The sequence below is a fragment of the Triticum aestivum genome, chromosome 5D, assembly GCF_018294505.1.
Source record: "Triticum aestivum cultivar Chinese Spring chromosome 5D, IWGSC CS RefSeq v2.1, whole genome shotgun sequence".
Classification (NCBI taxonomy): domain Eukaryota; kingdom Viridiplantae; phylum Streptophyta; class Magnoliopsida; order Poales; family Poaceae; genus Triticum; species Triticum aestivum.
This window is the reverse complement of record NC_057808.1, coordinates 459449932-459522020: the sequence shown is the minus strand read 5'-3', so window position 1 is coordinate 459522020 and position 72089 is coordinate 459449932. Positions and strand designations below refer to the sequence as shown.

Genomic DNA, 72089 nt, shown 5'->3' with positions numbered 1-72089 from the left:
AAAAAAATTATTTGATGAATAAATATTGCATTTGATGAACACAATTTGTATTCAAGAACAAATTCTTGAAAAAAATGATGAACAAATTTTGAATTTGATGAACATAAAACAATGAATAAAAAATAGAACTTGACGAACATTTTTAGTTCGATGAACAATTTTCAAATTCGTATATGTTTTTAATTGTTGAACGTTGTTTTACATGGCTGAACAATTTTTCAATTTGATAAAAAAAATCATCAATTTGAAAAGAAAAAATGCAAAAAAGTGAAAATTAAAGAAGAAGATAATAAAATAGAAAAAGGAAACAGAAAACAGAAAACAAAAAGGAAAACAAAAAATGGAAAAAAAGAAAATAAAACAAAAATGTTGAAAAAACGGAAAAAAGTGGTAACCTTACAAAAACCTGTGGGAAGAAACGCAAAATCGGCCGACCCAGACGCTGAGCTGGAGTTCGCGCGACGGGGTGGGGGGGGGGGGGGGGTGCGCGCTACATCGATAAAGCGCGACCTTCGCGCTGCATAGGATTCGCCCACGTAGTCCGGGACAGGCGCAAGGCACACCTTTTTTCTAGGTGATCGCTTGGTCGAGCCTATTTCTTACTTACTGCGAGGCGTATGGCAGCCTCGATACATCTTGTTCCCCGCATAGGTCGGGGAATAGTGATCAGTCGCATACATGCACGTCGTCCTCTCTATCCGCCAGCCTATTTGGCTTTCCGACCACTAGTTTGGCAAGGTTCAAAAACCTTCCCCGAACCGTTTTTTTATTTTTTTTCTTATGTTTTTTCTTTCTTTCTTCGTTTTTGTTTTCCCTTTTTATCTTTTGCGATATTTTCAATTTACTTTTTCTTTTATTTTTTGTTTCTTTTTACTTTTGTAAGCAAAATTCCTATTTCTGAAAACAAAATTCGTGAACAATATTTTAGTTTGGGAAACAGGGGAGGCTGCAGCCCCCCACCCACGAGCCCTTTTGGCCAGCCCAGCCGTGGGGCGGGACGAACTCTGTTTTTTATTTCTTTTTTGACATTGTTCTTTTCTATTTAAGTTCTTTTTAAATAATCCAAGATTTCCAAAAATCCAAATATATCAGTAAATTTTACAAATTTGTTAAATAAATCATAAAATGCTTTTTGGATTACCACATATTCACAAAAATATTCAAAATTTTGAACTAAGTATTCATGATCTTGAAAAAATTATTCAGGAAATCGAACAATGTAAAATGTTCATGAATTCGAAATATATTCATTTTTTTCTAAATGTTCATGAGTGACATAAAATGTTTTTCGATTCAAAAGAAATCTACTGATTCAAAAAATATTCATGAATTCAAAAAATGTTCATATGTTTTTTAAAATGTCCGAGGATTAAAAAGTTGTCCCTGAATTCTAAAAATCTTATACATTTCAAAAACTATTTGTTGATTCATAAAAAGATGAATTTGAAAAATCTTCATAATTTTTTTTTGAATTTAAAAAATTGTCCCGATTTTCAAGAAATGTTTGCCATTTCAAAAAAAATGTTCATGACTTTCACATTTCATCGCAAATTTGTAAAAATATTTATGAATTTAAAAATCTTAACGATTTAAGAACTTGCAAAAATGTCCATAAATTTAAAAATGTCATGCTTTAAAAAATAATCACGAAATTAAAAAATTGTTCGAAACTTGAAATATTTTGGCAAAAAAGAGAAAAAGAAAAGGGAGAATTAAAGAAAAATGAAGAAAGAAAATTGATAAAAAGGGGAAAGTAAAATAAAAATAAAATATAAAAAGATAAAACTAGAAGGAAAACAAAAGACTGGTTCTGGGAAGGTTCTCCCAAAACCGGTCGGGAATAAACACTAAAATGGGCCAGCCCAAACTCTACGAGCCCAATATGGATCGCCGGCGTGGGTATGCGATTGCTCGCTATCCACCGATCCACGCGGGGAATAGGTGGAGATCCCTGCACCCTTGCCTGCGCGAGTGTGAGCTGAGCCGGCAGTCTCGTTTTTTTGTTCTTTTTTCATGTTTTTTTTACTTTTATTTATACTTCCAAATATTCTAAATATGTAAGTACAAAAAAACACTTTATATAAAACTTTTGAATAATGGAAATCATGCATTTAATAAAGTTAAATGTGTATAAAAAATATTCCTGATCTATACGAAAAATGTGAAGTTCGGATTGAAAAAAGTTATAAAAATATAAGTTTTCAAAAATGTTAATCACATACTTTTAAAATATTAAATATGTATAGAAAAAATGTTTCCGATGCATACAAAAAATATACAGTGTGTATGGAAAAAATATACATAAAAAATGTAAGTTTTCAAAAATGTCAATCGTGTATTTCCAAGATGTTAAATTTGTATATAAAAAAAGACACAAACACAAATATGCTAAGCCCTCCCACAGCACAGTAATTTACATAATCAATGCTTTTGGCAATCCGCTCCACTGGAGAGCTCCCTCAAGGTACATACCCACTTCTGCCCCTGATTTTCATCCACCTTTTTTTCTCACCTTCGTTATGATGCTTGCTTGTTGTTGTTGCTGCAGCAACTATTATTCTAACCCTCAAATGATCTAATCTTTTTTTCATCAACGATCGTTGTCACACCATACAATTTCTCAACTTGGCAGCGTGGTTCACATGGACCCGTGTTTTCTCCTGCTGCAACGCGTGGGCATTTGTGATATACTACTTAAAATTAAGTAGCCTTCCTTTTCCTGCTATGCAGAACTCTTCGTCAACCGGTCCTTCCCTCTCACCACATTCCTTCACTGATTTTTTTTCATCCAGCCATTTTTTCCCACCATGTTAGATATAACCGCATCTTCACAGTGCGCTGCTCTATCACATTAATGTACTTACCAAGTTGCATCAAATTAAGATATGCATGATTTGTTTCTAAATAATCATGAGAGAGCCACCACCCAGATGATTAGTCCATCTAAATGCTCCCTACTACTTGGAAACAAATGTTCACCAGAGGATGGTCATGAAGTAATAAATATTCTGAATGTGCTGACAGTGAGTTTTGAAGAGAAGTATTTGGGTTTGCCGGTTCTAGAAGGGCGCATGGTTAAGGGTAAATTCAAATCAACAAAGGAAAAAAGCAAGGAAAAGAATGAATGATTGGACGGAAAAATATTCATCTACTGGTGCTAAGGAGACGTTCATTAAATATGTGGTTCAGACGATCCCCACTTTTGCAGAGTGTTTTTAAGTTTTCAACAACCCTCCATGAGGAGCTTATGCACATGACCAGAGACTTCTGGTGGGGCGATGATAATGATCGCCGACATATTCATTGGTTGAGTTGGGAGAAGCTCATGCAACGGGAAAAAATAGGGAGGTATGGGTTTCAGTGACCTTAAAGTTTTTAACCAGACTCTCCTTGCTAGAGAAGCTTGGCGACTTATTGCATATCCTCACAGTTTGTGTGCAAGAGTACTTAAGGCAAAATACTATCACGGGGCTGATTTTCTTGGCACGACATTTATTCACAACGCATTGCCGGGATGGCAGGGTATCATGCCTGGGTTGGAACTCCTCAAGAAAGGATGTGTCTCACGAATTTACAACGGAAAAAGTCGCATTTGGAGAGACAATTGGATCATGAGGGAAAATATGAAAATTAATATAAATTCGACAAACTCCCGAACCCCGCTGGGTAGCGGATCTCATTGACCAAGAGACTCATTCTTGAAAGGAGGATAACATGAGGCGTATTTTTACACAACAAGATGTGAATGACATTTTGAGTATTTGACTCCCAAATTATGACAAGGATGATTATATTGCTTGGCAGCCAGAAAAGAATGGAATTTTAACTGTCTGTAGTGCGTGCAGGCTAGCCATGGATGAAAAGAAATATGAAATAATTGGATCCAACCACAATAACTCAGGGGACTGTAGTATTTGGAATATTATTGGAAAACAAATGTTCCTCGAAAACTCGGGAGACTAGCAACTGAACCCCTAGCAGTTCAAACTAATAGGTTTTGGCGCATCCCGAGCCTCACCCCGATTTGTAATGTTTGTGGTACTGACGACGGAACGGTTTCCATGTTGCACATCAGTACACGTTTGCGAGAGCACTTTGCCATGAGTTCAAGGATGTGTGGAACCTCCGTCGTGAGCATGAAATAAACTACACTGGGAAGGATTGGGTCCTTGTCCTACTAGATAAAGTGAGCGAAGACCTAAGACAAAAATTTATGCTCTTTTGGTGGCGAGTTTGGCACCGTAGGAATGATGCAATCTTCACAAAAGGTGAAGCAAAATTTCCCATTCTACTCGGTTTCTGCAAAACTATCTTTTAAACCTCCACATGATTGCGAACGGAAATTCTGAAATCGTTCATAAAGGGAAATTTCCTGTGGTTAAATTGCCAAGTCTGGAACAACATGATAATACTAAGGAAAAAAGTTGGCAAAGCCTAATATCGGGTGTACCAAGGTCAATGTTGATGGAAGTTTCTTGGAGGAGAGTAGCACTGGAGCATGGGGAGCTATGGTCTAAGATACTATATTCTGCGATGCAGTGTAGCCGACTTTGCGGAAGCTACTGCTTGTAAAGAAGGACTTCGGAAGGAGATGTTGGGTACGGAGCTGCCTTTAGTTATTGAGACGGACAACAGCTCGGTGGCAAAGGCACTAGACCCCTCATGTATGGATCGATCGGAAATTGGAGTGACTACGAAGGAATTTCAAGGATCAAGCAAGGGAATAAAGAAGTTAAAGTCTGCAAAGTAGATAGAAGGGTCGATAGTTAGCTCATATTCTTGCCCAGTTTGAGCGTAGAGAGTTGACAAGTTGTGTGGTGGTGTTATGCAAGGGACATTGCCAAACTGCATGTTGAGTGTCACCTTGCAAGATTGTAAGGATTTTGTTTCCTCTTTTAATTAATATAACTCTAATTTTTTAAATGCAGGATTTGGTTTTACACAATCGCATTAATATGAGCAAATAAATCACAGGCAACATTTAATAAATATTTATATACACAATCACATTTATATGGACATGTAAATCATGAGTAACATACTAAAATATTATCCCCCGCACATGAGGTTGCGGGCTCTCCCTGGTTTTCTGGGTCGCTGCACCCGCACTGTCAGCAGTTTAAAAATAGGCAAAAACAGGCCTCACAACAAGATCAAACCCACACCCTCCTATAGTAAATGTAACGACAACAACCAGCTAAACTAGCTCCCTTTGTTGACTCCACAAAAGTTACATACAAGTTGTATCTTCTTGAGACGAGATTGAACAAAAAAAGACTGCGATCAATAACTGAAAATCCAAACCAGCGGCCTCACTTATCCGGGGTTTAGGACTATACGCCCTAGTTCCATCATTTTTATGCATGTTTCACACCGGTGCACATGATTCACAAACCCGTGTTGGGGAACGTTGCATGGAAAACAAAAAAGATTACGCACACACAAGATCTATCCATGGAGATGCATAGCTACGAGAGGGGGGAGCATATTCATACCCTTGAAGATCGCTAAGCGTTTATCAACGCGGTTGATGCAGTCGTGCACCTTCATGATCCGTTCCGATCAAGTACCGAACGTACGACACCTCCGCGTTCAGCACACGTTCAGCTCGATGACGTCCTCGCCTTCTTGATCTAGCAAGAGAGGCGAAGTAGTAGATGAGTTCCGGCAGCACGACGGCGTGGTGACGGTGGTGGTGAAGAACAATCTCCGCAGAGCTTCGCCAAGCACAGCGAAAACTATGACGGAGGATAAACTAGAGGGGACGGGGTTGCCGGCACACGACTTGGTGATTCTTGATGTCCCTTGGGTGCTAGCCCTGCCCCTCTATTTATATGTTGAGCCCTGGGGTCGAAACTTGGAGTAAAAGCCTCCTCAAAGTTGGTTTTGCCCGAAGGGCAAGAATCCTTCTTGGACTCTAGGACCAGACGCCAGGGTTCCCGGCGTCTGGACCCAGACGCCAGGGTCCCTGTCGTCTGGCCCCTGGCCTCCGCAAAACTTCCTTTTTGCACTTTCCAAAAACCTTTTGGGCTTTACCCCTTGGCCCAAATAAAGTGTTCTCGCACCAGAACATTTCGGGAAACATCCGAACCCCCTTCCGGTGAATTCCGGAACCCTTCTGAAGACCAAACACTATTATCTCATATATCAATCTTTACCTCCGGACCATTCCGGAGATCCTCGTCATGTATGTGATCTCATCCGGGATTCTGAACAACATTCGGTCACCAACATACATAACTCATATAATACTATGTCGTCAATGAACGTTAAGCGTGCGAACCCTACGGGTTCGAGAATGATGTAGACATGACTAAGATGCTTCTCCGGTCAATAACCAATAGCAGGACCTGGATGCCCATATTGATTCCTACATATTCCACGAAGATCTCTATCGGTCGAACCTTTATGACAACATACATAGTTCCCTTCGTCTATCGGTATGTTACTTGCCCGAGATTCGATCGTCGGTATCTCCATCACTAGTTCAATCTCGTTACCGGCAAGTCTCTTTACTCGTTCGGTAATACATCATCCTGTAACTAACTCTTTAGTCACTTTGCTTGCAAGCTCCTTGTGATGTTGTATTACCGAGAGGGCCCAGAGATACCTCTCCGTCATACGGAGTGACAAATCCCAGTCTCGATCCATGCCAACTCAACAGACACCTTCGGAGATACCTGTAGAGCACCTTTATGATCACCCTGTTACGTTGTGACGTTTGATGGCACACAAGGCATTCCTCCGGAGTCCAGGAGTTGCATGATCTCATGGTCGAAGAAACATGTATTTGACATTAAGAAAGCAGTTGCAATAAACTGAACGGTCATATGCTATGCTAACGGTTGGGTCTTGTCCATCACATCATTCTCCTAATGACGTGATCTCGTTATCAGATGATAAATCATGTCTACGATTAAGAAACCTTAACCATCTTTGATGAACGAGCTAGTCTAGTAGAGGCTCACTAGGGACACAATATTAATTTGTTTATGTATCCACACATATATTTTTAAGTTTCCGGTCAATACAATTCTAGCATGAATAATAAACCTTTATCATGATTAAGGAAATATAATAATAACCATTTTATTATTGCCTCTAGGCATATTTCCATCAGTCTTCCACTTGCACTAGATTCAATAATTTAGATTACATTATAATGAATCTACCACCCATGGAGTCTAGGTGATAATCATGTTTTGCTCGCGGAAGAGGCTTAGTCAACAGGTCTGCTATATTCAGATCCATATGTATTTTGCAGATCTCTATGTCTCCAGCCTTGACCTTTTCACGAATGGAGTTGAAGCGTCTCTTGATGTGTTTGGTTCTCTTGTGAAACCTGGATTCCTTCGCCAAGGCAATTGCTCCAGTGTTGTCACAAAAGATTTTCATTGGACCCGATGCACTGGGTATTACACCCAGATCGAATATGAACTCCTTCATCCAGACTCCTTCATGTAATGCTTCCAAAGTAGCTATGTACTCCTCTTCACACGTAGATCCCTCCACGACGCTTTGCTTGGAACTGCACCAACTGACAGCTCCACCATTCAATATAAATATGTATCCGGTTTGTGACTTAGAGTCATCTTGATCAGTGTCGAAGCTAGCATCGACGTAACCATTTACAACGAGCTCTTTGTCACCTCCATAAACGAGAAACATATTGATGTCTACTATGCAACTTTATTCTTGTAGACACGTGTTGGGCCTCCAAGCGCAGAGTTTTGTAGGACAGTAGTAATTTTCCCTCAAGTGGATGACCTAAGGTTTATCAATCCGTGAGAGGTGTAGGATGAAGATGGTCTCTCTCAAACGACCCTGCAACCAAATACAAGAAATCTCTTGTGTCCCCAACACACCCAATACAATGGCAAATTGTATAGGTGCACTAGTTCGGCGAAGAGATGATGATAAAAGTGTAATATGGATGGTAGAAAAATATTTTTATAATCTGAAATAAAAACAGCAAGGTAACAAATATTAAACGGGCACAAAAATGGTATTGCAATGCTTAAAAATGAGGCCTAGGGTCCGTACTTTCGCTAGTGCAATCTCCCAACAATGCTAACATAGTTGGATCATATGATTACCCCTCAAAGTGTAACGAAGAATCACTCCCGAGTTCCTATTAGCGGAGAACAAAAGATAGGAATTGTTTGTAGGGTACGAAATCACCTCAAAGCTATTCTTTCCGTTTGATCTATTCAAGAGTCCGGACTAAAATAACACAAAGCTATTTTTCCGTTCGATCTATCCTAGAGTTCGTACTAAGATAACACCAAAGCAAATTCATATTCATAATACTCAATCCACACAAAGAACTACAAGGAGACCCCAAAGTTTCCGTCGGAGAAAAGATAATAAAAAACGTGCATCAACCCCTATGCATAGATTACCCCAATATCACTGCGGGAATCCGCGAGTTGAATGCCAAGACACATATCAAGTGAATCAATATGATACCCCAATTGTCACCTCAAGTATTCATACCGCAATACATATATCATGTGTTCTATTCTCTGAATATTCAATCCGATAAGACAAAACTTCAAAGGGTAAAGACTCAATTCATCACAGCAACAGTATAGAGGGGAGAAACATCATATGATCCGACTATGTTAACAAAGCCCATGATATAAATCACGAGGGAGAGATTAAACACATAGCTACTGGTACAAACCCTCAACCTCGAGGGTGGACTACTCCCTCCTCATTGTGGTGGCCGGGATGATGAAGATGGCCACCGGAGATGATCCCCCCCTCTGGCAGGGTGCCGAAACGGGGTCTAGATTGGTTTTCGTGGATATAGATTGCGGCGGCGGAACTTCTGATCTAGGGTAACCCCGAAGGGTTTCGGAATATTTGGGAATTTATAATGCAAAGAGGGGGTGCGGGAGGCCACCAAGGTAGGCACAACCCACCTGGGCGCGCCAGGGGGCCTGGCGCACCTTGGTGGGTTGTGCCCCCTCGGGGCACCCCGCAGGTGCTTCTTTGGCCCATTGGGAGTCTTCTAGCCCATAAAAAATCTCCGTGGAGTTTCGCGGTGTTTGGACTCCGTTTGATATTGATTTCCTGCGATGTAAAAAACAAGCAAAAAACAGCAACTGGCGTTGGGCACTGGGTCAATAGGTTAGTCCCGAAAAATGATATAAGGTTGCTATAAAATGATTGTAAAACATCCAAGAATGATAAAATAACAGCATAATACTTCATAAATTATAGATACATTGGAGACGTATCAGCATCCCCAAGCTTAGTTCCTACTCGTCCTCGAGTAGTTAAATGATAAAAGAAATAATTTATGAAGTGTGAATGCTAGTAAAGTGCATAATTTTGATCAATGATAATTTCAATCACTTTTCCTAGCATCATAACAGCAATTCTTTCTCATAAATTTCTCATGTTGTAGTGGCAACCAATTCACATGTTAAGGTTTAAACAATGAACTCTCTTGAAACTCAAAAATCTATGTTCTTAGTCACCAAGCAATTGCAATTCAACTTATTCAATAGAGTTTAAGTAAAGAGCTCCACATACTCAACCATCATATAGTCTTCTATGATTGCTAACACTCACATACACATGAGCAAAACGTTTCAACCAGACACATAGAAAGATAGGGGCTTATTGTTTTGCCTCCCAACGTATTCACCTCAAGGGTGATGTCAACAATAATAACTCATGCTGCCCATATTCAACTGGACATATGTGCCTAGATCTTTCCTCACCACATGATGCTTGCCAAAAAAGAATAATAAAAAGGAGTAGAGAGAAAAACTTCGACTCTTTGCATAAAAGTAAATACTGAAAAGTAAAAGATAGGCCCTTCGCACAGGGAAGCAGAGGTTGCCATGCGCTTATTTGTTTGTATGCTCAATCCCTTAGTGCAAAAGAACGTCACGTTACATTGCCCCTTAAGATGACAACCTTTATTATGCAGTCTATCGCTTTTATTCTTTGTCATCCAAGTTTGTCCAACGCTCAATTTTCTCTTACACTAAACGATCTCACACTTTTAGAAGCAATTTTTATTGCCTTTTTGCACCGATGACAACTTACTTGAGGGATCTTGCTCAATCCCTAGGTAGGTATGGTGGACACTTGAAAAAGATTTGGATTTAAGGGTTTTTGGATGCACAAGTAGTATCTCTACTTAGTGCGGAATTTTTGGCTAGCAAAGATAGGGGGCAAGCACCACATGTTGAAGGATCTATGACAATATGACTTCTATGTGAATATGAACAAACATAAACCATTACGTTGTCTTCCTTGTCCAACGTCAACAATTTTGGCATATAATATTTTGATGGGGGCTCACAATCACAAAAGATTTCTAGGATAGTGTATTTGCATGTGAAAGTTCTCTTCCTTATACTAATTATTCGTGAATTGCTTGTATGACCAATATTGTGATTGTCGAGCCTCAAAAGGTTTCACTTTCTAAACCCAAATGTGAAGCTACCACTAGGCATGATATGATTTCAACTTCATGATATTCAATTCATTCAACAATTTTACTCATAGGATATAAGTGAAGCACAAGAGTAAATGACAAACTACTCCAAAAAGATATAAGTGAAGATCATGCGAGTAGTTAAATAAATAGGTAGCTATTTGAGGACTTTCTCTTATTAAAAACTTTCAGATCTAAGTAACTTATTAAAACAGCAAGCAAAACAAAACAAAATAACATTTCAAGGATAGCACACATCATGTGAAGAAGCAAAAACTTAGGCTCAACCGATACTAACCGATAATTGTTGAAGAAGAAAGGTGGGATGCCTACCGGGGCATCCCCAAGCTTAGATGCTTGAGACTTCTTGAAATATTATCTTGGGATGCCTTGGGTATCCCCAAGCTTGAGCTTTTGTGTCTCCTTAATTCCTTTTATATCACGGTTTTCCTAAATCTCAAAAGCTTCATCCACACAAAACTCAACAAGAACTCGTGAGATAAGTTAGTATAAACCAATGCAAAAACCTTATCATTCTCTACTGTAGCAAATCACAAAAATTATTATTCAACATTGCATACTAAATGCCTCTGCATACTTAATACTCCTATCCTCAAATAGAATCATTAAACAAGCAAACATATGCAAACAATGCAAACATAACAGCAATATGCCAAAACAGTACAGTCTGCAAAGAATGCAAGAGTATCAATACTTCCCTAACTCCAAACATTATGAAATTCTACCGCACTGTAGAAAATTTATCAGAGCTTATTATGCAAAAAGTTTCAACATTTTATCACATTCTGACTTTTCTAGGGAATTTTTTGCAACAGCGGTAAACTTTCTGTTTTCAAACAGCAACATGTAGACTTGTAGAATAAGCATAGTAAAGGCTATCCTTGACATTTTTATTAAAATAAAAGATGAAAAACATTATTCCAAATAATAGCAAGCAAATACCAGCAAAACAAAATGAGGCTCCAAGTAAAACTCATATCATGTGACGAATGAAAACATAGCTTCAAGTGAGGTTACCGATAATGTTGAAGACGAAAGAGGGGATGCCTTCCGGGGCATCCCCAATCTTAGTTGCTTGTATCTTCCTTGGATATTAACTTGGGTGCCTTGGGAATCCCCAAGCTTAGGGTCTTGTCACTCCTTATTCTCCTCATATCGATATCTCACCCAAAACTTGAAAACTTCAATCACACAAAACTTAACGGAACTTCGTGAGATATGTTAGTGTGATAAAGAGCAAACCATTTCACTTTTGGTACTGTCAAAGACAAGATTCATAATTGTTATCACACAATTCCTACTGTAGCATATCACTTCTACAATTTATATTGAGCAATATAAGCCATAGAAACTAGAAAGCAAGCAAACTATGCATTGAAAACAGAATCTGTCAAAAACAGAACAGTCTGTAATGATCTGGATAACTACCATAGTTCTGCTACTCCAAAAATTATGAAACAAATTTTAACACGTGAGAAATTTGTATATTAAACTTCTGCAAAAATAATCAACTCAAAAGCACTCTTCTGTTAAAAATGGGACCCGTTTTTGTGAGCGCAAAAGTTTCTGTTTTTCAGCAGGGTCAAATCAACTATCACCCAACATGATCCCAAAGGCTTTACTTGGCACTTTATTGAAACAAAGAAATAAAACATGATAAATACAGTAGCATAATCATGTGAACACACAAAAACAGTAGGTAAAAGTGTTGGGTTGTCTCCCAACAAGCTCTTTTCTTTAATGCCTTTTAAGCTAGGCATGATGATTTCAATGATGCTCGCATAAAAGATAAGAAGAGCATCATGAAGCATATGACTAGCACATTTAGGTCTAACCCACTTCCTATGCATAGGGATTTTGTGAGCAAACAACTTATGGGAACAAGAATCAACTAGCATAGGAAGGCAAAACAAGTGCAACTTCAAAACAATCAACACACAGAGAAGAAACTTGATATTATTGAGATATGTAAGAGCATAAGTTCCTTCCTCATAATAATTTTTAGAGACATCATGACAGGATTCAACAATATAACTATCACATACAGCACTCTTTTCATGATGCATAAGCATAGAAGATTTATTACTCTCCACATAAGCAATTTTATTCTCATTCACGATAGTAGGAGTATCATACGAAACTTGAATACTAAAAATTGTTCCCACATTAAGAGAGTAATGTTCAGTAAAAGGATATTCAAAATCATGACAATAATTATCACTACTTTTTATAACATAAGTATCATCACAATAGTCATCATAAGTAGGACGCATGCAATCATCATAGCAAATTTGATCATTCAAAGTAAGGGGGCTAAAAAGATCATCTTCATTAAGCATAGCCTCCCCAAGCTTGGGACAAACATTAATTGCAGCAAATAAATTCTCAAACATGTCATTCTCATTAAACATAGCATCCCCAAGCTTGTGGCTTGGCATATCATAAGCATAATCACTCTCATCATTAATAGTATGAATAGCACCAATGGTATAACAATTGCTATCATCATAATTTCCCAAGTTGGTGCCAAAAAGATTTCCAAGATTATAAGAAGTATCATTATCTTCCCAATCATAATCATCACAACAAGCAATAGGCATAACAAAATCATCATCCATAGTGCTCTCGGACATTGTGCCATAAGACATGGAAGCAATATCATCATCAAGTGCATCATCCTCCACAATTATTTTTGATTCATTTTCATGAGGCACAACAACAATAGGAGCAACATTATTTGGGAGAGATACCTTTTTACCTCTCTTCTTTTCTTATTCTTCACCACATCATGTGTGGGTTCAGTAAATCTTTTCAAGCTTCTTATTGATGAGATTGGTTGAATAGGGAGCTCCTCCTCGTTACCTGATTCATCATAATAAACACTAGGAGGGTATTGGGAAATATTTTCCCTTTCATTAGTACTCTCATCATATTATATTTGTTTTCTTGACTTTAGATAGTTGGAAATATAAGGATTCTCAATGCAATTTACCACACAAAACATATAAATTTCCTCTAGATCAAAATCAAGAAATCTCTTGAGATTAAATTTTGGAATATCCTTAGTTATATGTTTCATTTCTTCATACCCCAAAATAAGACTAAGCTCTTTATGATGCTCAAGGGTAATCAAGTTATCACAATTTTTGGACACTATTTGATAATGAAAGAATCTGCATTGAAGATTTAAATGACCATGTTCATTGCAAAGTTCACAAGGATGGCGGAAAAAAATAAATCTTTCAGCACAATCATCTAGCCTCTCTTGCAACCTTTTTGTTTCTAAATATTTATGCTTCTTACAAAATCTATCTTCCCTTTTTGGTGTGCAATTGCACTCCCAATTCACTCCACAAAAAGTGACATGCTTATAAGAAACATTTTTGTCATGACTTGTGCAATCATCATTAGCATTTTGGATATTCAAAGAATTCACACTAACAACATTGCAATCATGCTCATCATTCAAATATTTTGTGCCAAGCATTTTATTGACTTCTTCTTCTAACAATTGAGCACAATTTTCCGATGCATCATTTTCAAGAAAGATATTATAAAGATGATCAATAATATGATGTGCTACCTCTTGAGCACTGCGTTGGTTTTCCCTTGAAGAGGAAAGGGTGATGCCGCAAAGTAGCGTAAGTATTTCCCTCAGTTTTTGAGAACCAAGGTATCCGTCCAGTAGGAGGCCACGCACGAGTCCCTCGCACCTACACAAACAAATAAAATCCTCGCAACCAACACAATAAAGGGGTTGTCAATCCCTTCACGATCACTTACGAAAGTGAGATCTAATTTCAAAAAAAATTCCTACGCACACGCAAGATCATGGTGATGCATAACAATGAGAGGGGAGAGTGTTGTCCACGTACCCTCGTAGACCGAAAGCGGAAGCGTTATCACAACGCGGTTGATGTAATCGTACGTCTTCACGATCCGACCGATCAAGTACCGAACGCACGGCACCTCCGAGTTCAGCACACGTTCAGCTCGATGACGTCCCTCGAACTCCGATCCAGCCGAGTGTTGAGGGAGAGTTTCGTCAGCACGACGGCGTGGTGACGATGATGATGTTCCACCGACGCAGGGCTTCGCCTAAGCTCCGCAACGGTATTATCGAGGTGTAATATGGTGGAGGGGGGCACCGCACATGGCTAAAATATCGTATATCAACTGTGTCTAGAGGTGCCCCTGCCCCCGTATATAAAGGAGCAAGGGGGAGGCCGGCTGCCCTTGGGCGCGCCAAGGAGAGGGGGGGAGTCCTCCTCCTAGTAGGAGTTGGACTCCCCTTTCCTAGTCCAACTAGGAAAAGAGGGGGGGGGAGGAAAGAGAGGGAGAGGGAGAGGGAGAGGGAAAGAGGGGCCGCGCCCCCTCCCCTAGTCCAATTCGGACTCCTCATGGGAGGGGGCGCGCCACCTCCTGGCTGCTGCCCTCTCTCTCCCCTCAAGGCCCACTAAGGCCCAATACTTCCCCGGGGGGTTCCGGTAACTCCTCCGGCACTCCGGTTTTATCCGAAACTTCTTCGGAACACTTCCGGTGTCCGAATATAGTCGTCCAATATATCAATCTTTATGTCTCGACCATTTCGAGACTCCTCGTCATGTCCGTGATCACATCCGGGACTCCGAACAACCTTCGGTACATCAAAACATATAAACTCATAATATAACTGTCATCGTAACTTTAAGCGTGCAGACCCTACGGGTTCGAGAACTATGTAGACATGACCGAGACACCTCTCCGGTCAATAACCAATAGCGGAACCTGGATGCTCATATTGGTTCCCACATATTCTGCGGAGATCTTTATCGGTCAGACTGTATAACAACATACGTTGTTCCCTTTGTCATCGGTATGTTACTTGCCCGAGATTCGATCGTCGGTATCTCGATACCTAGTTCAATCTCGTTACCGGCAAGTCTCTTTACTCGTTCCGTAATACATCATCCCGCAACTAACTCATTAGTCACAATGCTTGCAAGGCTTATAGTGATGTGCATTACTGAGTGGGCCCAGAGATACCTCTCCGACAATCGGAGTGACAAATCCTAATCTCGAAATACGCCAACCCAACAAGTACCTTTGGAGACACCTGTAGAGCACCTTTATAATCACCCATTTACGTTGTGACGTTTGGTAGCACACAAAGTGTTCCTCCGGTAAACGGGAGTTGCATAATCTCATAGTCATAGGAACATGTATAAGTCATGAAGAAAGCAATAGCAACATACTAAACGATCGAGTGCTAAGCTAACGGAATGGGTCAAGTCAATCACGTCATTCTCCTAATGAGGTGATCCCGTTAATCAAATGACAACTCATGTCTATGGCTAGGAAACATAACCATCTTTGATTAACGAGCTAGTCAAGTAGAGGCATACTAGTGACACTCTGTTTGTCTATGTATTCACACATGTATTATGTTTCCGGTTAATACAATTCTAGCATGAATAATAAACATTTATCATGATATAAGGAAATAAATAATACTTTATTATTGCCTCTAGGGCATATTTCCTTCAGTCTCCCACTTGCACTAGAGTCAATAATCTAGATTACACAGTAATGATTCTTACACCCATGGAGTCTTGGTGCTGATCATGTTTTGCTCGTGGAAGAGGCTTAGTCAACGGGTCTGCAACATTCAGATCCGTATGTATCTTGCAAATTTCTATGTCTCCCACCTGGACTAAATCCCGGATGGAATTGAAGCGTCTTTTGATGTGCTTGGTTCTCTTGTGAAATCTGGATTCCTTTGCTAAGGCAATTGCACCAGTATTGTCACAAAAGATTTTCATTGGTCCCGATGCACTAGGTATGACACCTAGATCGGATATGAACTCCTTCATCCAGACTCCTTCATTTGCTGCTTCCGAAGCAGCTATGTACTTCCGCTTCACACGTAGATCCCGCCACGACACTTTGCTTAGAACTGCACCAACTGACAGCTCCACCGTTCAATGTAAATACGTATCCGGTTTGCGATTTAGAATCGTCCGGATCAGTGTCAAAGCTTGCATCAACGTAACCACTTACGATGAGCTCTTTGTCACCTCCATAAACGAGAAACATATCCTTAGTCCTTTTCAGGTATTTCAGGATGTTCTTGACCGCTGTCCAGTGATCCACTCCTGGATTACTTTGGTACCTCCCTGCTAAACTTATAGCAAGGCACACATCAGGTCTGGTACACAGCATTGCATACATGATAGAGCCTATGGCTGAAGCATAGGGAACATCTTTCATCTTCTCTCTATCTTCTGCAGTGGTCGGGCATTGAGTCTTACTCAATCTCACACCTTGTAGTACAGGCAAGAACCCTTTCTTTGCTTGATCCATTTTGAACTTCTTCAAAACTTTGTCAAGGTATGTGCTTTGTGAAAGTCCAATTAAGCGTCTTGATCTATCTCTATAGATCTTAATGCCTAATATATATGCAGCTTCACCGAGGTCTTTCATTGAAAAACTCTTATTCAAGTATCCCTTTATGCTATCCAGAAATTCTATATCATTTCCAATCAGCAATATGTCATCCACATATAATATCAGAAATGCTACTGAGCTCCCACTCACTTTCTTGTAAATACAGGCTTCTCCAAAAGTCTGTATAAAACCAAATGCTTTGATCACACTATCAAAGCGTTTATTCCAACTCCGAGAGGCTTGCACCAGTCCATAAATGGATCGCTGGAGCTTGCACACTTTGTTAGCTCCCTTTGGATCGACAAAACCTTCCGGTTGCATCATATACAACTCTTCTTCCAGAAATCCATTCAGGAATGCAGTTTTGACATCCATTTGCCAAATTTCATAATCATAAAATGCGGCAATTGCTAACATGATTCGGACAGACTTAAGCATCGCTACGGGTGAGAAGGTCTCATCGTAGTCAATCCCTTGAACTTGTCGAAAACCTTTTGCAACAAGTCGAGCTTTATAGACAGTAACATTACCATCAGCGTCAGTCTTCTTCTTGAAGATCCATTTATTTTCAATGGCTTGCCGACCATCGGGCAAGTCAACCAAAGTCCATACTTTGTTCTCATACATGGATCCCATCTCGGATTTCATGGCTTCAAGCCATTTTGCGGAATCTGGGCTCACCATCGCTTCTTCATAGTTCGTAGGTTCGTCATGGTCTAGTAACATAACCTCCAGAACAGGATTACCGTACCACTCTGGTGCGGATCTTGATCTAGTTGACCTACGAGGTTCAGTAATAACTTGATCTGAAGTTTCATGATCATTATCATTAACTTCCTCACTAATTGGTGTAGGTGTCGCAGAAACTGATTTCTGTGATGATCTACTTTCCAATAAGGGAGCAGGTACAGTTACCTCATCAAGTTCTACTTTCCTCCCACTCACTTCTTTCGAGAGAAACTCCTTCTCTAGAAAGGATCCATTCTTAGCAACGAATATCTTGCCTTCGGATCTGTGATAGAAGGTGTACCCAACAGTCTCCTTTGGGTATCCTATGAAGACACATTTCTCCGATTTAGGTTCGAGCTTATCAGGTTGAAGTTTCTTCACATAAGCATCGCAACCCCAAACTTTAAGATACGACAACTTTGGTTTCTTGCCAAACCATAGTTCATAAGGCGTCGTCTCAACGGATTTCGATGGTGTCCTATTTAGAGTGAATGCAGCCGTCTCTAAAGCATAACCCCAAAACGATAGCGGTAAATCAGTAAGAGACATCATAGATCGCACCATATCTAATAAAGTACGATTACGACGTTCGGACACACCATTACGCTGTGGTGTTCCGGGTGGCGTGAGTTGCGAAACTATTCCGCATTGTTTCAAATGTAGGCCAAACTCGTAACTCAAATATTCTCCTCCACGATCTGATCGTAGAAACTTTATTTTCTTGTTACGATGATTTTCAACTTCACTCTGAAATTCTTTGAACTTTTCAAATGTTTCAGACTTATGTTTCATTAAGTAGATATACCCATATCTGCTCAAATCATCTGTGAAGGTGAGAAAATAACGATATCCGCCACGAGCCTCAATATTCATCGGACCACATACATCTGTATGTATGATTTCCAATAAATCTGTTGCTCTCTCCATAGTTCCGGAGAACGGTGTTTTAGTCATCTTGCCCATGAGGCACGGTTCGCAAGTACCAAGTGATTCATAATCAAGTGATTCCAAAAGTCCATCAGTATGGAGTTTCTTCATGCGCTTTACACCGATATGACCTAAACGGCAGTGCCACAAATAAGTTGCACTGTCATTATCAACTCTGCATCTTTTGGCTTCAACATTATGAATATGTGTGTCACTACTATCGAGATTCATTAAAAATAGACCACTCTTCAAGGGTGCATGACCATAAAAGATATTATTCATATAAATAGAACAACCATTATTCTCTGATTTAAATGAATAACCGTCTCGCATCAAACAAGATCCAGATATAATGTTCATGCTCAACGCTGTCACCAAATAACAATTATTTAGGTCTAATACTAATCCCGAAGGTAGATGTAGAGGTAGCGTGCCGACGGCGATCACATCGACTTTGGAACCATTTCCCACGCGCATCGTCACCTCGTCCTTAGCCAATCTTCGCTCAATCCGTAGCCCCTGTTTCGAGTTGCAAATATTAGCAACAGAACCAGTATCAAATACCCAGGTGCTACTGCGAGCATTAGTAAGGTACACATCAATAACATGTATATCACATATACCTTTGTTAACCTTGCCATCCTTCTTATCCGCCAAATACTTGGGGCAGTTCCGCTTCCAGTGACCAGTCTGCTTACAGTAGAAGCACTCAGTTTCAGGCTTAGGTCCAGACTTGGATTTCTTCTCCTGAACAGCAACTTGCTTGCTGTTCTTCTTGAAGTTCCCCTTCTTCTTCCCTTTGCCCTTTTTCTTGAAACTAGTGGTTTTACTGACCATCAACACTTGATGCTCCTTTTTGATTTCTACCTCCGCTGCCTTTAGCATTGCGAAGAGCTCGGGAATTGTCTTATTCATCCCTTGCATGTTATAGTTCATCACGAAGCTCTTGTAGCTTGGTGGCAGTGATTGAAGAATTCTGTCAATGACGCTATCATCCGGAAGATTAACTCCCAGTTGAATCAAGTGATTATTATACCCAGACATTTTGAGTATATGCTCACTGACAGAACTATTCTCTTCCATCTTGCAGCTATAGAACTTATTGGAGACTTCATATCTCTCAATCCGGGCATTTGCTTGAAATATTAACTTCAACTCCTGGAACATCTCATATGCTCCATGACGTTCAAAACGTCGTTGAAGACCCGGTTCTAAGCCGTAAAGCATGGCACACTGAACTATTGAGTAGTCATCAGCTTTGCTCTGCCAGACGTTCATAACTTCTGGTGTTGCTCTTGCAGGAGGCCTGGCACCTAGCGGTGCTTCCAGGACGTAATTCTTCTGTGCAGCAATGAGGATAATCCTCAAGTTACGGACCCAGTCCGTGTAATTGCTACCATCATCTTTCAACTTTGCTTTCTCAAGGAACGCATTAAAATTCAACGGAACAACAGCACGGGCCATTTATCTACAATTAACATAGACAAGCAAGATACTATCAGGTACTAAGTTCATGATAAATTCAAGTTCAATTAATCATATTACTTAAGAACTCCCACTTAGATAGACATCCCTCTCATCATCTAAGTGATTACGTGATCCAAATCAACTAAACCATGTCCGATCATCACGTGAGATGGAGTAGTTTCAATGGTGAACATCACTATGTTGATCATATCTACTATATGATTCACGCTCGACCTTTCGGTCTCCGTGTTCCGAGGCCATATCTGCATATGCTAGGCTCGTCAAGTTTAACCTGAGTATTCCGCGTGTGCAACTGTTTTGCACCCGTTGTATTTGAACGTAGAGCCTATCACACCCGATCATCACGTGGTGTCTCAGCACGAAGAACTTTTGCAACGGTGCATACTCAGGGAGAACACTTTTATCTTGAAATTTTAGTGAGAGATCATCTTATAATGCTACCGTCAATCAAAGCAAGATAAGATGCATAAAAGATTAACATCACATGCAATCAATATAAGTGATATGATATGGCCATCATCATCTTGTGCTTGTGATCTCCATCTCCGAAGCACCGTCATGATCACCATCATCACCGGCGCGACACCTTGATCTCCATCGTAGTATCGTTGTCGTCTCGCCAACTTATTGCTTTTACGACTATCGCTACCGCTTAGTGATAAAGTAAAACAATTACATGGCAATTGCATTGCATACAATAAAGCAACAACCATATGGCTCCTGCCAGTTGCCGATAACTCGGTTACAAAACATGATCATCTCATACAATAAAATATAGCATCATGTCTTGACCATATCACATCACAACATGCCCTGCAAAAACAAGTTAGACGTCCTCTACTTTGTTGTTGCAAGTTTTACGTGGCTGCTACGGGCTTAGCAAGAACCGTTCTTACCTACGCATCAAAACCACAACGACAGTTTGTCAAGTTGGTGCTATTTTAACCTTCGCAAGGACCGGGCGTAGCCACACTCGGTTCAACTAAAGTGAGAGAGACAGACACCCGCCAGTCACCTTTAAGCAACGAGTGCTCCCAATGGTGAAACCAGTCTCGCGTAAGCGTACGCGTAATGTCGGTCCGGGCCGCTTCATCTCACAATACCGCTGAACCAAAGTATGACATGCTGGTAAGCAGTATGACTTATATCGCCCACAACTCACTTGTGTTCTACTCGTGCATAGCATCAACGCATAAAACCTGGCTCGGATGCCACTGTTGGGGAACGTAGTAATTTCAAAAAAAATTCCTACGCACATGCAAGATCATGGTGATGCATAACAACGAGAGGGAGAGTGTTGTCCACGTACCCTCGTAGACCGAAAGCGGAAGCGTTATCACAACGCGGTTGATGTAGTCGTACGTCTTCACGATCCGACCGATCAAGTACCGAACGCACGGCACCTCCGAGTTCAGCACACGTTCAGCTCGATGACGTCCCTCGAACTCCGATCCAGCCGAGTGTTGAGGGAGAGTTTCGTCAGCACGACGGCGTGGTGACGATGATGATGTTCCACCGACGCAGGGCTTCGCCTAAGCTCCGCAACGGTATTATCGAGGTGTAATATGGTGGAGGGGGGCACCGCACACGGCTAAAATATCGTATATCAACTGTGTCTAGAGGTGCCCCCTGCCCCCGTATATAAAGGAGCAAGGGGGAGGCCGGCTGCCCTTGGGCGCGCCAAGGAGAGGGGGGGAGTCCTCCTCCTAGTAGGAGTTGGACTCCCCTTTCCTAGTCCAACTAGGAAAAGAGGGGGGAAGGAAAGAGAGGGAGAGGGAGAGGGAAAGAGGGGCCACGCCCCCTCCCCTAGTCCAATTCGGACTCCTCATGGGAGGGGGCGCGCCACCTCCTGGCTGCTGCCCTCTCTCTCCCCTCAAGGCCCACTAAGGCCCAATACTTCCCCGGGGGGTTCCGGTAACCCTCCGGCACTCCGGTTTTATCCGAAACTTCTCCGGAACACTTACGGTGTCTGAATATAGTCGTCCAATATATCAAACTTTATGTCTCGACCATTTCGAGACTCCTCGTCATGTCCGTGATCACATCCGGGACTCCGAACAACCTTCGGTACATCAAAACATATAAACTCATAATATAACTGTCATCGTAACTTTAAGCGCGCGGACCCTACGGGTTCGAGAACTATGTAGACATGACCGAGACACCTCTCCGGTCAATAACCAATAGCGGAACCTGGATGCTCATATTGGTTCCCACATATTCTACGAAGATCTTTATCGGTCAGACCGTATAACAACATACGTTGTTCCCTTTGTCATCGGTATGTTACTTGCCCGAGATTCGATCGTCGGTATCTCGATACCTAGTTCAATCTCGTTACCGGCAAGTCTCTTTACTCGTTCCGTAATACATCATCCTGCAACTAACTCATTAGTCACAATGCTTGCAAGGCTTATAGTGATGTGCATTACTGAGTGGGCCCAGAGATACCTCTCCGACAATCGGAGTGACAAATCCTAATCTCGAAATACGCCAACCCAACAAGTACCTTTGGAGACACCTGTAGAGCACCTTTATAATCACCCATTTACGTTGTGACGTTTGGTAGCACACAAAGTGTTCCTCCGTTAAATGGGAGTTGCATAATCTCATAGTCATAGGAACATGTATAAGTCATGAAGAAAGCAATAGCAACATACTAAACGATCGGGTGCTAAGCTAACGGAATGGGTCAAGTCAATCACGTCATTCTCCTAATGAGGTGATCCCGTTAATCAAATGACAACTCATGTCTATGGTTAGGAAACATAACCATCTTTGATTAACGAGCTAGTCAAGTAGAGGCATACTAGTGACACTCTGTTTGTCTATGTATTCACACATGTATTATGTTTCCGGTTAATACAATTCTAGCATGAATGATAAAGATGCAAAGTAAAATAAAAGGCAATAAAAATTAGCTAAGTGTTGGAAGATTAATATGATGGAAAATAGACCCGGGGGCCATAGGTTTCACTAGTGGCTTCTCTCGAGAGCATAATTATTACGGTGGGTGAACAAATTACTGTTGAGCAATTGACAGAATTGAGCATAGTTATGAGAATATCTAGGTATGATCATGTATATAGGCATCACGTCCGCGACAAGTAGACTGACTCATGCCCGCATCTACTACTATTACTCCACACATCGACCGCTATCCAGCATGCATCTAGAGTATTAAGTTCAAAAGAACAGAGTAATGCTTTAAGTAAGATGACATGATGTAGAGGGATAAACTCATGCAATATGATATAAACCCCATCTTGTTATCCTCGATGGCAACAATACAATACGTGCCTTGCTGCCCCTGCTGTCACTAGGAAAGGACACCGCAAGATTGAACCCAAAGCTAAGCACTTCTCCAATTGCAAGAAAGATCAATCTAGTAGGCCAAACCAAACTGATAATTCGAAGAGACTTGCAAAGATAACCAATCATACATAAAAGAATTTAGAGAAGATTCAAATATTGTTCATAGATAAACTTGATCATAAACCCACAATTCATCGGTCTCAACAAACACACCGCAAAATAAGATTACATCGAATAGATCTCCACGAGAATCATGGAGAACTTTGTATTGAGATCCAAAGAGAGAGAAGAAGCCATGTAGCTAATAACTATGGACCCGAAGGTCTGAGGTAAACTACTCACACATCATCGGAGAGGCTATGGTGTTGATGTAGAAGCCCTCCGTGATCAATGCCCCCTCCGGCGAAGCTCCGGAAAAGGCCCCAAGATGGGATCTCACAAGTACAGAAGGTTGCGGCGGTGGAATTAGGTTTTTGGCTCCGTATCTGGTAGTTTGGGGGTACGTAGGTATATATAGGAGGAAGAAGTACGTCGGTGGAGCAACATGGGCCCCACGAGGGTGGAGGGCGCGCCCAGGGGGGTAGGCGCGCCCCCCTACCTCGTGCCCTCCTGATTGCTTTCTTGACGTAGGGTCCAAGTCCTCTGGATCACGTTTGTTCCAAAAATCACGTTCCCGAAGGTTTCATTCCATTTGGACTCCGTTTGATATTCCTTTTCTGCGAAACTCTGAAATAGGCAAAAAACAACAATTCTGGGCTGGGCCTCCGGTTAATAGGTTAGTCCCAAAAATAATATAAAAGTGTATAATAAAGCCCATTAAACATCCAAAACAGAATATAATATAGCATGGAACAATAAAAAATTATAGATACGTTGGAGACGTATCAAGCATCCCCAAGCTTAATTCCTGCTCGTCCTCGAGTAGGTAAATGATAAAAACAGAATTTTTGATGTGGAATGCTACTTAGCATAATTTCAATGCAATTCTTCTTATTGTGGCACGAATGTTCAGATTTGATATGATTCAAGATAAAAGTTTAATGTTGACATAAAAACAATAATACTTCAAGCATGCTAACCAAGCAATTATGTCTTATCAAAATAACATAGCCAAAGCAAGTTATCCCTACAAAATCATATAGTCTGGCTAAGCTCCATCTTCCCCACGCAAAATATTTATATCATGTACAACCCCGGTTTTAGCCAAGCAATTGGTTCATACTTTTTAACGCGCTTCAGCCTTTTCAACTCTTACGCAATACATGAGCGCAAGCCATGGATATAGCACTATGGTGGAATAAGGTATAATGATAGGGGTTATGCGGGAAGACAAAAAAGGAGGAAGTCTCACATCAACGAGGCTAATCAATGGGCTATGGAGATGCCCATCAATTGATGTTAATGCAAGGAGTAGGGATTGCCATGCAACGGATGCACTTAGAGCTATAAGTGTATGAAATCTCAAACAAAAGAAACTAAGTGGGTGTGCATCCAACTTGCTTGCTCACGAAGACCTCTGGCCTTTGAGGAAGCCCATCATTGGAATATACAAGCCAAGTTCTATAATGAAATTTCCCACTAGTATATGAAAGTGACAAAATGAGAGACTCTCTATCATGAAGATCACGGTGCTACTTTGAAGCACAAGTGTGGTAAAAGGATAGTAACATTGTCCCTTCTATCTTTTTCTCTCATTTTTTTATTTGGGCCTTCTCTCTTTTTTATGGCCTCTTTTTATTTATTTATTTAGTCCGGAGTCTTATCCCGACTTGTGAGGGAATCATAGTCTCCATCATCCTTTCCTCACTTGGGACAATGCTCTAATAATGATGATCATCACACTTTTATTTACTTACAACTCATGAATTACAACTCAATACTTAGAACAAAATATGACTCTATGTGGATGCCTCTGGCGGTGTACCGGGATATGCAATGAATCAAGAGCAACATGTATGAAAGAATTATGAATGGTGGCTTTGCCACAAATACAATGTCAACTACATGATCATGCAAAGCAATATGACAATGATGGAGCGTGTCATGATAAACGAAACGGTGGAAAGTTACATGGCAATATATCTCGGAGTGGCTATGGAAATGCCATAATAGGTAGGTATGGTGGCTGTTTTGAGGAAGATATAAGGAGGTTTATGTGTGATAGAGCGTATCATATCACAGGGTTTGGATGCACCGGCGAAGTTTGCACCAACTCTCAAGGTGAGAAAGGGCAATGCACGGTACCGAAGAGGCTAGAAAATTGCGGAAAGGTAAGTGTGCGTATAATCCATGGACTCACATTAGTCATAAAGAACTCATATACTTATTGCAAAAATTTATTAGCCCTCGAAGCAAATTACTACTACGCATGCTCCTAGGGGAAGGGTTGGTAGGAGTTAACCATCGCGCGATCCCGACCGCCAAACAAAGGATGACAATCAACAAATGCCTCATGCTCCGACTTCGTTACATAACGGTTCACCATACGTGCATGCTACGAGAATCACAAACTCCAACACAAGTATTTTTCAATTCCACAATTACTCAACTAGCACAACTATGATATTACCACCTTTATATCTCAAAACAATTATCAAGCATCAAATTTCTCATGATATTATAATTAAAGCAAATTGCCATGATGTTTTAAGACTCTCAAAATAATATAAGTGAAGCATGAGAGATCAATAGTTTCTATAAAACAAATGCACCGCCGTGCTCTAAAAGATATAAGTGAAGCACTAGAGCAAAACTATATAGCTCAAAAAATATAAGTGAAGCACATAGAGTATTCTAATAAGTTCCAATTTATGTGTGACTCTCTCAAAAGGTGTGTACAGCAATTATGATTGTGGTAAACAAAAAAACAAAGACTCAAATAATACAAGACGCTCCAAGCAAAACACATACCATGTGGTGAATAAAAATATAGCTCCAAGTTAAGTTACCGATGGAAGTAGACGAAACAGGGGATGCCTTCCGGGGCATCCCCAAGCTTTGGGTTTTTGGTGTCCTTAGATTATATTGGGGTGCCATGGGAATCCCCAAGCTTAGGCTCTTGCCACTCCTTGTTCCATAATCCATCAAATCTTTCACCCAAAACTTGAAAACTTCACAACACAAAACTTAACAAAAAATCTCATGAGCTCCGTTAGCGAAAGAAAACAAAAGACCACTTCAAGGTACTGTAATGAACTCATTCTTTATTTATTTTGGTGTTAAACCTACTGTATTGCAACTTCTCTATGATTTATAAACTATTTTACTAGCCATAGATTCATCAAAATAAGCAAACAACACACGAAAAACAGAATCTGTCAAATACAGAACAGTCTGTAGTAATCTGTAACTAACGCAAACTTCTGGAACTCCAAAAAATCTACCAAAATAGGACGACCTAGACAATTTGTTTATTGATCTTCTGCAATTGGAATCAATATTTTATCGCGTTCTGGTGATTTTTAAATATTGTTTTCGTGAACAGAAAGTTTCTGCAATTTTCAGCAAGATCAAATAACTAACATCCAAGAAGTTCCTATAGGTTAAACTTGGCACAAACACTAATTAAAACATAAAAACAAATATAACGAGAGGCTAGATCAAATATTTATTCCTAAACAGAAGCAAAAAGCAAAAAACTAAAAATAAAATTGGGTTGCCTCCCAACAAGCGCTATCGTTTAACGCCCCTAGCTAGGCATAATAGCAAGGATAGATCTAGGTATTGCCATCTATGGTAGGCAATCCATAGGTGGCTCTCATAATAGATTCATATGGTAGTTTAATTTTCTTTCTAGGAAAGTGTTCCATGCCTTTCTTTAAGGGGAATTGGAATCTAATATTTCCTTCCTTCATATCAATAATTGCACCAATCGTTCTAAGGAAAGGTCTACCAAGAATAATAGGACATGAAGGATTGCAATCTATATCAACAACAATAAAATCTACGGGCACATAGTTCCTATTTGAAAAAATAAGAACATCATTAATTCTTCCCATAGGTTTCTTAATAGTGGAATCCGCAAGGTGCAGGTTTAAAGAACAATCATCAAAATCACGGAAACCTAGCAAATCACACAAAGTCTTTGGAATCGTGGAAACAGTAGCACCCAAATCACACAAAGCATAGCATTCATGATCTTTAATTTTAATTTTAATAGTAGGGTCCCACTCATCATAAAGTTTTCTAGGGATAGAAACTTCCAACTCAAGTTTTTCTTCATAAGATTGCATCAAAGCATCAACGATATGTTTGGTAAAAGCTTTATTTTGGCTATAAGCATGAGGAGAATTTAGCACGTATTGCAACAAGGAAATACAATCTATCAAAGAGCAATTATCATAATTAAATTCCTTGAAATCCAAAATAGTGGGTTCATTGCTATCTAAAGTTTTAACATCTTCAATCCCAGTTTTACAAATTTTAGCATCAAGATCTAAAGACTCCGAAATTTTGGAACGCCTTCTAGGTAAAGATGGATCATACTCAGTCCCATCATTATCAAGATTCATATTGCAAAAGAAATATTTAATAGGGGACACATCAATAACTTTTAGATCTTCATCTTTATTTTCATAGAAATTTGAAGAACACGCTTTCATAAAGCAATCTTTCTTAGCACGCATCCTAGCGGTTCTTTCTTTGCACTCATCAATGGAAATTCTCATGGCTTTGAGAGACTCATTGATACCATGCTTAGGAGGAATAGATCTAAGTTTTAAAGAACCAACATCAAGAGAAATTCTATCAACGTTCCTAGCCAATTCATCAACTTTAAGTAATTTCTCTTCAAGCAAAGCATTGAAATTCTTTTGCGAATTCATAAATTCCTTAACACTAGTCTCAAATTCAGAGGGCATCTTATTAAAATAAGAGTTATTGTATGAATTACCATAATTATTAGAGTAATTACTAGGATATGGCCTAGGATTAAAGTTTCCTCTATATGCGTTGTTACCAAAATTATTCCTACCAACAAAATTCACATCCATAGATTCATTATTATTCTCAATCAAAGTAGACAAAGGCATATCATTGGGATCAGAATAAGCACTCTTAGTAGCAAATAATTTCATAAGTTCATCCATCTTTCCACTCAAAACATTAATTTCTTCTATCGCATGCACTTTTTTATTAGTAGATCTTTCAGTGTGCCATTGAGAATAATTAACCATAATATTATCTAGGAGTTTAGTAGCTTCTCCTAAAGTGATTTCCATAAAACCTCCCGCGGCCGAATCTAAAAGATTTCTAGAAGCAAAATTTAATCCGGCATAAATTTTTTGTATAATCATCCACAAATTCAAACCATGTGTAGGGCAATTACGTATCATTAATTCCATCCTCTCCCAAGCTTGTGCAACATGTTCATGATCAAGTTGCTTAAAATTCATAATATCGTTTCTAAGAGAGATGATCTTAGCGGGAGGAAAATACTTAGAGATAAAAGCATCTTTGCACTTATTCCATGAATCAATACTATTTTTAGGCAAAGACGAAAACCAAGCTTTAGCACGATCTCTAAGAGAAAAAGGAAATAGATTCAATTTAACAATATCATTATCCACATCTTTCTTCTTTTGCATATCACACAAATAAACGAAGCTATTTAGATGGGTAGCGGTATCTTCACTAGGAAGGCCGACGAATTGATCTTTCATAACAAGATTCAACAAAGCAGCATTAATTTTCACAAGATTCAGTTTCGGTAAGAGGAGAAATTAGAGTGCTAAGAAAATCATTGTTGTTCGTATTGGTAAAGTCACACAATTTAGTATTATCTTGAGCCATCGTGACAAGCAAGCAATCGAACACACGAACAAACAGGAAGCAAGCGAAAAAGAGGCGAACGGAAAAGAGAGGGCGAATAAAACGGCAAGGGTGAAGTGGGGGAGAGGAAAACGAGAGGAAAACGGCAAATAATGTAATGCGGGAGATAAGAGTTTGTGATGGGTACTTGGTATGTTGACTTTTGCGTAGACTCCCCGGCAACGGCGCCAGAAATCCTTCTTGCTACCTCTTGAGCACTGCGTTGGTTTTCCCTTGAAGAGGAAAGGGTGATGCAGCAAAGTAGCGTAAGTATCTCCCTCAGTTTTTGAGAACCAAGGTATCAATCCAGTAGGAGGCCACGCACGAGTCCCTCACACCTACACAAACAAATAAAATCCTAGCAACCAACACAATAAAGGGGTTGTCAATCCCTTCACGGTCACTTACGAAAGTGAGATCTGATAGATATGATAAGATAATATTTTTTGGTATTTTTATGATAAAGACGCAAAGTAAAATAAAAGGCAATAAAAATTAGCTAAGTGTTGGAAGATTAATATGATGGAAAATAGACCCGGGGGCCATAGGTTTCACTATTGGCTTCTCTCGAGAGCATAAGTATTACAGTGGGTGAACAAATTACTGTTGAGCAATTGACAGAATTGAGCATAGTTATGAGAATATCTAGGTATGATCATGTATATAGGCATCACGTCCGCAACAAGTAAACCGACTCCTGCCTGCATCTACTACTATTACTCCACACAGCGACCGCTATCCAGCATGCATCTAGAGCATTAAGTTCAAAAGAACAGAGTAACGCTTTAAGTAAGATGACATGATGTAGAGGGATAAACTCATGCAATATGATATAAACCCCATCTTGTTATCCTCGATGACAACAATACAATACGTGCCTTGCTGCCCCTGCTATCACTGGGAAAGGACACCGCAAGATTGAACCCAAAGCTAAGCACTTCTCCAATTGCAAGAAAGATCAATCTAGTAGGCCAAACCAAACTGATAATTCGAAGAGACTTGCAAAGATAACCAATCATACATAAAAGAATTCAGAGAATATTCAAATATTGTTCATAGATAAACTTGATCATAAACCCACAATTCATCGGTCTCAACAAACACACTGCAAAAGAAGATTACATCGAATAGATCTCCACGAGAATCGTGGAGAACTTTGTATTGAGATCCACAGAGAGAGAAGAAGCCATCTAGCTAATAACTATGGACCCGAAGGTCTGAGGTAAACTACTCACACATCATCCAAGAGGCTATGGTGTTGATGTAGAAGCCCTCCGTGATCGATGCCCCCTCCGGCGGAGCTCCGGAAAAGGCCCTGATACGTCTCCAACGTATCTATAATTTTTGATTGCTCCATGCTATATTATCTTCTGTTTTGGACAATATTGGGCTTTATTATTCACTTTTATATTATTTTTGGGACTAACCTATTAACCGGAGGCCCAGCCCAGAATTGCTGTTTTTTGCCTATTTCAGAGTTTCGCAGAAAAAGAATATCAAACGGAGTCCAAACGGAATGAAACCTTCGGGAACGTGATTTTTGGAACGAACATGATCCAGGAAACTTGGACCCTAAGTCAAGGAAGCTTCGAGGAAGCCACGAGGTAGGGGGGCGCGCCTGGGGGGGACAATGCTACTATCCTTTTTTTCACACTTGTGCTTCAAAGTAGCATCATAATCTTCATGATAGAGAGTCTCTTGTTTTGTCACTTTCATATACTAGTGGGAATTTTTCATTATAGAACTTGGCTTGTATATTCCAACAATGGGCCTCCTCAAGTGCCCTAGGTCTTTGTGAGCAAGCAAGTTGGATGCACACCCACTTAGTTTCTTTTGTTGAGCTTTCATACATTTATAGCTCTAGTGCATCCGTTGCATGGCAATCCCTACTCCTCGTATTAACATCAATCGATGGGCATCTCCATAGCTCATTGATTAGCCTCGTTGATGTGAGACTTTCTCCTTTTTTGTCTTCTCCACATAACCCCCATCATTATACTATATCCCACCCATAGTGCTATATCCATGGCTCACGCTCACGTATTGCGTGAAGGTTTATAAAGTTTGAGATTACTAAAGTATGAAACAATTGCTTGGCTTGTCATCGGGGTTGTGCATGATGAGCACATTCTTGTGTGACGAAAATGGCGCATGACTAAACTATATGATTTTGTAGGGATGAACTTTCTTGGCCATGTTATTTTGAGAAGACATAATTGCTTAGTTAGTATGCTTGAAGTATTATTATTTCTATATCAATATTAAACTTTTGTCTTGAATCTTTCGGATCTGAATATTCATACCACAATTAAGAAGAATTACATTGAAATTATGCCAAGTATCACTCCGCATCAAAAATTCTGTTTTTATCATTATCTACTCGAGGACGAGCAGGAATTAAGCTTGGGGATGCTTGATACGTCTCCAACGTATCTATAATTTTTGATTGCTCCATGCTATATTATCTTTTGTTTTGGACAATATTGGGCTTTATTATTCACTTCTATATTATTTTTGGGACTAACCTATTAACCGGAGGCCCAACCCAGAATTGTTGTTTTTTTGCCTATTTCAGAGTTTCGCAGAAAAAGAATATCAAACAGAGTCCAAACAGAATGAAACCTTCGGGAACGTGATTTTTGGAACGAACATGATCCAGGAGACTTGGACCCTAAGTCAAGGAAGCTTCGAGGAAGCCACGAGGTAGGGGGCGCCTACCCCCCCAGGCGCGCCCTCCACCCTCGTGGGCCCCACGTTGCTCCACCGACGTACTCCTTCCTCCTATATATACCTACGTACCCCCAAACGATTAGATACGGAGCCAAAAACCTAATTCCACCGCCGCAACCTTCTGTACCCACGAGATCCCATCTTGGAGCCTGTTCCGGAGCTCCGCCGGAGGGGGCATCGATCACGGAGGGCTTCTACATCAACACCATAGCCCCTCCGATGAAGTGTGAGTAGTTTACCTCAGACCTTCGGGTCCATAGTTATTAGCTAGACGGCTTCTTCTCTCTTTTAGGATCTCAATACAATGTTCTCCCCCCCCTCTCGTGAAGATCTATTCGATGTAATCTTCTTTTGCGGTGTGTTTGTTGAGACCGATGAATTGTGGGTTTATGATCAAGTTTATCTATGAACAATATTTGAATCTTCTCTGAATTCTTTTATGTATGATTGGTTATCTTTGCAAGTCTCTTTGAATTATCAGTTTGGTTTGGCCTACTAGATTGATCTTTCTTGCAATGGGAGAAGTGCTTAGCTTTGGGTTCAATCTTGCGGTGTCCTTTCCCAGTGACAGTAGGGGCAGCAAGGCACGTATTGTATTGTTGCCATCGAGGATAACAAGATGGGTTTTTTTTATCATATTGCATGAATTTATCCCTCTACATCATGTCATCTTGCTTAAGGCGTTACTCTGTTCTTATGAACTTAATACTCTAGATGCATGCTGGATAGCGGTCGATGTGTGGAGTAATAGTAGTAGATGCAGGCAGGAGTCGGTCTACTTGTCTCGGACGTGATGCCTATATACATGATCATACCTAGATATTCTCATAACTATGCTCAATTCTGACAATTGCTCAACAGTAATTTGTTCACCCACCGTAAAATACTTATGCTCTTGAGAGAAGCCACTAGTGAAACCTATGGCCCCCGGGTCTATCTTCATCATATTAATCTTCCAACACTTAGTTATTTCCTTTGCTTTTTTACTTTGCTTTTATTTTACTTTGCATCTTTATCATAAAAATACCAAAAATATTATCCTATCATATCTATCATATCTCACTCTCGTAAGTGACCGTGTAGGGATTGACAAGCCCTTATCGCCTTGGTTGCGAGGATTTATTTGTTTTGTGTAGGTGCGAGGGACTCGCGCATAGCCTCCTACTGGATTGATACCTTGGTTCTCAAAAACTGAGGGAAATACTTACGCTACTTTGATGCATCACCCTTTCCTCTTCAAGGGAAAACCAACGCAGTGCTCAAGAGGTAGCAGGCCCCAAGATGGGACCTCTCGAGTACAGAAGGTTGCGGCGGTGGAATTAGGTTTTTGGCTCTGTATCTGGTAGTTTGGGGGTACGTAGGTATATATAAGAGGAAGAAGTACGTTGGTGGAGCAACGTGAGCCCCACGAGGGTGGAGGGTGCGCCCCCCTACCTCGTTCCCTCCTGATTGCTTTCTTGACGTAGGGTCCAAGTCCTCTGGATCACGTTTGTTCCAAAAATCACGTTCCTGAAGGTTTCATTCCGTTTGGACTCCGTTTGATATTCCTTTTCTGCGAAACTCTGAAATAGGCAAAAAAACAACAATTCTGGGTTGGGCCTCCGGTTAATAGGTTAGTCCCAAAAATAATATAAAAGTGTATAATAAAGCCCATTAAACATCCAAAACAGAATATAATATAGCATGGAACAATAAAAAATTATAGATACGTTGGAGACGTATCATGATGCAACCTAAATTCCATTTTTTTTGTAGTTTTCTTTTTATAAACCAAACTAGTGATAAAACAAGAAACTAAAAGATTCAATTGCAAGATCTAAAGATATACCTTCAAGCACTCACCTCCCCGGCAACGACGCGAGAAAAGAGCTTGATGTCTACTACGCAACTTTATTCTTGTAGACACGTGTTGGGCCTCCAAGCGCACAGTTTTGTAGGACAGTAGCAATTTTCCCTCAAGTGGATGACATAAGGTTTATCAATCCGTGAGAGGTGTAGGATGAAGATGGTCTCTCTCAAACGACCCTGCAACCAAATACAAGAAATCTCTTGTGTCCCCAACACACCCAATACAATGGCAAATTGTATAGGTGCACTAGTTCGGCGAAGAGATGATGATAAAGGTGTAATATGGATGGTAGAAATATATTTTTATAATCTGAATAAATAAAAACAGCAAGGTAACAAATATTAAACGGGCACAAAAACGGTATTACAATGCTTAAAAATGAGGCGTACGGTCCGTACTTTCGCTAGTGCAATCTCCCAACAGTGCTAACATAGTTGGATCATATGATTATCCCTCAAAGTGTAATGAAGAATCACTCCTGAGTTCCTATTAGCGGAGAACAAAAGATAGGAATTGTTTGTAGGGTACGAAACCACCTCAAAGCTATTCTTTCTGTTCGATCTATTCAAGAGTCCGTACTAAAATAACACAAAGCTATTTTTTCCGTTTGATCTATCCTAGAGTTCGTACTAAGATAACACCAAAGCAAATTCATATTCATAATACTCAATCCACACAAAGAACTACAAGGAGACCCCAAAGTTTCCATCGGAGAAAAGATAATAAAAAACGTGCATCAACCCCTATGCATAGATTACTGCAATATCATCGCGGGAATCCGCGAGTTGAATGCCAAGACACATATCAAGTGAATCAATATGATACCCCAATTGTCACCTCAAGTATTCATACCGCAAGACATATATCATGTGTTCTATTCTCTGAATATTCAATCCGACAAGAGAAAACTTCAAAGGGTAAAGACTCAATTCATCATGACAAGAGTATAGAGGGGAGAAACATCATATAATCCGACTATATTAACAAAGCCCATGATATAAATCACGAGAGAGAGAGAGATTAAACACATAACTACTGGTACAAACCCTCAACCTCGAGGGTGGACTACTCCCTCCTCATTATGGTGGCCGTCGGGATGATGGAGATGACCACCGGAGATGATTCCCCCCTCTGGCAGGGTGCCGGAACGGGGTCTAGATTGGTTTTCGTGGATACAGAGACCTAGCGGTGGCGGAACTTCTGATCTAGGGTAACCCCAAAGGGTTTCGGAATATTTGGGAATTTATAGTGCAAAGAGGGGGTGCGGGAGGCCACCGAGGTGGGCACAACCCACCTGGGCGCGCCAGGGAGGCCTAGCGCGCCCTGGTGGGTTGTGCCCCCCTCGGGGCACCCCCCAGGTGCTTCTTTGGCCCATCGGGAGTCTTCTGGACCATAAAAAATCTCATGGAGTTTCGCGGTGTTTGGACTTCGTTTGATATTGATTTCCTGCGATGTAAAAAACAAGCAAAAAACAACAACTGGCACTGGGCACTGGGTTGGTTAGTCCCAAAAAATGATATAAAGTTGCTATAAAATGATTGAAAAACATCCAAGAATGATAAAATAACAACATGAATACTTCATAAATTATAGATACGTTGGAGACGTATCACATATCCTTAGTCGTTTTCACGTACTTTAGGATGTTCTTGACCGCTGTCCAGTGATTCACTCCTGGATGACTTTGGTACCTCCCTACCAAACTTATGGCAAGGCACACATCAGGTCTGGTACACAGCATAGCATACATGATAGAACCTATGGCTGAGGCATAGGGAATGATTTCATTTTCTCTCTATCTTCCGTAGTGGTCGGGCTTTGAGTCCGACTCAATTTCACACCTTGTAATACAGGCAAGAACCCTTTCTTTGACTTATCCATTTTGAACTTCTTCAAAGCTTTGTCAAGGTATGTGCTTTGTGAAAGTCCTATTAAGCGTCTCGATCTATCCCTATAGATCTTGATGCCCAGTATATAAGCAGCTTCAACGAGGTCTTTCATTGAAAAATTCTTATTCAAGTATCCTTTTATGCTATCGACAAATTCTATATCATTTCCAATCAACAATATGTCATCGACATATAAAATCAGAAATACTACAGAGCTCCCCACTTTCTTGTAAATACAGGCTTCACTGTAAGTCTGTATAAAACCATATGCTTTGATCACCTCATCAAAGCGTATATTCCAACTCCGAGATGCTTGCACAAGGCCATAGATGGATCGCTGGAGCTTGCACACTTTGTTAGCACCTTTAGGATCGACAAAACCTTCTGGTTGCGTCATATACGACTCTTCTTTAAGAAATCCATTAAGGAATGTAGTTTTGACCTCCATTTGCCAGATTTCATAATCATAAAATGCGGCAATTGCCAACATGATTCGGACAGACTTAAGCATTGCTACGGGTGAGAAAGTGTCATCGTAGTCAACACCTTGAACTTGTCGAAAACCTTTTGTGACAAGTCGAGCTTTGTAGACAGTAATATTACCATCAGCGTCAGTCTTCTTCTTGAAGATCCATTCATTTTCTATGGCTTTCTGATCATCGGGAAAGTCCACCAAAGTCCATACTTTGTTCTGGTACATGGATCCTATCTCAGATTTCATGGCCTCAAGCCATTTATCGGAATCTGGGCTCATCATAGCTTCTTCATAGTTTTGTAGGTTCGCCATGGTATAGTAACATGACTTCCAAGAGAAGATTACCGTACCACTCTGACGCGGAACGTGCTCTGTTCGACCTATGAGGTCCAGTAGTAACTTGATCTGAAGTTTCATGATCATCATCATTAGCTTCCTCTCTAGTTGGTGTAGGCATCACGGGAACAGTTTTCTCTGATGTGCTACTTTCCAATTCGAGAGAAAGTACAATTACCTCATCAAGTTCTACTCCCCCCCCACTCACTTCTTTCAAGAGAAACTCCTCTAGAAAGTATCCATTCTTAGCAACAAAGATCTTGCCTTCGGATCTGTGGTAGAAGGTGTACAGATACGTCCATTTTGCATCATGTTTACCTACTGTTATTTATAATGTTTTTATGCATAATAATGCTTTTTGGAGCAATTCTAATGCCTTTTCTCTCATAATATACAAGGTTCACACAAAGAGGGAGAATTGAATTCCGGCAGCTGGAAATCTGGACCTGAAAAAGCTACGTCAGGCTACCTATTCAGCACAACTCCAAATGAGCTGAAACTTCACGAGGAATTTTTATGGAATAAATAATAAATAATGGAGGAAATAACTACCGGAGGGGGGCACCTGGTGAGCACAAGACACCAGGGCGCGCCAGGCCCCCCAGGCGCGCCCTGGTGGGTTGTGCTCAGCCCAGCCCACCTCCGGTGCCCATCTTTTGGTATATAAGTCATTTTGACCTAGAAAAATAAGGGGAGGACTTTCAGGATGGATGCAGGAGCACTTTTGCCCTCCGACGGAGCGATTCCGCCAGGGGACTTCCCTCCCGGAGGGGCAAATCATCGTCATCATCATCACCAACAACTCTCCCATCTTGGGGAGGGCAATCTCCATCAACATGTTCAACATCACCATCTCCTCTCAAACCCTAGTTCATCTTTTGTGTTCAATCTTTGTACCGGAACTATAGATTGGTGCTTGTGGGTGACTAGTAGTGTTGATTACATCTTGTAGTTGATTACTATATGGTTTATTTGGTGGAAGATTATATGTTCAGATCCAATATTCTATTCAATACCCCTCTGACCTTGAGCATGATTATAATTTGTGAGTAGTTACTTTTGTTCTTGAGGTCACGGGAGAAATCTTGTTGCAAGTAATCATGTGAACTTCATATGTGTTCGATATTTTGATAGTATGTATGTTGTGATTCCCTTAGTGGTGTCATGTGAATGTCGACTACATGACACTTCACCATATTTGGGCCTCAGGGAATGCATTGTGGAGTAGTAATTAGATGATGGGTTGCGAGAGTGACAAAAGCTTAAACCCTAGTTTATGCTCTATTCCGAAGGGACCGATTGGATCCAAAAGTTTAATGCTATGATTAGAATTTATTCTTAATACTTTTCTCGTAATTGCGGATGCTTGTGAGGGGGTTAATCATAAGTAGGAGGTTTGTTCAAGTAAGAACAGCACCTAAGCACCGGTCCACCCACATATCAAATTATCAAAGTAGCGAACACAAATCAAACCAACATGATGAAAGTGACTAGATGAAATTCCCGTGTACCCTCAAGAACGCTTTGCTTATTATAAGAGACTATTTTGGCATGTCCTTTGCCTCAAAAGGATTGGGCTACCTTGCTGCACTTTTGTTACTATTACCGTTACTTGCTCGTTACAAATTATCTTGCTATCAAACCACTCTGTTACTTACAATTTCGGCGCTTGCAGACATTACCTTGCTGAAAACCACTTGTCATTTCCTTCTGCTCCTCGTTGGGTTCGACACTCTTACTTATCGAAAAGGCTACAATTGATCCCATATACTTGTGGGTCATCATGTACCCAATTGTTTCCTTAGGGTATCCTATGAAGACACACTTCTTCGATATGGGTTCGAGCTTATCAGGCTGTAGCCTTTTGACGTAAGTGTCACAACCCCAAACTTTAAGAATGACAGCTTAGGTTTCTTGCCAAACCATAGTTCATATTGTCATCTCAACGGATTTAGACGGTGCCCTATTTAATGTGAATGCGGCTGTCTCTAATGCATAACCCCAAAATGATAGTGGTAAATCGGTAAGAGACATCATAGAATGCACCACATCTAATAAAGTACGGTTACGACATTCGGACACACCATTATGTTGTGGTGTTCTAGGTGGCGTGAGTTGTGAAATAATTCCACATTGTTTTAAATGAAGGCCAAACTCGTAACTCAAATATTCGCCTCCGTGATCAGATCATAGAAACTTTATTTTCTTGTTGCGATGATTTTCCACTTCTCTGAATTTTTTTGAACTTTTCAAATGTTTCAGACTTATGTTTCATCAAGTAGATATACCCATACCTACTCAAATCATCTGTGAAGGTCAGAAAAAAACGATACCCGCCGCGTGCTTCAACACTTATCGGATCGCATACATCGGTATGTATTATTCCAATAAGTCATTAGCTCGCTCCATTGTTCCGGAGAATGGAGTTTTAGTCATATTGCCCATGAGGCATGGTTTGCAAGTATCAAATGATTCATAATCAAGTGATTCCAAAAGTCCATCCGCATGGAGTTTCTTCATGCGCTTTACACCAATATGACCTAAACGGCAGTGCCACAAGTATGTTGCACTATCATTATCAACTTTGCATCTTTTGGCATCAATATTATGAATATGCGTATCACTATGATTGAGATTCAACAAGAATAGACCATTCATCAAGGGTGCATGGCCATAAAAGATATTACTCATATAAATAGAACAACCATTATTCTTCGATTTAAATGAATAACCGTCTCGTAATAAACAAGATCCAGATATAATGTTCATGCTCAACGCGGGCACCAAATAACAATTATTGAGGTCTAAAACTAATCCCGAAGGTAGATGTAGAGGTAGTGTGCTGACGACGATGACATTGACCTTGGAACCATTCTCGACGCGCATCGTCACCTCATCCTTAGCCAATATTCGTTTATTCCACAGCTCCTGTTTTGAGTTACAAATATGAGCAACCAAACCAGTATCAAATACTCAGGCGCTACTACGAGCATTAGTAAGGTACACAGCAATAACATGTATATCAAATATACCTTTGTTCACTTTGCCATCCTTCTTATCCGCCAAGTATTTGGGGCAGTTCTGCTTCCAGTGACCATTCCCTTTGCAGTAGAAGCACTCAGTTTCAGGCTTGGGTCCATCTTTGGGCTTCTTCTCGGGAGTGAAAACTTGCTTGCCATTCTTCTTGAAGTTCCCTTTCTTTCTGTTGCCCTTTTTCTTGAAACTAGTGGTCTTGTTAACCATCAATACTTGATGCTCTTTCTTGATTTATACCTCTGCGGCCTTAAGCATTGCGAAGAGCTCAGGAATTGTGTTGTTCATCACTTGCATATTATAGTTCATCACGAAGCCTTTGTAGTTTGGTGGCAGTGATTGAAGAATTATGTCAATAACACTTTCAACTGGAAGATCAACTCCCAGCTGAGTCAAGTGATTACGATACCCAGACATTTTGAGTATGTGTTCACTGACAGAATTGTTCTCCTCCATCTTGCAGCTATAGAACTTGTTGGAGACTTCATATCTCTCAACCCGGGCATTTGCTTGAAATATTAACTTCAACTCTTGGAACATCTCATATGCTCCATGACGTTCAAAACGTCTTTGAAGTCCTGGTTCTAAGTCGTAAAGCATGGCACACTGAACTATTGAGTAGTCATCAGATCGAGTCTGCCAGACGTTCATAACATCTGCAATAGCTGCTGTAGCAGGTCTGTTGCCTAGCGGTGCATCAAGGACATAATTCTTTTGTGCAGTAACGAGGATAATCCTCAAGTTACGGACCCAGTCCGTGTAATTGCTACCATCATCTTTCAACTTAGCTTTCTCTAGGAACGCATCAAAATTCAGGGGAACGATAGCTCGGGCCATTGATCTACAACATAGATATGCAAAACTATTAAGACTAAGTTCATGATAAGTTAAGTTCAATTAATCAAATTACTAATGAACTCCCACTTAAATTAACATCCCTAAAGTTATCTAAGTGATACATGATCCAAATCAACTAACCCATGTTATCTACTATATGACTCATGTTCGACCTTTCGGTCTCTAGTGTTCTGAGACCATGTCTGTACATGCTAGGATCGTCAAGTTTAACCCAAGTATTCTGCATGTGTAAAACTGTCTTACACCCGTTGTATGTGAACGTAGAGTCTATCACACCCGATCATCACGTGGTGTCTCGAAACGACGAACTGTAGCAATGGTGCATACTCAGGGAGAACACTTTTATCTTAAAATTAAGTGAAGGGATCATCTTATAATGCTACCGCCGTTCTAAGCAAAATAAGATGCATAAAGGATAAACATCACATGCATGCAATCAAAATATGTGACATGGTATGGCCATCATCATCTTGTGCTTTTGATCTCCATCTCCAAACCATCATCATGATCTCCATCGTCACCGGCTCGACACCGTGATCTCCATCGTTGCATCGGGGTCATCTCGCCAACTATTGCTTCTACAACTATTGCTAACGCATAGCAATAAAGTAAAGCAATTACATGGCGCTTGCACTTCATACAATAATTAAGAGACAACCCTAAGGCTCCTGCTGGTTGTCGATATTACAAAACATGATCATCTCATACAACAACGTATATCACATCACGTCTTGATCATATAACATCACAACATGCCCTGCAAAAACAAGTTAGACGTCCTCTACTTTGTTGTTGCAAGTTTTACGTGCCTGCTACGGGCTTCTAGCAAGAACCGTTCTTAACTACGCAAAAACCACAATAGTGATTACCAAGTTTGCTGTTTTAACCTTCTTCAAGGACCGGTCGTAGTCAAATTCGATTCAACTAAAGTAGGAGAAACAGACACCCGCCAGCCACCTTTATGCAAAACAAGTTGCATGTCAGTCGGTGGAACGGGTCTCATGTACGTGGCATGTAAGGTTGGTCCGGGCCTCTTCATCCCACAATGCCGCCGATCAAAATAAGTCGTTGGTGGTAAGCAGTATGACCGTCACCGACCACAACTCCTTTATGTTCTACTCGTGCATATCATCTACGCATAGACCTGGCTCGGATGCCACTGTTGGGGAACGTTGCATGGAAAACAAAAAATTTCTATGCACACGCAATATCTATCCATGGAGATGCATATCTACAAGTGGGGGGAGAGCATCTTCATACCCTTGAAGATCGCTAAGCGGAAGCGTTTATCAATGCGGTTGATGTAGTCGTACACCTTCACGATCCGTCCCGATCAAGTACCGAACGTACGACACCTCCGCGTTCAGCACATGTTCAGCTCGATGGCGTCCTCGCCTTCTTGATTTAGCAAGAGAGGTGAGGTAGTAGATGAGTTCCGGCAGCACAACGGCGTGGTGACGGTGGTGGTGAAGAACAATCTCCGCAGGGCTTCGCCAAGCACAACGGAAACTATGATGGAGGATAAACTAGAGGGGACGGGGTTGCCGGCACACGGCTTGGTGATTCTTGATGTCCCTTAGGTGCTATCCCTGCCCCTCTATTTTATATGTTGAGCCCTGGGGTCGAAACTTGGAGTAAAAGCCTTATCTAAGTCGGTTTTGCCCGAAAGGCAAGAGTTCTTCTCGGACCCAAGGACCAGACGCTAGCGTTTCCGGCGTCTGGCCACCTGGCGTCTGGCCCCTGGCCTTCGCAAAACTTCCTTTTGCACTTTCCAAAAACCTTCTGGCCTTTACCCCTTGGCCCAAATAAAGTGTTCTCGCACCAGAACATTTCGTGAAACATCCGAAACCCCTTCCGGTGAATTCCGGAACCCTTCTGAAGACCAAACACTATTATCCCCTATATCAATCTTTACCTCCGGACCGTTCCGGAGATCCTCGTCATGTTCGTGATCTCATCCGGGACTTCGAACAACATTCGGTCACCAACATACATAACTCATATAATACTATATCGTCAACGAAAGTTAATCGTGCGGACCCTACGGGCTTGAGAATGATGTAGACATGACCGAGACGCTTCTCCGGTTAATAACCAATAGCGGGACCTGGATGCCCATATTGGTTCCTACATATTCCACGAAGATCTTTGTCGGTCGAACCTTTATGAAAACATACGTAGTTCCCTTTGTCTGTCGGTATGCCCCGAGATTCGATCGTTGGTATCTCCATACCTAGTTCAATCTCGTTACCGGCAAGCCTCTTTACTCGTTCCGTAATACATCATCCCGTAACTAACTCCTTAGTCACTTTGCTTGCAAGCTTCTTGTGATGCTGTATTACCGAGAGGGCCTAGAGATACCTCTATCCCACTCTCGATCCATGCCAACTCAACAGACACCTTCGGAGATACCTGTAGGACACCTTTATGATCACCCAGTTATGTTGTGACGTGTGATGGCACACAAGGCATTCCTCCAGAGTCCGGGATTTGCATGATCTCATGGTCGAAGAAACATGTATTTGACATTAAGAAACTAGTAGCAATAAACTGAACGATCCATATGCTATGCTAACGGTTGGGTCTTGTCCATCACATCATTCTCCTAATGATGTGATCCCGTTATCAAATGACAACTCATGTCCATGGTTAGGAAACCTTAACCATCTTTGATCAATGAGCTAGTCTAGTAGAGGCTCACTAGGGACACGGTATTTGTTTATGTATTCCCACATGTATTTAAGTTTCCGGTCAATACAATTCTAGCATAAATAATAGGGACAATTCCATTTCTGCCCCTAACTAGAACCCACTACTCAAATTTGCCCCTAATTTCAGTGTGTGCTCAAATTTACCCCTCTGCCCTTAGTTGCCCTTATAGAAATGTCCTTCTGCGCCGTTACTGTCCGGTCCAACAGCTTTGACCATCTCGAAAAAATAGCAAAAAAATTTAAAAAAATCTAAAATTTTGAGGGATCAAAGATACTCAGGTGCGCAAGGTGCGTGCATATTTTCGTGCTATTTAGACATACCAAGAGCTCGTGGCAAAGAAAAACAATAAATCTGTACATCTTTGAATAGTAAATTCAAATAAAATAGCAAGAAAATTCAAAAAAATATGAAATTTTTGGGCATCCAAGATGCTCGGGTGCGCAAGGTGTGTGCAAAAGTTTGTGATCAAATGACATGCGAGGACCTCTAGCAAAAAAACCAAAATAGTGTATTTTTTCAAAGTTTTTTCCCGAGACAATTTTTTTCTCTCCACGAGCTCCTACAATGTCCAAACACAACAAAATTTTGCACACACCTTGCACACTTGAGCATCTTGGATGACAAAAAATCACATTTTTTTAATTTTCTTGCTATTTTTTGAATTTACTGTTCACATGCGTACATATTTATTGTTTTTCCTTTCCCACGAGCTTCTAGAATGCCCAAACAGCATCAAAATTTGCACGCACCTTGCAAACCTGAGTACCTTCGATCCCACAAAATTTCAGTTTATTTTTATTTTTTTGCTATTTTTTCGAGATGGTCAAAGTTGTTTGACCAGACGATAACGGCGCAGAAGGGCATTTCTATAAGTGCAACTAACGGCAGATAGGCAAATTTAAGCACACGTTGAAATCAGGGGCAAATTTGAGTAGTGGGTTCCAGTTAGGGGCGGAAATGAAATTGTCCCTAAATAATAAACCTTTATCATGATTAAGGAAATATAATAATAACCATTTTATTATTGCCTCCAGGGCATATTTCCATCAACCTGATCATCCCCTTCGCTCCTTTTCATATGCAAATTACCATAATATTTCCACGTAAGTTATCAGCTACGTGGGTCGTATATTACCATGTTATTTACATAGAAGTTAATGAGGAGTATTTTTTCAACAACTTTTTCACCCTTGGTCAAATTTAACACATTGTCTCTTATGTAAGTTATCATGTATGTGGTTCGTATATTACCGTGCTATTTTCACATAAGTAAGCGAGGTATGTTTTTTAATATTTTCCTCATTGGTCAAATTTACCATGATGTTTGTAAGTAACTTATCGGGTATGTGGTTCATGTATTATCGTGCTGTTTTCATATAATTTATCGGGGGTACATTTTTCATTTACTTTTTTCCTCCTTGGTCGAAGTAACCATGGTGTTTATACATACTTATCAGGTATGCGGTTCATACATTACCGTGTTATTTTCACATAAGTTATTAGGGGTATGTTTTTTCAAGAACTCCCCCCCCCCTTGGTCAAATTTACTGTGGTATTTGTACCTAAGTTATCAGGTATATGGTTCATATATTATCATGTTATTGTCATAAAAGCTACCGAAGGTATATTTTCAACAACTTTTTCCCATTGTTCAAAATTACCGCGGTGTTTGCATGTATGTTATTGGGCATCGGTTTGTAAATTACCGTGCTATTTTCACATAAGTTACTGGGACTATGTTTTTCAACAACTTGTTCCCCTCCTTGGACAGAGTTACCTCGGTGTTTGTGCCTAAGTTATCAAGTATGTTGCTCTTACATTACCATGCTATTTTTATATAAGTTATCCAGGGTATGTTTTTCAACAACTTTTTTTCACTCTGTTCAAAGTTACCGCAATGTTTGTATGTAAGTTATCGGGTATGCGGTTCATATATTTACAAAACAATTACTGGAGTATGTTTCAACAACTTTTTTTTCCTCGGGTTAAGAGTTACCGCGGTGTTTTGGACGTAAGTTATCACGCCTATGGTTCGTATATTACCGTACTATTTACATAGACGTTACATCGATATGTTTATCAGCGACATTCTTCCACTAGGTGACAAAGTTACCGTGTTGTTGGTACCTAAGTTATCAGGCCTGCATTACGTAAATTATCATGTTGTTTACACTGAAGTTGTGGGCGGCAAAAAATTGTTCCCTAATCTTCTCTCCATGCACTAGATATTGAAGTTATCATCTCTATGGTGTATTAAATTACCGTGCTATTTAGGAAGAAGTTATCAAGGTATGTTTCAAAAAAATCCCCGAATCGAGTTAACGGGGCACGGGGTGTAACTTACCAGTCACGTGGTGCGTAAATTACCATGATATTTTCACGGGAATTACCGAGGTATGTTCCATCACCTTTTATCTCCCGGTCAAAAGTTACCAGGCTCGGGTAAGTTAGCAGCCCCTCAGGCCATCATGTAAGAAAACTTCTTGCAACAATAACTTTTTTAGTGTTCATATAATGAACAATAACTAGGGTGGAACGAGTTATATACGGGTCGATTCCATGAGTTTTGGGTCTTCTAGGATGTTGTTTTTTGATTCACTAGTTCCATGAATGAACAACCACATGGATTGGTCAGCCTTAGCACAAGCATGATGTAGCTGACCTGGTTAGTGTGCTTAGAATTTCCCATTGACCAGGCTAGGTCCTTGGTCGATGCACCATGTCAACATCACGAAGGACTGCATCATCACGAAGGACATGCCGGACGCGACGACAACATGAATTTAGGTAAAATCGATCAAAGCCGATCAGCAGCAAGCCATGTTGTGCATAATGTAGCAAGCAATTCAGAAGCATGGTGGTTGGTTGGTTTCTTACGGAGTACAGGAAAGTGATGATCTGGAACTTGCTCGAGATGGTCTAGCCGGCGAGGCTGCGCTGCACGGCGACCTGGATGAAGTTGAAGGCCACACCTATGTAGAAGGTGAGCACCATGGCGTCGTCGAGCGAGACGAGCGTGCTGGCGAGCTTGGTGGGGCCGATGGCCACCCTGAGGTTGAGCGACTCGGAGCGGGTGACTATGATGAGCACGAAGGAATGATGGGGGATGGCCGTCCGGCGGCTGGAGAAGCCCTTGTTCATGAGGCTCTCTGTCGTCTGATAAGATAAAGAGAAATGTGGTCTATCAAGACGAAACAATACAAGTTATCGGCCGAAACAAATACAAGTTATTGTGCTGACACATCATAAACTATCATGCTAAAATGAAGTTACCATGCCAAAAAATAGAATGAGTTAAACATGCTGACAAAGTGTGAGTTAAATGTGGTGACACTTCATAATTATCAAGCTGACATATTAAGTTATCATGCTCAATTTGCATAATTATCGGGTTGAAAGTAAAAAAAACTGTTGAAAGCATATCAGATTAAAAATGCTAACACGGTATAAATTATCAGGCTAAAACAATATGAATTATCAGTCAGAAATTGTTCAAGTTACCATGTTGAAAAAAATAGAATGAGTTAAATAGGCTAACAAAGTGATTCTTACCATGTTGACACACTAGAATTTATTCAGGCCGACATACTATAAATTATCAGGTTCAAGCCACATAAGTCATCAAGTTGAAGTAAAACACGAGTGTTCAAACCAGTTAGAGTTAAACATTTTGATACATCACAAGCTATTAGGCTGAAATTTCATAAGTTATCTGGTTAAAGTAAAAAAGAATAAGTATTCAAAGCGGTTTGAGTTGAAATGTTGGCACGATATAATTTATCAAGCTAAATCAATATGAATTATCAAGTGGAAACAATTGAATTACTATGCTGAAAAATAAAATGAGTTAGACAGGTTAGCAAAGTGATCATTATCATGCTGACCCATCAGAAGTGACCAAGCTGACATAGTGTAAGTTATAAGGCCCAAGATGCATAAGGTTCAGACTTTATACTTCCTCCGAACAAAATACTCCTCATGCCAACTGGTCCCAAGGCCAAGAACAGAAGGAAACGTAAGTACCTGAATGGTCAGCCCCAAGATCGATGACGCCATGTTTGTGCAGCTCTCGGAAGGTCCTGAGGCCCTTTCACGATATGTAAGCTAAAGCGGTGCACGTCGATGTCATCTCATGCCATTGGTGATGTACAATCGATTACCGCATATCACACAATTTAAGAATAACAACCAAATGGGTTGATCGAACAACGCACTTTAGTTTTGATGGACCCCATAGAGGATGAGCGCAGTTACGACACCATGATCAGGAACCTCTCACATATACATACAATTGAAAAGAATTTATTCAGTCTCATAGGTGTACTTAGGATGCGTTTGGTTGAAGGTGTCATATGAATGGATTTGGACCACCCAGTTTTTTTATGGAACCATCCAATTCAAGTGCTTGGATGTATATAAGAATGAGCTAATTATTTGGGATGGGACCACCAGTCATGCTCACATGAGCATGCATGCAATGGGTGGCCATATGATTCGACCGATTTCTGGGGTGGAATGGTTCAACATCTTTAGAGCATATTCTCTTTTTTTGAGTGAAACCATTCGAGTGCTTTATAACCAAACATGTTTATTTTTTGAACGATCCCAACCCATCTATGGCCTCCCTTGCAACCAAACGCACCCTTACAAACAGGTTGAGGGCACTCATATACCACGACAAAAATATATGACAATTTGGAATTTTTTAAGGCTTCTATCCATCAAACTAGGACTTCAGAGAAGGAATTTTTCATTTTCCATAGTAACTGATCCCATGCTATATTGTTTGAACAAAATTGAGAGAGAAAAGAGGATGATTGCACCAGCGGAAACTTTCCTCGGAACGGTCAAAGGAGGCACTCACTAGAAGCTCACCTGTCGATGTAGTAGGCGGAGACGATGGACCTTCCATTTGATGAGCGGCGTCGGTGGTCAGAGGTGGCGGTGTGGGGAGACGCGACTGGATGGGGTGGCGGAGGCACACGACACACGGGGTTGGCCCGATGATGACTTGTGGAGTCGGGGAGATGGTGGGAGGTTGGGGATAGAGAGTAGCGGCGGTGGGCATGGACGCGTCAGCCGTGCGATAGGAGCCTGACGGCGGTTGTGCACCTGATCGGCCGCCGCGGCAGAAGCTGGGGAGGAGATGGGGGCGGGACGACACCGGGAGCAGGGGGGAGGGGGAGATGGGTGTGTGGCGGCGGTGGAGCTGGGTAGGAGATTAAACGGGCGCGAGCGAGGAGATAAGGCTCATGTCGGTTTCCCTTCTTCTCCCGTGCATATCGCCAGCAGCCGCGTGATCACGATCAAAGCGTTCCCAGGTTGTTTGGTTGTTTTTGCAATCTGCCACACAGTTACCACATACGGAGTACATATTTTGTTTTATATATCCCGTCACGACCTCTTCGTCACTCTCTTCGGTCGCGAGTGAGCCAGGCGCCGGAAACCGTCAGCAGAAGGCAGAGGAGACGCAAGTGCTTTGAACGACCGTAGTATGTGGTGACACGGCACATCAAGTTTTCTCTTACCACGCCACTAAACAGGATAACATAGCTGAGCACCGATAATAAAGAAACCCAACACGGACTTCGAAACGAAATTGACAACTGCAGCTCATCACGGATAATAGGCCAGAACGGTCTCCTTCACCAGTCGACACCCGTCACGCGCGACAAAAGAAAAGAGAAACTTTATTATTTTTTCATTCAAAAAAGAAAAAGAAAAGAGAAAACTATCACGAGGCCACTCCTATTTAACTTTGTCGGTCAATAATACGCCTCCTCGGCGCGGAGCCTCTTGGTGGGGCGTCGCACGTCCAGATGGCTGCCAAGCGTCGCGGCGGCAGGTCGCGGTTCCCCGCAAACCACATGATTGATCGATCCCATTCATTCACGGGCCCAAAACAATCCCGAATCCCTGGCGTCCACATGAAAATCAATCGGGATCGCCACGCGTCCCGCAACAGCCCGGCCCGCGCAGACGGGTCGCCATCGTCGCCCCTGGACCAGTTGCTTGCTCCTTCCCCCCTTCCCCGTCCGCCATTGGTCGTCGCCATTTTCCAATCCCGCTATTAAACTCGTTCCCCTCCCAAGAACCCGCAGAGCGCAGGCAGGCATCTTCTTCCCCCTTCCTCCTCCCCTCTCCTCCGTCGCCGCCGCTGGCTTTCCTTCCCGCGAGCGAGGATCGTCCCTGATCCGAACGGGGCCCGCCCCCCGCCTCCTCCGTGCGTACGTGCCCGCCCCCCTCACCTCAACCGTCGTCGATTGTTTGCTGCTCCCGCGTTGCGTCGGGCGCTCGGGGCGCTTTGCGTGCTGTTCGCGCCTTCCTCTTTTTTGGTTTGTGCTGGTAGGTGCTTGGGGGCAATGGGATGCAGGATTCATGCTCGGACATGGGCATGCCCTCTGTTCTTGATATGGCCTAGTAGATATCAAGTTCTTGGTGTTCAGGTCTTGTGGCTTGATAGCCTACCCCTGAGCCTAGTTGGATTCGTTTCAGGTGCTGCGTTGATTAGGTCCTGGATGGTGGAAGGGTTGGGTGTTTACCTGTGTCTGTATCTAGCGACAGATCCAGGAGAAGTTTTCTGTCGGATTAGTTTTACAGTGAATTTTCAGCTTCACATGACCGAGTTTAAGATAGAGAAATTTGGTCAAAGCTTTAATCCTAGAGGAATGTCCACCGTACCATGTTCTTCAGTTTTTATCTTCTTCTTGCCTACCATTAAGGAAAAAATGTTTTTTTAAGATTGCTGGTGTGGAGTATTAAGCAGGAAACTGTTGCTGGTGTGGAGTATTAAGCAGGAAACTGTTCAGATCTACAAAAGAGGGTAAGAGAAAAACTAAGGAAAAAAAAGGAAGACCAAATCAAAGCAGGGAACCAGACAGTCCTTCAGCAGACTTAGCACCAGTCAAGATCTCAGAATCTTTCTAGGCCACTTCAGATTCTCACCTCCTCCTTCAACTCAGAATTCAGAAATTATAATTCCTCTGTTTTTATTTGCTGATAAAAAATGCAGCCGATTCAAAATGCACACACTATCATCTTAATGGAACTATCCAGTGCCTTCTTGACCTGGTTGACCATCTGTCCTTTGCCCCCATCATCGATATAACATCCAGTGCGTTGTGTTTAGGCTCATCTGACATGCCATTGCTCGCCAAACTGAATGTGGGTGGGAGCAGCGTCAATACACTAGGTCTAGCATGCCATTGCTCTTATCGTCATAGCACTGAACTGTGTCGTTGAATTGGATTGTGTAGATTCATTTATGTAATGTTTATCCACCATGAACGAACAAACTCTAGAGGCAAATTTATATTTTTTACCTTTAATTTCTTAATATATGCATTAACTCATGCCTCTTATGATTTTGGCTTCTCAAGTACATTTTTATTGTTTGTGGGTACTATTTGCAGCTGGAGGTGAACCAAGCAAATATTTTCCTGACGGCAAGTTTGTTACAGACTGGCCTTTCCTTGGCTGAATCGGCACACACTACTAACATGGAAACATACACCACGGATGATGCGCTTACAACCATGGGATTTGGAAAATTGCAAGGACTTGTTCTTGTTTATGCAGGCATGGGTTGGGTTGCAGAAGCCATGGAGGTCATGCTACTGTCGTTTGTTGGACCATTGATTCGGGAGGAATGGAAAATCTCTGCCCAAGATGAGAGTTTACTCTCAAGTGTAGTGTTTTTGGGCATGTTAATTGGAGCATGTGGCTGGGGATATGTGTCTGACAAATATGGGCGAAGGTAAGGATTTACTTGTACAAGCACTTCCATGTTTCGGTTTTCTAGAAGAATTTTTATTTTTATTTTTGACAAAGTTATGACTAACCATGCCGTCTCTGTTATCATGAATTTGAATTTCATATATCTGATGTACGATTATGCAACTTTGGCACGTCCAGTGTGTCTTGGAATTGTAAACATAATTTCAATACTATACATGGCGGACGGGTTTACAGTTGCAAACTTACAACGGTTTACCAATATAATCCCTGAACAGAACTTGTATTTTTCTTGTTTCAGGACTGGTTTACTGTTTTCAACTCTGTTTACTACTGGAATGGGTTTCCTAAGTGCTTTGTCTCCGAACTATTTATGTTTGATGGCTCTTCGCTTTCTCGTTGGCGTAGGACTGGGTGGCAGCCATGTGTATTCATCTTGGTTTTTGGAATTTGTTCCTGCACAAAATCGTGGCTTTTGGATGATTATTTTTTCCTTTTTCTGGACTATTGGCACAGTCTTGGAGGCTTCACTTGCATGGGTATCATACTGATACTTTCTGATTTATATTTATATTTTGATCAAGTAATGAAGTCTTATAAAATTTTGTTCCTGTTGCAGATTGTCGTATCAACATTGACTTGGAGGTGGTTGCTAGCATTGACTGCCATCCCTTGCTTTCTCTTGCTCCCTTTCTTTGGAATCACACCTGAATCGCCACGCTATCTGTGTGCGCAAAATAGAATGTCTGATGCAACACTTGTCCTGGAGAGAATCGCCGAGACAAACCAAGCAGCTCTTCCGCCTGGAGTTCTCGTATACCCTCGAGACGGTGAAGCTGATCATAGTGGTCTTACCTCTGAGGCAGATCATCTTCTTCCACTCAGAGAGAAGGAATGCACAGATGATGATGTCATGAGCCCCAAATCTGGTAGTGCTGCTGCATTGCGCAGTCTACTGTCACGGAAATTGCGCAGATCAACTCTTCTACTTTGGTTTGTTTTCTACGCAAATTCCTTTGCTTATTATGGACTAGTCTTGCTGACCGCACAACTGAGCAATGCAAATAGAAGCTGCGCATCTGGGCTGAAATACGTGAAGAGTGAAACAGATACCAGCCTGTACAAAGATACATTTGTTACTAGTCTTGCAGGTAGCATACAGTAGTCTGTTTCTTCACCCAGTCTGACTGGCTGTAGAATATGTCACTAACTGATCATTCTACTGCTCTATCAGAGATTCCGGGTCTAATTGCGTCCGCTGTTCTCGTTGAATGGTTTGGCCGAAAAGCTACAATGTGGTGCCTGCTCTTCACATGCTGTGGTTTCCTTGGACCACTTGTGCTTTATCAGAGTGAGCTATGGACAACTGGCCTTCTGTTTGGTGCTCGTGCGTGTGCCATGGGTAGCTACACAGTTGTATGTTTATACGCCCCAGAGGTTCGTATCCTTTTCTCATGGCATGTAGTAAATGTGTTTCTTAGTGACTTGGCCATCACATCACAGTATAGTGAGATTAATGTGTTCAAAGTACCGCAGGCCTATAAGTTGCAATTTCAACATTATATCCATCGATCTGGCTAGGTACTTAAATGGTAGTTTACTTCCTGAATATTTGATTTTTTTTATGTCTGCATTACATTTCATAATAAAGATATATGTAAGTAAACTGGTGCGAGCAAGACCTAAACGAATAAAACATACTACTGCATTTCTTATTAATTTTATTGCAGTAATGTTTTCTTGTCACAGAAGGGGAGCCTTGGCGCAGCGGTAAAGTTGTTGCCTTGTGTGAGTCCTGGAAACAGCCTCTTGCAGAAATGCAGGAAAAGGCTGCGTAAAAAAGACCCAAAGTGGTCAGACCCTTCCCTTGCAAAAAGGACAGCGAAGCGGGAGCTACGTGCACCAGGCTGCCCTTTTTTTAATGTTTCTTGTCACACTGTCATATTATGACCATTGTTACCTTTTTATGTATTGAATTACATGAACGGAGTGTCTTTCTAGACAGAGACAGACCTATGCAAGGCCTTTTTGTCTCTATAATCCCCGCATCAAACTCTTGCAAAATGATGGACTTCTCTAAGGCAGAAGAGAAGCAAGCAACCGACTGAGCAGCTAGTGCTGCTCACTAATATAAGAACGGTCAGAAGAACATTTTACTTCCTAGAGCATCCACCTTTTAGTTTCATTGATTTGCATTTGCAAATTTTGAGTTTATTATTGGGCTCGTTCACCACAGAATTTTGAGCTTCGAACTTTCTTGAGGATACTAGTGTTGTATAGGTTTACATTGGTTTGTAGGTAGCAGTGATAAAGGATTCTCCTTCCATCATTGTGGTGTTTACCCTACTTATTTAGACCATAAATTTAATATATTAACTAGTGACCAGTCGGAATGTACCCAGGATGTAAACAAACGGACATCCTACTCCATAGATAGCTCTGGCTAAATGAAGTCTACCGATTCTGATCCATTTTCCTGACGAAAAAACAACTAAGTTATGGCATGGGGTCTTCCCCGTATTAGGGTCTTGGCTATGCTCTTAGCTGGGAACGCCTAGAATGTTATGACAAGGGTACATCAGTTATTGCACCAAATTTTACCCAAAACAGTCTTGTGGAGCAGCTGTCGTAGATATTTCATTGAAGGACTTTGTTTTTCCTATGAACTAACTTATTCTCTTGTCCTTAAAGGTATACCCGACATCTGTGCGCTCGACTGGGGTTGGAATCGCGACCGCCATGGGTAGAGTCGGTGGAATTATTTGCCCCCTTGTAGCCGTTGGGATGCTGAGAAGCTGCCATCAGATGGAAGCCATCATTGTATTTGAGGTGGTGCTATTCCTTGCTGCAATTGCCTGCATGCTCTTCCCTTTTGAGACCAAGGGCCGTGCTATGAATTGATGATGGTCCTGGTGTGAACATGTAAAACCACTTGGACCATAAAATCCGTCATGCTGCTACGCGTGAACGTTTATATACAAACTATTATATGTCTAGTATTTTAGTGGACATGACGATGAAGAATCCTCGAAATTCATTTCGGGGTTTCGGATGTTATTGGTCATCATTTTGTAAAGTCCTCGCTCCTTGAGACTGTAAGTAGGAGTATGGTATGGTATGGTATGGTATGGTATGTATGTATGTATAAATTCTTCGAACGTGATTAAGTGTCTGCAACAGGCATTTCTACCAGTAACATTTGCTGAATTCTCATGTTGATTTGGTTCCCAGTCGAAGTTAGAGTTGCAAGTTGTAACTCTAGTTAGCTTGTGTTGTGGTTATGGAGTTGTTAGGCTGCTTGCCTCATACATGGTTGTTAAATAGACTTGCATTTTAGTGAACCTTATAATTACATATTTTCACTAAGATCGCTAGTTTGAAATAAAATTTCTTACTAGTCATCTATTCATCTCATTGCTCTAGTCGACACCCGGTCCTTGAAACGATTGGGGTTTTGTTTAAACTACTCCTTCCGTTCACTACTTTTAAGACATTTTTGGGTATTTCAATATAGACTACACATGGACTGTAATAAGTGAACAAATGGAATAGGATTTGTAGCACCGGGGTGCTCCACCCCCTATATATATGTACAGTAAGTTCAAAAATGTACCGAGAATTAGAAAGAAAAAAAAGGGATTTGGAGATACCTTGTTTGGATGGATTTTAGTTCGGACTGTATTTCCTTCACCACTGATATGTTTCCTGGTATTTTTTCATGAAACTTCACATGGGAGTAGATTGGACACCCACTTTTGATATCCTTAAATTCCAGATTTTTTTCGGTATCTTTTAAGTTAATATTTCTTTAGGGGTGTGGAGCACCCATAATCTCCCGTGTAATCCCGTAAACAAATACACTAAAACTTGTCTGCATACATTTTTTTTTTTGATAAAAGAGAGCTTCCCTCTCCAATTTTCATTAACAGAAATCACCAAGTCTTACAACTAAAAAAAGGTCTGCATACATTAGATATAGAAAATATTAAAATATCTTAATAATGAACGAAGTACTTATCAAACAAGGGTCAAATGGTATCCACAACCCGGACGGCAGGAGAACCAAGGCACATGACAGAGGCGGAAAAGCAAAAGAGAATATGCTCGCTGTTTTCAGCCAGGCAACACGTAGCACGCCTCACATTGACGTAAGCAGTATGGGCAGCAGAGAGGGAGGGAGAGAGTGGCGTTTTGTAGGACAAGATGCCTGCCAAGGATATGCTTATAATTACATAATTATTGCTAGATACTCCCTCCGTTCCTGCCCGGCCGGTAAGACGAGCGGAGCGAAGACAAGCCAGAAAAATGGAAATGAAAATTAAAATATAGGGGCCGGTGGTTGAGAGTGGCGTATGCAGCGAGCGAGCATGGGTCCCGGACCAAAGCACACGTCGTCGTCAGTCAGGCTTGTTCCTTCACTCCACCGGACACTAGAAATCTGTTGCTGCCGCCTGCCGCTTATTATGGTGCCATGGAACGAAGCAACCGAACAATCACAGTCAGAGACAGGGTCGTTCCCCGTCCTCCTCCGCCCGCCGCCGGCCGCCTATGCTTTCCTCTCCCGGGAACCCCCACCCCATCCACGGTACGCTCCTTCTGACGACCCCTTGCCGTTAAATTTTTGATTGGCTCCCAACTCGCCCATCTCCATGCTGCCCGCGGGCACTCGTTTCCGTTCAGATTAAGTGCTGGGTGTCGGGCGCTGTGGTCCGCTTCACTGCGCTTGATACAGTGGTACCAAAGTGACCCCGACTGATTGTTTTTTTTTACCTCCTCTTGTGTGTTGAATCCTAGACTAGTAGAGTAAAGGAGTTGTATGCAACGAATCCCAGAGGAAGTTTCAGTCACCTACTTTTTTTGTACGGTGAATTTGTTCCTACAGCAGGCCGGATCTGCTCACATCTGAATATATGGCACTTACTACTTCCTTGTTCAAGTCTCTCGTTGGCCTTCAGGCTTCGCCTGGTGGTAGTTGGAAGAATCCCCATCTAGTAGTACATTCAGTTTTAGTTTACATGTGTGCACACTCTGAGAAGAATGAGTTTATCATTTCATTCGCTTTGCAACCTGTCTTGCATCCGAGGAAGCCCGTGCTCTTGTCATTCTAGATTCATCACTTGTGTCCTCCATCTTGCACAAACATACTCAACATGCTTTTGCCTTTCAGGTCTGAACTCCTAATGTATGCAGCAAGTCATGTTGGCTATGCTTTTGGTCTCTAAGAATGATTTTTTTCTGCATGGGGCATACTGAAGATACTTATTTGACCAAAAGTTTGTTCGAGACTTGCCTGTGATACCGGTGTTCAACCAAAAGACTCTGACTGTCTGACAGCATGGAAACATACACCACGGATGACGCGCTTTCAGCCATGGGGTTTGGCAGATTCCAGGCGCTTGTTCTTGCTTATGCAGGCATGGGTTGGGTCGTAGAGGCCATGGAGCTCAATCTGCTGTCATTTGTGGGACCATTGGTTCGGGAGGAGTGGAAAGTCTCTGCCCAGGATGAGAGCCTACTCTCAAGTGTGGTCTTTGCTGGCATGCTGATCGGCTCATGTGCTTGGGGCTTTGTTTCTGACAGATATGGTCGAAGGTATGTTTACTTCTGTGTTTCACTTTTTTAGTACAGGCAATTCTGAAAGGGAATTTTTGTAAAGACAAAGCCTGTGATTTTTCTTGTGTCAGGACCGTTTTGCTGTTTTCAGCTCTGTTCACTAGCGGAATGGGTTTCTTGAGTGCCTGGTCTCCCAACTATTTATGCTTGATCGCTCTTCGGTTTCTCGTCGGCGTAGGAGTGGGTGGTGGGCACGTGTTCTCATCTTGGTTTTTGGAGTTTGTTCCTGCGCAAAATCGCGGCACTTGCGTAGTTCTTTTTTCGCTTTTTTGGACTATCGGCACCGTCTTGGAGGCTTCACTTGCATGGGTATGGCACCTTTCTTTTGTGTCCATTTGATGTTGTGAATTATACCTTTCACATTTTCATTCTAAAATTTGTTTCCCTAATGGATTTTGTAGGTATAGAAATAGAAAAAAGATATAGTTACACCAACAAATATTAAGTATGTATAGATATAAGCAATTGGATATAAGAGCATGACTCTGAAACTACAACTATATTGAGATAAAGAGACACCACATACTAAGGGTGTCAACTGAAAGAACGATATCTGTTTGTTCAGGTCGGGTGCTTACAAATGTATGTAGAAGTGAATTTGTGTTGGTTTTTTCATAGTCTTGAAATCCATTCCTTCCCAAGTGTTTGAAATTATTATTATGTCAAGAAATGATATTGATATATTTGTCATCAGAAGTACTTTAGTTAATTAAATATTCTTATAACGTGTAATAATAAAAATTATGGTCAATGGTGTGTATTACAGACCATCTCTATTATCTGAATTGACAAGTAAAAATGAATGGGAATGGCAAATATTCCGCCGGAATACTTGTGATTTCATCTTGTGCTATCTCATATCACACTTTTACCTTCACAGCTCAACTTTGATTTTCTCATGAAGTTTAAAATAACTGATGCTCAGTTAAACTCTGGGCTGATGCATTTTCGACATTTTATTTGTGACTTATGTTTATAGAATTTTATACAGTTCTGAGAAATGCTATTCGACTGTGGTTCGGTCGCAGGTTGTCATATCGGCATTGAATTGGCGGTGGTTGCTAGTTTTGACCTCCATTCCATGCTTCCTCTTGCTTCCATTCTTTCGAATAATACCTGAATCACCACGCTATCTTTGTGCACAAAATAGAATGTCAGACGCTACACTTGTCCTGGAGAGTGTCTCTATGATAAACCAAGAAGCTCTTCCTCCTGGAGTTCTCACATACCGCCGTGAAAGTAAAGTTGACACTCTTACATCTGAGACTGAAATAGATCATCTTCTTCCAGTCAGAGAGACAGAGATAGAATGCAAAGCTAACAATGCCTTGAGCTTCAAATCTGGCGCCGCTGCGGCACTGCGAAGACTATTGTCACCGGCATTGCGCAGATCAACTCTTCTTCTTTGGTTTGTTTACTTTGCAAATTCCTTTGCTTATTATGGGGTAGTCTTGCTGACATCGCAGCTGAGCGATTCCAATAGAAACTGCCCATCTGGGCTGACAACTGTACAGCGTCAAGAAGATGCTAACCTTTACAGGGATACATTTGTTACTAGTTTAGCAGGTAGCTTACAGTGAGCCTATTTTGTTGCCTGATGACTGCCTCTTTTTTTACAATATGCCACCGGCTAACAAATATATGCACTGATGTTCCAGAGATTCCTGGTCTAATTGTATCTGCCATTCTTGTTGAATGGATTGGCCGGAAAGCTACAATGTGGTCCATGCTCTTCACTTGTGCTGCTTTCCTTGGGCCACTAGTACTTCATCAGGATGAGCTACTTACAACGGCACTCCTATTCGGTGCTCGCGCATGTGCCATGGGTAGCTCCACAGTTCTATGTTTATATGCTCCAGAGGTTTGTGTCAATTCTTTGTTAAATATAGCAAGTGCACTTCTTTTCCGTTGTCTTGGTTTTTACAGTGTCCTGTAAATACCACCTACCCATTTTAGTTGATAACTTTGAATGTTACATTCATCCATTTAACCAGTTTATCCAAATGGTGGTTTTCACTATTCTTTTTGTTGTGCCAAGGTAGTTTGATTTTCAATATTCAGGGTTTAAAGTTTTCCATTCATCACGCTAGAACGGGTCGAAATTAATCATCTTCTAGTAGATCTTCCCTGTATTACATACTGAAGATAGGTGAACTGCCCTGTGGTCAAAGAACCTTCTAGCTCATTTTTCTTTCCAATGTTGGCCAGATCATGGACTAGCAGAACCTTCACCAAAATTTCGGCTAGCCAAATACTCCTATCTGGCAAGGCTAGCTTGGGCCAAATCCAAACACACCCCTAATACAAATAAAACTTACTGCTAGGCCCAGCGCTATGAAACTCATGCTAGGATGACTTTTTCTTGTTGCGTCAATGCCAGAAGACTTGCATACGCTATATATGCATGAGGGCAGTAATATTTTCCTAGCTAGAGCATCCATTTTTAGTTTCATGGATTTGCAGATTCTCTTGCTTATCTTGCCAGATATACATGCTGTGCTAACTTTAAAGACCCCTGAACACACTAACATAAAAAAGATTGTAACAATCATAATAAGAATTCAACATCCTAATTGCAGCTAATGGATAGGGAGAAAATATCTCAAATCTGATCATATTACTAGGTGTTCTGCTCTTCATTGCTGCAACACTTATCCTTCCAAACTCGATTTGTTTGTCTGTATAACACCTGTCCAATTTGTTTCTCTGACCAGGCATTATCTGAAGCATTTTTTGTACAAGTTTTGGATAATATTATTTGTTCTTTGGAGCAGAGTTTCTTGTGCGCTAATTCATTTCCTTGTATTCTAGGTATATCCAACATCAGTCCGCTCGACCGGCGTTGGAATTGCGACCTCCATTGGTAAAATTGGTGGGGTTATATGCCCTCTTGTTGCTGTCGGCATGCTACGGACCTGCCATCAAATGGAAGCTGTTTTTGTGTTTGAGCTGGTGTTATGCCTCGCTGGAGTGGCCTGCATTCTCTTCCCTGTAGAAACCAAGGGCCGTGAAATTGACTGATGTTAAATATATTAGTGTATATAGCTAGTAATTCGTTGACATGAAGATGTCAAGTTTGGCTGGATTTCTTACATTTTTGGAGGTACCTCTGGAGCGTTTGTACTCCCTCCGTCCCAAAATAAGTGACTCAACTTTATACAAGCTTTAGTACAAAGTTGAGTCACTTAGGACCGAGGGAGTACTTTTTAGAGAGAACACCTCCATCATGTATGCATATCTTTGTCAAGCATGTTGAATTTGTGTCAGTATTTTTCACTTTTTACCCTCTAGTTTCGTGACATTGTGACATCTTTTACCCCACTTAGTAATCTTTGCCAACATTTGACCTCTTAGTTGTGGCATTGTGGCCGTTTTTATACCACTTACTAATTTTCACAAATAGAAAATTAGGTCAATTGGTTAGGGTGACATGGCAGCTAACTGGGCAAACAAGCTCAGACATATACCTGTTAAGGCATACCAGATTTCGTCAAATTTCATCAAATTATATTTAAATTATGTCAATTTTGCCAAACAGCTGAGGTAACCAAAATAACGGCGGGAGTTGACAAAAAAAGATTATATGAGACCGATCTAACTCTTAATCAAGTTAGATCCACTCCATCTCACGACCGGTGAGCATCGCACTCACCCCCCTAACTACCCATTAGCGCAGAATCAAACTCAATCACAATTCTAAGCCTCTTGTTCGTCTTCGATCCGCCTGTTCCTCAATAGTATAACTCGCCTAAGAATATATTTTTCTCATAGGATATATTTCCGGAATTGACCACCTAGTTAGCGCCACATTTGACACATAGGTTCTTCTTATCATGATGGGAAGACTAAACACTAAAATGTGAAAAATACTTTAATTGGGTAAGCGTTGCCAAAATGTCGTAACTAGGGGGTAAAAGATGTAATTTATGGGGCTGAGATATGGAGCCCCAACATTACACCATGCTTGAATCTCAGTCATCCAAAGACTCACAGAAAGAGAAAGTGCAGCTAGATCGATAGGTGATTCGTATTAATATATTCTCTTTATTGAAAAAAGGTCAATATTTGAATACACGGTTATTCTTCTCTTTCAACATTTGCAACAGTAGCATGAAACAAATGATCAATGTTGTCGTTAAGCATGTTGAAATTTGTTCGGGAAGAAAGTCAGGAGCACAAAAAAAGTGAAAAAAACAGAGAACCATTAATCAAAATACACTTGGCACCACTATAGCAAAAGCATCAAAACAGGGCCAACACGACACCGAAACACCATAAGCTCCCCGATGTCGACTGCGTCGGCCATGACAACCATATCAGGATAGAGGTAGAGTCTTGGAATCTTATTACAACTTCGTTCAATCAGCGAGACAAGGGTGGTTTCTATTCTTCCTACTTTTTTTTAATTTCCTCCACTAGTTTGAGATGATCCTGTCCTAATGTCACAACATGGGCCAAAGGCAGGTTCCATCGGCCCGTTTGCTTGGTAACCAGCCCAACCAGAAATGTGCTCGCGTAAGGGCATCTACAAGGCGGACCCGCAAACCATCTATGTCCGTTCGGACTGCGCATGTGGCACGGCCGCTGATTCGTGGGACGAGTACCTATGGATGTCTGAGAGCACATGCGGAGATGCCATGATTAGTTTTGCAACTGTCGTGGTCGACATGTTCGGACCTCAGTGTTGGGGAACGTAGTAATTTCAAAAAAATTCCTACGCACACGCAAGATCATGGTGATGCATAGCAACGAGAGGGAGAGTATTGTCCACGTACCCTCGTAGACCGAAAGCGGAAGCGTTAGCACAACGCGGTTGATGTAGTCGTACGTCTTCACGATCCGACCGATCAAGTACCCTCGTAGACCGAAAGCGGAAGCGTTAGCACAACGCGGTTGATGTAGTCGTACGTCTTCACGATCCGACCGATCAAGTACCGAACGCACGGCACCTCCGAGTTCAGCACATGTTCAGCCCGATGACGTCCCTCGAACTCCGATCCAGCCGAGTGTTGAGGGAGAGTTTCGTCAGCACGACGGCGTGGTGACGATGATGATGTTCTACCGACGCAGGGCTTCGCCTAAGCACCGCTACAGTATTATCGAGGTGGACTATGGTGGAGGGGGGCACCGCACACGGCTAAAAGATCAAATCAATTGTTGTGTCTTTGGGGTGCCCCCTGCCCCCGTATATAAAGGAGCAAGGGGGGGAGGTGCGGCCGGCCAGGGAGGAGGCGCGCCAGGAGGGAGAGAAGAAGGAAAGGGGGGGCGCCGCCCCCCTCTCCTTCTCCTATTCGGACCAGAGGGGAAGGGGCGCGCGGCCCTGCCCTAGCCGCCTCTCCTCTTCTCCCCTAAGGCCCACTATGGCCCATTAAGCCCCCCCGGGGTTCCGGTAACCCCTCGGTACTCCGGTAAAATCCCGATTTCACCCGGAACACTTCCGGTATCCAAATATAGGCTTCCAATATATCAATCTTCATGTCTCGACCATTTCGAGACTCCTCATCGTGTCCGTGATCACATCTGGGACTCCGAACAACCTTCGGTACATCAAAACTCATAAACTCATAATATAACCGTCATCGAAACTTTAAGCGTGCGGACCCTACGGGTTCGAGAACTATGTAGACATGACCGAGACACGTCTCCGGTCAATAACCAATAGCAGAACCTGGATGCTCATGTTGGCTCCCACATATTCTACGAAGATCTTTATCGGTCAGACCGCATAACAACATACGTTGTTCCCTTTGTCATCGGTATGTTACTTGCCCGAGATTCGATCGTCGGTATCTCAATACCTAGTTCAATCTCGTTACCGGCAAGTCTCTTTACTCGTTCCGTAATACATCATCCCGCAACTAACTCATTAGTTGCAATGCTTGCAAGGCTTAAGTGATGTGCATCACCGAGTGGGCCCAGAGATACCTCTCCGACAATCGAAGTGACAAATCCTAATCTCGAAATACGCCAACCCAACAAGTACCTTCGGAGACACCTGTAGAGCACCTTTTTAATCACCCAGTTACGTTGTGACGTTTGGTAGCACACAAAGTGTTCCTCCGGTAAACGGGAGTTGCATAATCTCATAGTCATAGGAACATGTATAAGTCATGAAGAAAGCAATAGAAACATATTAAACGATCATGTGCTAAGCTAACGGAATGGGTCAAGTCAATCACATCATTCTCCTAATGATGTGATCCCGTTAATCAAATGACAACCCATGTCTATGGCTAGGAAACATAACCATCTTTGATCAACGAGCTAGTCAAGTAGAGGCATACTAGTGACACTCTGTTTGTCTATGTATTCACACAAGTATTATGTTTCCGGTTAATACAATTCTAGCATGAATAATAAACATTTATCATGATATTAAGGAAATAAATAATAACTTTATTATTGCCTCTAGGGCATATTTCCTTCACTCAGTACCTGAGAGAACCAACTGTGGCAGACACCGAGAGACTCTTGGCAATCTCAGAAGTAAGAGGGTGGCCAGGTTTGCTTAGATCTCTTGACTGTATGCATTAAAAATGGAAGAACTACCCGAAGACTTTACAAGGGCAATATCAGGGTCATCTTAAGAAGCACACCATAATTCTTGAAGCAGTTGCATCACAAGATCTTTGGATTTGACACGCTTTCTTTGACATGCCCGGGTCTCACAATGACATCAATGTGCTGCAGCGATCACCGTTGTTTGCGAGGCTGGTTGAAGGAAAAGCTCCTCCTTGCCACTACACTGTCAACGGACATGAGTAAAGCATGGGCTACTATTTGGTTGACGGTATCTATCCTCCGTGGGCTACCTTTGTCAACACCATCTCTAACCCAGTTGGACAGAAAAAGACCCACTTTGCCCAAAGACAAGAATCAGCTAGAAAGATGTCGAGAGGGCATTTGAAGTTTTGTAGGCCCGTTTTGCAGTTGTTCATGGACCTGCCAAACAATGGGACCCGGAGACCTTGTGGGGGTGATGACATGTTGTGTGATCATGCACAACATGATCATCGAGGATGAGGGTGACGATGCTGCCGCAGCTCTAGAATTTGAGAACATGGGTGATTCTATCCAACTTTCAAACTAGAATCTGGCCACATTTGAAGAGTTTATTCAAATGCATCAACAAATTCGGCATCACCCAACTCACGAGCAGCTGAAGAAAGATCTGATTGAGCATCAGTACGGTTAAAGGGGACAACAATGTTGGGATGTAATATTTGAACTTTTTTAAATTTGAACTAGCACTGCATGCGGCTATTTGCTCTATGTATGCGACTATTTGATCGTGCGTACTTAAACGAGATGAGGGAGGCCGGATGTATGCGACTACGGTTGGATGGCGGCCTCCCGCATCCGTGTTGGCGGACTGGTCCCCCTGTCCACAGGAGGAAATTTGCGGGGTGCCGTTGAAGATGTCCTAATAGCATACTCCTTGTGGCCTAAAAGAAAACAACAGAAGGAAGTATAGTATCATCTCAAAAAGAAAACATGAAGGAAGTATAGTATCTCTAAGAAAAAAATATACTTTTTGGACACTTGTAAGTAAAGGTATGTAAAGGTACACTTCTTCTTGTATATAAAAAAAACACAAGATATTTTCTTAGCTCGCAATCGCAAACCAATCAAACTCTTGTCGCAAAGGAACCGGAGCCAATTGCTTCGGCGGGAAGGCGACGAGCACAGTAAACAATCCATCTTGGCCACCGTCCGTCCGTCCGTCCTGCTCCGGCAAATTTGACAAATTTGACCTATAGACGAAATCAAATCACAGAATGAACTGTCCGTGAAACTTTTTCACGCGGCTGACCCGTGGCGTCTAGCTCTCAGGCGCTGCACTAGTGCAACGCCTGGGAGCTAGGCGCTGCACTAGTGCAACGCCTAGGAGCTAGGCGCTACACTGTATAGTGTGGCGTCTAGCTCTCAGGCGCTGCACACTGACTTAGTAATTTTCTGATCACACGGGTGCGATGCTGGCCGTGTAGCGCCTATCTGTGAGGCGTTGCACAGTGTAGTGTGGCGCCTTCGTGTCGGGCGTCACACAAAAAGTCAGCTGCGTAAAATAGTTTCACAGATAGTTCATTCTGCGATTTGATTTCGTCTATAGGTTAAATTTGTCAAATTTGCCTCCATGCCCATCTTTTCTTCCCCAAGTTTGGTGATTCCGCACTGCACTGCACCTGCACAGTACGCTACACACCCTATGAAAATGATACTGTAGTACTGTATGTGACAGGCTAGCTAGCTTCGCTAGTGGTGGGAGCACCATAACCAGACAGGTCGCTGTCCAGAAGGTCCGTCGCGCCGTACCACGACACACGGCCGTACGTACATCTTTGCGTGGTCGGTGCCACCGCGCACTAGTAAAGGACGAGTGCATTTCTTGTTGTTGCTCTTGCAGAGCACTTTGATGGGTCTGTCACAAATCTCGAGTCTCTATGTGTTCTACGGAAATGTTTTTAGCCATGGCAAGTTGAACGTTTTTTTTCATGTCATTGGTGCGAGGAGACAAAATTGTTTTGTGAGCAGGGCAATTTTTCTAGCAAAAATAATGAAGTGAGGTGAATTTGCCATGCTCGCCAACTAGACGTGTCGTCTTTGATACGTAAACTAGCCATGTGCCCGTGCGTTGCAACGGATCCAAAGTAGAATACATGTTCACAAACTTGAAAGAAAACACTCTAGTTTTGATATACATATATCACTAAAAAATATATTATGTTTCACTCAAAATATACTCCTCGGGCTGTTTTGATGAGGTGAGAGGGATGTGGTTGGTTTCAAGATACTAATGGGTTTTCTGCAAATTGGAGCAGAGGAGTGGACTATTCTTGCAAAAAGGCCACAACTTACCTCACAGTCGTTAGATGCAGATCTAGTGGTCAGAAATGACGGATGGCAGACATGCCATCATCACCAACTGAGTCTTTTATAGGAGTAGAGATATAAGTTGCCATGTAAAACGTTTGATTTACCATGCCTAAAAATCCAATGTTCGCTGGATACTGGGATCCTAAATCTATGAAAAAGAAAAAAAAAAGAGTTCTTATTTTTTGTCAAGCTCGAGCTTATCTAGGCTGCGATTGTTTGTGCTTCCAAATGGATTTGATGTAGGTTGGGTTCTCAGGTCTTAGATGTTAGGCTTGGCTGCGATGTCTGTTTAGTATTAGGCCCAGGTTATCTGCGCCGCTTCATCAATTGGATAGGCGTAGCGACAGTTTGTTGCTTAGACGGCGGCTTTAGTCTTACTGTTGTATGACTTTGTAAGGTCTTGTTCGCTTTAGTCTTTAGTCATCCTCCTTTTCTAAAAAAAAATGGATTTGATGAGGCGATAGCCAATCTACGGTCTGGACTACTTCAAGGAAGGGGTGTGCGCCTATATAGCGGTTATGTTTAAAGGCGCTCCTTCGTTTCAAAATAATTAGAATTATATGCTTTATTTTTTTAAAGAAGCTATAGGTTTTCTCAAGTGAAATTTTATTGAGTTTGATCGACTCCATATAAAAATATATCAACATCATCCTGCGAGAACCAAATAGACTTCTGGCAAAAAGAAGAAGAAGAAGAAGAGGATTCGTGTATGTGCAAACAGACCAGGGAGAAAAAATCTCGATCCGACGGCTAGGAATGATCGGTTGACCAAGAAACGGAGTACTACTACTACTAGTAGTAGCTTTTCAAGTTGAAACTTAACCATCCACCATTCCGTGAGCCTGCTACTACTACGTGCCCGGACCCCGAACATTCTACTTTGGACATGTAGCACGGGACGCACGCATTTGAACATTCTATTCTACTTTGGAGCCTTGGACTTGTACATCACGCGAGCCAGCAGCACAGTAGCCCCGGGCATATTCCAAGTTCCAGCGCAGCCGACGAGCCAAAGGCGGAGCTGCCCAGGCACAGGCAGCCACAGCCGGTGGCCACAGCACAGCAGTAAACAAATCCGCTCCGTCGTCGCCACGCTTCCCCCCTTCGTCAACACCCGCCACCTCGCCTCGGTCCGACCGGACACCGGAGGCTCCCATCCTCAATTCCTCGCCGCCTCCGCCGCCTCGCCCCCGCCCGCTTCCTTCCAAATCTCGCGCCCGCGATTCGGCCGGACAGGCCAGCCCCCTTCCTGTTTAGTTGGCTGAGGCGCCCCTCTCCTGCGTTCTTGAGCAATTCTTTGACCGGATTCGATACGGTCTCTGCTCTCTCGCCTCCGCCATATTTCCGCCGAGCTTCCTCCGCCCTGGTCAAACTTTGCGGCCGGCCTTTTCCAGCGAGTTCCGTCCCGACCTTTCGGCTTTCGTCACAGCCCCGCCGCGGTGAGCACCTCTTCTCCCGCCCCCCCTTTTGCTTCCTCTCCACCGCTTGCCAGATCCGCGCCCCCCTCCCGTCAGCTCCGCCTTTGCTGCTTCTTGCCTCATCTCTGCTACTCCCCGATAGGCTCTGCGACGCACCGATTCCGCGCCTCCGATAAGGGATTCCTGCTTGTTGAATCCCTTGTTGTTGGGCTTGCGGTGCAGCTCCTCAAGACTTCCACTTTTGGCGGCGTGCAAAGATGGCGTCCAGCGCCGGTGATCTGCCCGAGGTGAAGTTCAAGAGGACCGGTAGCCTGGGGAGCAGCGACTACGTGCGAGCTGACAAGATCGACCTCACCAGCCTCGACATCCAGCTAGAGCAGCAGCTCAACAAGAAATGGGGCAAGACCAACATCAAGTCCCAGGGACCCAAGGCGGACTGGGAGATTGACCTTGCTAAGCTGGAGATCCGGCATGTCATCGCCCAGGGCACATATGGAACCGTCTACCGCGGCACCTATGATGGCCAGCAAGTCGCAGGTATTTCTTCCTTAATCGGCTGAAAAACGTGACGAACTAATGTTGCTTGATTGATTTTTATACGTGGTCCTATGCCCTTCTATGTATGTATTCATCAGGTCGAATTACACTCATGATTATAGGGGATTAAAAACATATATATATACTTATAGGTCATGACACACGTTTCTTGATACAGATAAGCACAAGTTTGCAGGTTTTGGGGTAATTAGTTACTCTAATCTCTTCTATGAGATGAATGATACGTGTACTGATTTTTATTGATTGTGTGATTTGTGTTCACTCCTTCCCCAATGTTTCAGAACTTCCAATAGGTACAGGTTTTGAGATTATGCGTGTTTATCCAGTAGCATGCTCTTTTAAGCCCATCCCAATTTCGAACTGGGCGCCTTAAACCATACTCCCTCCGTCCCAGCTTGCAAAACGATCTTATATTGTGGGACGGAGGGAGTAGTTGTTTAGCAAAGTGCGATGTCTAGCAGTTCGACAGTTATTCGTGTGTGCCCTGTAAATTAATCCTTGAACTTCATGATAACTCTTTACGCCTCACACAATGCATAGTATTTTCGCAACAATTTGGCACACACATCAAAATTCATTTCTAGTGTGTTTTAGTGCACCTTCGATTTTGTTTATGTTCTTTTCTTGTACCCAAGAAGCTGCATCTGAATTATGTTGTTTAAGATTTTATTTCTTATGTCGATATTTTAGCTTCCTTACATCGGATATTCACATAACTAGCAAATAGTTGAGTTACGCTTCTAGGAGCAAAGTTTGCTAGATGACCAACCTATTGTGAATGCAAGAAGCTTTGCACTTGTATTTTTCAAGGAATCTCTTATAGTTGGATTCAGACAAATACATATATACTCCTAGTTAGTAAGTATAACGTTGGACATTCTCCTTTCTGCCGCATCCACTCTATGTATTGATAAGATCTATTAAACTATTACTCCCTCCGTAAACTAATATAAGAGCGTTTAGATCACTAAAATAGTGATCTAAACGCTCTTATATTAGTTTACAGAGGGAGTACATTCTTATATTACTACTCTGCACATCTATATATATTTATCTGAATTTTTTAAAATCGTAACATGTGAAGGTCCGTTTCACTAAAGAACTGGGTGACTGTCTGTTAGCTGTTTATCATTATTTAGAACATTAGTTGGGCTGGACCATGTATTCATCTGCTTTCGTGCCTTCTGCATATTTGTGTGCCCACATTAATGCTCTTGCTCATGAATAATTTCAAGATAGTGTCATCTTTTTTCCTCCATCAAGTTCTTCCTTTCCCTGACTACATTTCTGGACATTTACTCTGTCAGTTCATCTGAGGTTTTTCACCTTTGGGCAGCAGTCCTCATTTCACATGTCACTCTACATTGATTTCCTGCCAATTAGCATTGTATCAACATTGATTTATTTAAATTCCTACTAATTTATGATATTTCCATCAACCAATTTCCTTTTGAGTCCTTTGCAAATGAACATGAATTCTTCCGTGTTGAATTTTTGCATATGCTCGTAAACATTTCTGCAGCCTGCTCAATAGTGGATATATGTCTATAACTAAATGGAATGCTATCAGAATCTTAGTTGTGCTGCTTTGTACCGTTTGTTTGGACTTACTTTCCAAGCTTATCTTTTTATGACCCACTTCAGTTTCCTAAGTTCTATAGGTTTCCACAAAATAGAAAGTGAAGGCTTTGTTCCATTGAGCACTTCAGTTAGATGCATGCCTGTATGTTGTTCATTTGTTCTTTCAACTAGTTTCATAAGATTGACATGCTTGTATTTACAGTGCACATATTCCAGCAGTAGCATCTTTTAAACTTTTCTTATTGGTGATTTTCAAAACAGCGTGTATAATTTTCTATCATTAGATATCCGGTTTTTACTCAAAATATACGATGAATGTGTCACTTCGTCATTTTAGGAATTTGGGATTGTTTTGTTCACAATGTTACGCAATATAGGAGCACCCTATTAATTTCATCATACTGTTTGCAGTGAAGCTGTTGGATTGGGGAGAAGATGGTTTTGCCACAGAAGCCGAAACTACTGCTTTACGAACATCATTTAAGCAGGAGGTTGCTGTTTGGCATAAGCTCAGCCATCCTAACGTTACAAGGGTGAATATTTCCAATCATACATAGCTTCCATCAATCCTGTCCTTCATATGTGATATTTGCTCTTGTAGTAAAGCTGATAGCTCATTGAGTATTAACTTCTAGTTCAGGATTAAAATTTGTAACTGGTATCATGCTCACTACCCTAGGGCTATTTGAAAAGTATTGATTACTGAAATACATGTCGTAATCTCTTCTGCAGTTTATTGGTGCGTCTATGGGGACCACCGACCTCAAGATACCAGTCAATGACAACGGTGCGCGTGCCAACTTGCCAGCCAGAGCATGTTGTGTTGTGGTAGAGTATCTCGCTGGAGGCACTTTGAAGCAGTACCTGATAAAGAACAGACGGCGGAAGCTCGCCTACAAAGTTGTGGTTCAGCTTGCATTGGATCTGTCCAGAGGGTAATATGCTCTTCAGCTCAAATCACCGCTATGCATTATTTCTAGAGTATCCGAGTCCAAAAAGTAATAGTCTGGCACTTTCCTTTTGCAGATTGAGCTATCTACACTCGAGAAAGATAGTACATCGCGACGTGAAAACTGAAAATATGCTGCTTGACACACAGCGTAACCTTAAGATTGCTGATTTTGGCGTTGCACGTGTTGAGGCTCAGAACCCGAAGGATATGACTGGTGCGACAGGCACTCTTGGTTATATGGCCCCAGAGGTATTTATTGGAGTGACCTCTTTTAAGTTTGTTCCTTCACAAAATGGCGTCCTACTTAAAACAAAATCTCCTGTTCTTCCTTGTATGCATTTACAGGTTCTTGATGGTAAACCATACAACAGGAAATGTGATGTTTACAGTTTTGGCATTTGCTTGTGGGAAATCTATTGCTGTGACATGCCATACCCAGACCTAAGTTTTGCCGATGTCTCTTCTGCTGTCGTTCACCAGGTTTGTCGTGTGTTCCAGATACACTCCTGCCATGCCATTTTCCTTCCTTGTATCATATGATCCGCGCAGAGCACATACATCAAATATAATCACTGCTTGTTTATGGACAGAATTTGCGGCCAGACATACCCCGTTGCTGTCCAAGTGCGTTTGCGAACATTATGCGTAAATGCTGGGATGGAAATCCTGATAAGCGCCCCGACATGGACGAGGTGGTGCAGCTTATGGAGGCCCTCGACACAAGCAAAGGCGGTGGTATGATACCGGATGGCCAGTCGTCCGGATGCTTATGTTTCACCAGGGCCCGTGGCCCGTAGATACTTTGCACAGCACACTCCTCCCTTTGGCTATGTGTTGCCACTCGACGTGACCGGGAGCTCCACAGCTTTGCTTCCCGCTGTCGCTTGTGCAGATGCTGCTTGCAGCCCTCCGTAGTCGCCTTGCCGTTTCTTTCTACGGTGCTGTGTTGGTTGCAGCTCTCGTATGATCTCTGTGGTCAGCGGCACACTTCCTTCGTATAGCAGTCTGTTGTTGTAATAGTACGCTGTATTCTACTATAACTGAGGTCTCCCTCTCATTCTTGGAGCTGCCGCCGCCTCCTGCGTCCATTTGGCGGCGGTACGTCTTGGATACCGCGTCATGTTTTGAAACCTTTATCGCTGTGTATATTACTATACCCGACTCGAAATGAGTACAATAAAAGTGCATAAATATACTTGTGTTGAGCGTTTATGGTACATTCACTGGTTCAGGACTTGAGGTAATTTTGAGACAAGCTGGTGCTGGTTTCTCTGCTCTTGAGATTTCAGCCTTTTCAAATGAATGTGACACCAGCTGAATTATTACCGTAGCAAGCAATGTTTATTTAGGGGAAAAAGGTAGGAAAAAATACAAGGAATGACGCTGGCTGTGATATTCTTTACAAGTAGTAGTAAAAGTTAGAAGTGATTGGAAGCCGGATGATGGAATCAGTCAGTGCCTAGTGTCTACTTTGTTTCCGGGATGAGTTTAGTGGTTGCGATCATGCGAGTGATAGCAGCCCCAGCACGGCTTTTGCCGCCTAAAAGCCGATGGTAAAATACCATTCGCTCGCTGTGGGTGGGTGGGTGGCGCCATCATGTTGTGACTGGGAGATGAGGTTTGTAGAACCAAAAGCTAAGCCATGATGGGAGGGCTCCTCGTAAAGATAGACGACGGCGCAAGCGTGCGGCTCATCTGTTTCATCCTAGACTAGACTAGACTGGTGGAGCAAAGGCCAAGGAAATAATCACAGCGAGCACAGGTGGCGCGATTGGACTGGTCGCCGTCCGTCCTAGTCGCCACATTTCCTTGTCCCGTCCATAGATACATCATGTGCTTTGGGATTGCTTGCCACGCCCTACTCCTACTCCTACTCCTACTCTGGGACAAGTGAAGTGACGGCCCTTTATTTGTGGTTCTTGAGAGGAAAACACTCCCGGATCTTGGCCAACAGGGGCAAATTTGACAATTTTGACCTATAATCGAAATCAAATCACAGAATGAACTGGTTGCAAAACTATTTCACTCCCCTGACCCTTTTGTGTAGCGCCCGCCACGCCGGCGCCACACCCTACTGTGCAACGCCTCTCAGATAGGCGCTACACGGCCAGCGTCGCACCCATATGTGCCCAAGTCAGCGTAGGCGCCACACTACACAGTGCAGCGCCTAGCTTCTGGGCGTTGCACTAGTGCAGCGTCTAGCTCCTGGGCGTTGCACTGCAGGCCTGAGAGTTAGGCGTCAAGGGTCAGCCGCGTGAAATAGTTTTACGGACAGTTCATTCTGTGATTTGATTTTGATTATAG

General features: G+C 41.9%; 3 protein-coding genes across 7 annotated transcripts; all 3 read left to right on the top strand.

Moving 5' to 3' along the window:
* The first annotated feature begins 49025 nt into the window (after positions 1–49025).
* On the top strand, positions 49026–53981 carry LOC123122744 (organic cation/carnitine transporter 7). 4 transcript variants are annotated; one of them, XM_044543079.1, is made up of 6 exons: positions 49026–49163; positions 50468–50811; positions 51091–51328; positions 51409–51940; positions 52024–52226; positions 53481–53981. In XM_044543079.1, the coding sequence occupies exons 2-6, from the start codon at positions 50555–50557 to the stop codon at positions 53688–53690; spliced, it is 1440 nt and encodes a 479-aa protein (XP_044399014.1). In that variant the 5' UTR covers positions 49026–49163; positions 50468–50554; the 3' UTR covers positions 53691–53981. The 4 variants fall into 4 exon arrangements, with proteins under 4 accessions (XP_044399014.1, XP_044399013.1, XP_044399015.1 ...); XM_044543078.1 differs by having other exon boundaries at positions 49028–49282; XM_044543080.1 differs by having other exon boundaries at positions 49028–49282; positions 52539–53981.
* A 1182-nt stretch (positions 53982–55163) lies between these two features.
* Positions 55164–59743, top strand: LOC123122743 (organic cation/carnitine transporter 7). 2 transcript variants are annotated; one of them, XM_044543077.1, is made up of 6 exons: positions 55164–55374; positions 55957–56381; positions 56474–56711; positions 57431–57968; positions 58061–58263; positions 59214–59743. In XM_044543077.1, the coding sequence occupies exons 2-6, from the start codon at positions 56125–56127 to the stop codon at positions 59421–59423; spliced, it is 1446 nt and encodes a 481-aa protein (XP_044399012.1). In that variant the 5' UTR covers positions 55164–55374; positions 55957–56124; the 3' UTR covers positions 59424–59743. The 2 variants fall into 2 exon arrangements, with proteins under 2 accessions (XP_044399012.1, XP_044399010.1); XM_044543075.1 differs by lacking the exon at positions 55164–55374 and adding an exon at positions 55401–55523.
* Positions 59744–66184: 6441 nt separating this feature from the next.
* Positions 66185–70990, top strand: LOC123122742 (serine/threonine-protein kinase STY13). The gene is made up of 7 exons (XM_044543074.1): positions 66185–66715; positions 66837–67231; positions 69245–69366; positions 69566–69768; positions 69860–70034; positions 70131–70265; positions 70376–70990. The coding sequence occupies exons 2-7, from the start codon at positions 66952–66954 to the stop codon at positions 70580–70582; spliced, it is 1122 nt and encodes a 373-aa protein (XP_044399009.1). The 5' UTR covers positions 66185–66715; positions 66837–66951; the 3' UTR covers positions 70583–70990.
* The last annotated feature ends 1099 nt before the right edge of the window (positions 70991–72089 follow it).

Excerpts from the sequence above, each read along its gene's own strand:
- LOC123122744 (XM_044543079.1), top strand. The coding sequence starts at position 50,555 with ATGGAAACATACACCACGGATGATGCGCTTACAACCATGGGATTTGGA. Across the intron at positions 51,329-51,408 it reads TGGAGGCTTCACTTGCATGG|ATTGTCGTATCAACATTGAC; the intron begins GTATCATACTGA and ends TTCCTGTTGCAG. Across the intron at positions 51,941-52,023 it reads ATTTGTTACTAGTCTTGCAG|AGATTCCGGGTCTAATTGCG; the intron begins GTAGCATACAGT and ends CTGCTCTATCAG.
- LOC123122743 (XM_044543077.1), top strand. The coding sequence starts at position 56,125 with ATGGAAACATACACCACGGATGACGCGCTTTCAGCCATGGGGTTTGGC. Across the intron at positions 56,712-57,430 it reads TGGAGGCTTCACTTGCATGG|GTTGTCATATCGGCATTGAA; the intron begins GTATGGCACCTT and ends GTTCGGTCGCAG. Across the intron at positions 57,969-58,060 it reads ATTTGTTACTAGTTTAGCAG|AGATTCCTGGTCTAATTGTA; the intron begins GTAGCTTACAGT and ends CTGATGTTCCAG.
- LOC123122742 (XM_044543074.1), top strand. The coding sequence starts at position 66,952 with ATGGCGTCCAGCGCCGGTGATCTGCCCGAGGTGAAGTTCAAGAGGACC. Across the intron at positions 69,367-69,565 it reads GCCATCCTAACGTTACAAGG|TTTATTGGTGCGTCTATGGG; the intron begins GTGAATATTTCC and ends TCTCTTCTGCAG. Across the intron at positions 69,769-69,859 it reads GCATTGGATCTGTCCAGAGG|ATTGAGCTATCTACACTCGA; the intron begins GTAATATGCTCT and ends TTCCTTTTGCAG.